Source organism: Chelonia mydas, chromosome 24, assembly GCF_015237465.2.
Source record: "Chelonia mydas isolate rCheMyd1 chromosome 24, rCheMyd1.pri.v2, whole genome shotgun sequence".
Taxonomy (NCBI): domain Eukaryota; kingdom Metazoa; phylum Chordata; order Testudines; family Cheloniidae; genus Chelonia; species Chelonia mydas.
Window position 1 is genome coordinate 2,823,202 of NC_051264.2, and position 72,089 is coordinate 2,895,290.

Genomic DNA, 72,089 nt, shown 5'->3' on the forward strand with positions numbered 1-72,089 from the left:
AATATGTGTTTTAATGGTTATAAAGCTTTAACTTTTTGAATCTCAGTATCTCACCCTCATTAAATCATTATTGTCTGCCGCCCCACCTTGTCTGACTCCCCAGTTTCCTGCAACTGTGACAATTTACATCAGTAAACACAGAAATAATGCTTAAAATGCTTTAAAAGAAACATTGATATTATCTGTCAACATTTTAAAAAAAAACAACAATCAAATTCTGCCAAGCCTCATGGTAACAGTGGTAACATCCAGATCCGGGATTCTAGCAGATTCTAGGTGCTGTTACAACAGCTAGTACCACCCTACAATAGCAAAACAATTCTGCCTGGAACTGGTTGACATTTTTTGACAGAAAAAATTTCCTTATGAAGACAAGGTTGATTTTGGTGACATTTTCTGACTTTTCAACAGGAAACAATTGTCCAAAACGTTGCTATGTCAAAATGTCAAAAATATCAAAAAGCAACTTTGATCTAAAATGTGCAAAGTTTTCATTTGGACATTTCTGAATCAATTTTTTCCCCCAAAATTTACATTCTGCAAAATTTTTGATCTTTTTCATTTTTCATCACGTTTCGCAATGAACACACTGGAAAAAAATCTGAATTCTCTGCGGGAGAGAAATTCCATTTCCTAAGCTGCACTACATCTGCCTTAAACTTCTAAATCTTGCAGCCTCCTCTACGTGCAACTGATTAATAACAAAAAATAATAGTCATCATCATCATTATTATAATAGCGTCCGCAGACCAGACCCCCATTGAGATGGGTGGGGTTGGCTGGTGGTTTTTTATCATTATTAATATACATTAAATTTCCATACTAGTATTCACAAATTGTATTCACGTCTGTATTTGTTATTTGTAAAAGACCCTTTTGTGTTTGCGCAATGCCTTGTCACTATCTGTATGTTTATTTTGCTCAAATTCCAATACATTAAAAATAATCCATTTGATCCAGACATAAGTCTCTCTCTGTCACTTTTCCTATTTCCCTTACTTTATTTCTCCAGGCCATCAATGTTGGGAGACCTGCCTTTTCCCCAAAATGAGCAATCACACATCTAACTGCTAACAGTAATTACGTTATCTGTGGGTTTTCCCCCAGTCAATAACTTTCTTGGGGCTGTAACTGAATAGCAAGTCTAAGGGTACACCAACAATGCAGGGGATGGTGAAATTTCCAGGTAGACATACACCTGATTGAGTTAGCAGGCTAAAAATAGCGGTGTGACCCCTGAGACACAGGCTAACTTCCCAAGTATTTATCGAGGGTCTTGGATGGAATTGAACTTGATTGGCTAGTCTGAACTACTGCCCACACCTCCCTGGCGACCCTGCTAACCTAAGAGACAAGATAATCCTTGCCCCAGAGAGTTTTCAGTCTAACTAGAAACTCTTCCCTCACATGATTAAGAAGATTTGGCCAGATGCTCAGCTGGCTGTAAGCTGCGTAGCTGCGCTGTTGTCTACGGTTTACAATAGCTGAAGGCCTGTCCCATATATAGGATATAGCCCGGCCATCCCAGCCCAACAATGAAGTGACATCTCAGTAGCTCCATAAAATCAGACTTACCTGATTCACCAATGAGAAGAACTGGATGGAAGTCCATAGAGCAGCTCTGAGATGGGATGAGCTTTTATACTATTCAGAACTGCCCTAAGGGGGGTAAAGCACCTTTGGTGCGTGATGGTGTAATTATCTGCCAATCACAGCCTGAGTCACATGTCACGCAGTGACTGACTGACACTGTTTCACTCCCCATCGCTGATTGTTATTACCCTAGTAACATCCGCAAGAAGGGTGACTTCCCTAGAAACACTCTGACTTCCTTCTTATGGCAATGTGCGGTGCTGGTGATGCAACAGAGGGACAAACCTCTAGGGTGTGCTCAGGACCAGGGTTCGCTTTGGTCTGGGCTGGTGTCAGTTCTGAGCCAGATGCTCTCCACCAGGCGCTGGTCCCCAGTGCTCCGTGAGCCAACGTGAAAGTGGAGGGGCAGCAAATCTAAATTTCCCCACCCCCTTGGTAGCACCCGCTGGCAAGGAACAGGAGCCAGGGAGGAGCTATTTGGGGGGGGGGGGAGCAAGGGCTGCTTGCATGTCTCTTTGGCCCTGCACAAGGGCAGGTCTCGGAGCTGCACTGACATGAATGTAGCCTCCCAACTGCACTCTGAGTGTTACTGGCCCCATTTCACAGCTGGGGGAGACCACAAAGGCAGGCCAGCTTTCTCAGGGCAAGACCAGGGCTGGGACGGTTGAAAAGGGGATTTAGCTGCACAACTCCCATTCATTTCAATGGGCACTGTGTGTCTAAATCCCTTAAGTGCCTTTGAAAATCACAGCCCAGAGAGGACTCTCAGAAGTCTATTCTCCCAGTCCCATGCCTTAGCTGCCACAACTCCATAACCCTTTGATTTATGAGAGCTCAGTTCCTAAGGAGGGTGGCAGATCACTGGAGATCTAGGGAGCCTTGGGCAGGAGATGCTTTAACAGCACAGTAAAAGGGAAATCACTGCTTCATTGGGGGCTAGGGAAGTCTGGCGTTGTGGTTAACCCCTGATATGCTATGTAGAAGAAGGAGCTGTGTTCCCAGTTCTGCTACCTAGACCTTGGTCCAAGTCACATAGCTCCCTGGCTCTAAATTGGAGATAACCCTTGTCGTTTCATAAGAGGGGTAAGTGAGAATTAATTATGAGGTGCCCAGGTGATGGGGGATTATATAAATACCTAGCTAGAAAACCAGAGAGACAAAATGGGTGAGGGTAATCTCTTTTATTGGACCAACTTCTGTTGGTGAAAGAGACACGCTTTCTTGCTATGCAGAGCTCTTCTTGTCTCTTTCACCAACTGAAGTTGGTCCAGTAAAAGAGATTAGCTCACCCACCTTGGCTTTTTAATACCCTGGGATCAACAGGGCTTGAACACTGGACCTAGCTAGAAAACATTGTTTAAAATATACACTGTAACCTATATATATTCAAGCAAAGGCATAGCTACTTTCTAAAATGAGAATTTGGAATTCAGGGATTATTTGGAAATCATTCTTTGATTAGCGAATGGAGACGTTGAAACTCTGCTATCTTTCAGCATGGTGATGGCTCAGAGGAGACTCATTTAAGCAGATCTTAGACGCACAACAGATGGTCAAAGAAAATATTTGAAATGTGAGAGAATGGAAATTTTCACCAAAAATAATCTGTTTTCATTTAAACAGGGTGTTTAAAGAAAAAACTAAAATAAAATAAAATGTTTTTTATGAAAATCTGAAACTTTTCAAATACATCTCTTTTTACTAAAATGAGAATTTTTTCGTGGGAAAAGGTATTCATTTCCTGACAGGCTGTAATTGTTTTTACAAGATTCAATAAACTGGGAAAAGAATGAGTTCTCTGTGAATGCCTTGTTTCCTATGTATATGAAAAAGCAAGGCTATTTCCCTGTTAGGATCTGATAACTGCTTGCATTTAACTCCTTGAGGTTTACAGAGCTGATCAGAGTAAATAACACTGTGGATTCCACTGCAAACCTAAATGTTTTTAAAGTGATGTTAACACTTAGCAAAAAGAACAGGAGGACTTGTGGCACCTTACAGACTAACAAATTTATTAGAGCATAAGCTTTTGTGGGCTACAGCCCACTTCATCAGATGCATAGAATGGAACATATAGTAAGAAGAGATATATATATAATATATATATATATATATATACACACACACACATACAGAGAAGGTGGAAGTTGTCATACAAACTATAAGAGGCTAATTAGTTAAGATGAGCTATTATCAGCAGGAGAAAAAAACTTTTGTAGTGATACTCAAGATGTAGACAGTTGACAAGAAGGAGTGAGCATAGTTGATACAGGGAAATAGATTCAGTATGTGGAATGACCCAGCCACTCCCAGCTTAGCAAAACATTAGCATGAGACTATCATATTTTGTTATTCAAATATTTTAACATTTGTAAAGAGCGTTGAAATCCTTTCATGTGAGAAAGCCTTACATGTCTCATGGGGCAGGGATGTATTATTATCCCATGTTATAAACATGGGGAAACTGAGGCACACTGAGGTAGGTAGTTCGCTCAAGTACATACACTGAGTCAGTGGTAGAGCCAGAAATAGAATCCATAATTCCTGCGTCTCCGTCCTGTGTTCTAGCCATTAGTCATGCTTCCTATTAGACTGTATTGCATGACAACATTAGTACATAATGCTCTGATGTTGTTTTATAACCTCATCAATGCTTGGATGACAAAGAGACTATTAACATGAGACAGAAATGTAACTGGCACAAATTGGAAGCGATTCATCCATTGGTACCTGTGACACTCTGGATGAAACCATTTCTGATGAAAGAGTTTGACTACACATTGAAAAACAAAAAAAAATTGATCCACATTGATATTTATCTTCTTTATATACCAGGATAATAATAACATCCCCAAAGAGTAATAACAATAATTCTTCCAAAGAATAACCACAGATGCATGAATTCCAGGTTTGTTTGTTGCCAGTTTAGAATTGGCAGCACTGATAAGCACCTCACTGAACCATGTTGATTTCAGATATTTCTAGACTCTTGGACGGTGACATTCTGTTACAGCTTTCTGTGCCACAAATTCTGTTTGACATCTGGCTGGTGGGAAACTGAGAAATGTGAAGAACTTTAATTGGGTTGATCAAAAAATTTCTTCTAACCTGTTTTCTATGGAAAATTGGATTTTCAAGACAATGAAATTTTTCATGAAAAGTGTCTGCATTCTGCAGGAAAAGTTGATTTTTCATTGAAAAACCTAACACCCAAAGGTGAGAGGGTTGTTGGGGGAGGGGGGTCAAAACACAAAAAATGTTTAGTTGGAAAATGCCACTGTGTTGCCTCATAGGCTGGGCTTCTCAGTTGGGCTACATCTCGGATGATACACTGTGGCCAAGGACGTCCATGATACCCCACGGTGACTCAACAGCAGGTGGGGAGAGTAAAGGGCAGTGTAATTGGGCAAGGGAGGTAAGCCCATTGACCAGGCTAGGGGCATGAGGCCTCCAAACGACAGCTCCCATGAGTCATTGCATCAACATTTCTGAATCCAAAATTTCACATTTTGGCTGAACGTTTTCTTTTCTTTTCTTTTTTTTTTTTTTTTTGGGGGGGGGGGGGGAAGGTTGATTTTTCAACAAAAAGTGAAAAATTGCTGTGGGAGGAAAAAAAAATCCCCAACTGGCTCTAAATAAGAATAAGAAAATGCTGATCTGACTCTTTGAAATAAGCTATGGTGAAGGCAAAATGACTTCTGAGAACAGAGGCAGGTCAGGGAAAGGATGCTTTTGTACTTAAGGCACTAAAGAGGGACTCAGGAGTTCTGTGTTTAGTTCCTGGCTCTTCCATAGGCTATTTCTACACTACCACTGGATCTATGCTCTGGCGATAGATGCACCGAGCGTCAATTTGGTGGGTCTAGTGAAGACCCGCTAAATTGACAGCAGAGCACTCTCAGGTCAACCCCGATACTCCGCTCCGAATGAGAAGAGTAAGGTAAGTGGACGGGAGAGTCGACCCAGCATGATGTAGACACCACAGTAAGTCGATCTAAGCTATGTCGACTCCAGCTACGTTATTCACATAGCTGGAGTTGCATAATTTAGGTAGACATAGCCATAGACTCCCTACGTCATTTAACCCTACGTCATTTTGATGTAGACATAGCCATAGACTCCCTACGTCATTTAACCTCCCTGTGTCCCAGTTCAGGGCAGGGATTTTCTCCTACTATGTGTATGTATGCCGCTGAGTGTAACGAGGCCTCGAGGTGCGACTGGAAAGATAATTGTATACATCCATCATTTCCCTCTGTTGCGGTGCTGCCCATTGCAGCATGAATTAACTGACTTTAATTTTGTAATGACATGAAAGAGAACATCCCTTGGTACATTTTGCTTGTTTAAAGGCAAGATAAATATACTGGACCTCAGGTTCATCCCTGGCTCCAGAAAGTGGAAAAATGGTTAGTCCATCCCCAGCCATGGACTGACTGGACACTCGCTTTTAAGGGGAACCACACACAAGGTACAAAACTTGGCACAAGACAGCAACATCAATAACTTGTTATGGTGGCAGTCCCCGGGACGGTGCTGTTACACATCGTTTTACAAGTTCTTTTTTGTAGCATGATAGCAGTGTACAGTCTTTGAAGAAAAGCTTGTCTTAGTGTTAGTGTTGTGATGTCGTGTCCTGTGAGGGGAGCTATGGCAAGCACCACTGAAGTTTGCTTTCTGCCATTCTCTCTCTAGGTAGAATAATTTCTGGGAGCCGAGTTGATTCCTAGGAATCAGATACTAGTGTCTGGACTGAGATTCCTGAAAAGGGATTGCTTGTCTGCTGTTTGTGACCACCTCTGTTCAAGGACTGTGTATATAATGTAAATGAACAGGTAGCCCACATGATGCTGAGTGGAGCATCATGTTACTTTCCTACAGTGCAGCCTATACTAGAGGGAACCTTTTTCCTGCTCAGATGGAAAGATTCAGGCACTGAGTAAATCTGAATGGAAAGGGCTGTAGCTGTCTGGAGGGTAGGTCCAGGTTACCCACACCCATGAGTTTGAAGGGAAGGGAAGGAAGATTGCAGGGAACTTTTAGTAACTTTGTGATGACAAGCCAGAGTTCTAAGGCCGGGAAAGTTCATACTAGGGTAAATAAACAAATTACACTAGGAAAAACACACAGATTCACCATCAGTGATTTCCAACCTGCAATGCGCTGATATTTGCTACCTCTCAGTGCAGAGTTGATGGACCTATCTGTATTATAAGATTCCAGGATTGTCACTCTGGCTGTGTGTCACTCTGTAGCCTAGAATGTCTGTTGAGTCAGCATGAAGTAATGGAACAAGCTACAAAAATGACCGAGAGCATGTTTTGTTGAGGATGTCACCAGGTTCCGTCCTCACTGGGATTTGTTGCCAGTTCTCAGCCCTTTACAGATTGCAACTGAGCAACAGAATGGGCTTTCAGCGAGTAGATAAATAAAATTCTTTGCAATCTAGCCGGATCATTTCTCGGTCAGATTATAATAGTCATCAAAGGATTCTGCTCCTCTGCTGTTTAGTGTAGATAGGGATAGCGTATCTGCTTGTCAAAAAAGAAAATAAGGACAAGTCTGAAGGAATGAAGAATATGACTAAAGCCCTCATCTCCGTCTTCTAATGACATCATTTCATGTCAGGCATCAGAACTCATAAAAGACACAAAGGTTTGCTGACCTTGAAGGTGATGGCACTCCTAGGCCTACTGTCTAAAAACAAAGGTACACATCCTTAGCTGGTGTAAATCAGTGCCCCTGTGTTGAAGTCAATTTTTAGCTAAGTCTTAGACATATGGTTGTAATTTTTAGTGGAGCTGTAAAAAATAAAAGCCATATATTTTTCATGGGACATTTCTCAGAAAATGAATGGGCTTTTTCTTTAATCCAAATTTTCTGCAAAAATAATTTGATTGTTCAGCATAAATAAAACAAAAATCCTGAAAATAAAAACAGAACAAAACAAGAACAAGAATTTTGAAAACTGTCTTTGGTTTAAAAAAAATATATTTTCACTTAAAAAAGGAAGTTTTCACAGATAGAGGTCAGAGGTGTTATTATTTATACTACCCACTAGTATATTCCAGGAGTATTCACGTTGAAAGTTAGTTTGATTTTCTATTCTTTTCTGATTGTGGAGACCGAAAATTAAGGCACTTTCATCAAACCTGTCGGAAAAAGAGAAACTTTACTGGACTGAATCCCAGTGGGAACTGGGCCAGATTCTCAACTACTGTAAATTAGAATAGCTGCTTGCTGTCTAGCTCATGTACTTGTATGTCCTCCCTCCCCCATTATTGCTGACCCCAATTTACAAATGGGGGAAACTGGGGCACGGAGAGGCAAACATTCCATATTTCCATTCAGAAGCAGCCCCAGGCCTTCCTAGTCTCTTTTTAGCCACTAGACAACTCAGAGTCCCCATCCTGAGCTTACTGTCTTTTTGTCTTTCAACCCCTATACATTATTTAAACACAAAACCACGAACAGAGCACGTCTAAACCACAGAAGGATACTAGCAGAGCCAGCAAAACTCCCAATGTGGGGTATTCCTATAGATTTTCAAACCTTTCCAGAGCATCTTCTGCACCGAGTAGGAAGTGGAGAATGCTGCTAATTCACCCCATGCCGTGCCTGCAAGGCGTCATACCCCCCAGCCGCCGCGGCATGCTGCCTAGAATCAAAGTACGCTGTGTTCCAGTGCCTGTGATCTCCAGTCTCGCCACGTCCGTAGCTGCAAGGCTCTTCTATAGCCGCACTTCCACTTAGTGCTAAAAATATTGGCCAAGGGTTTCAAAGTGGCTAGAGATTTTGGATGCCTAGCTTGAGCCATTAAAGGGTATGGCTACGTGGGGGGGGGAAACGTGGCAGTTTGCACTATGCTCACGACTAAAAATAGCTGTGTAGACGGTCATAGAATCATAGAATCATAGAATATCATGGTTGGAAGGGACCTCAGGAGGTCATCTAGTCCAACCCCCTGCTCAAAGCAGGACCAATCCCCAATTAAATCATCCCAGCCAGGGCTTTGTCAAGCCTGACCTTAAAAACTTCTAAGGAAGGAGATTCTACCACCTCCCTAGGTAACGCATTCCAATGTTTCACCACCCTCTTAGTGAAAAAGTTTTTCCTAATATCCAACCTAAACCTCCCCCACTGCAACTTGAGACCATTACTCCTTGTCCTGTCCTCTTCTACCACTGAGAATAGTCTAGAACCATCCTCTCTGGAGCCACCTCTCAGGTAGTTGAAAGCAGCTATCAAATCCCCCCTCATTCTTCTCTTTTGCAGACTAAACAATCCCAGTTCCCTCAGCCTCTCCTCATAAGTCATGTATTCCAGACCCCTAATCATTTTTGTTGCCCTTCGCTGGACTCTCTCCAATTTATCCACATCCTTCTTGTAGTGTGGGGCCCAAAACTGGACACAGTACTCCAGATGAGGCCTCACCAATGTCGAATAGAGGGGAACGATCACGTCTCTCGATCTGCTCGCTATGCCCCTACTTATACATCCCAAAATGCCATTGGCCTTCTTGGCAACAAGGGCACACTGCTGACTCATATCCAGCTTCTCGTCCACTGTCACCCCTAGGTCCTTTTCCGCAGAACTGCTGCCGAGCCATTCGGTCCCTAGTCTGTAGCTGTGCATTGGGTTCTTCCGTCCTAAGTGCAGGACCCTTAAGTGCAGGTCAAACTCAGGCTTCCGAGCCCAAGCCAGAATGGGGTCACAGCTATTTTTAGCGCTGTAGCACGAGGTCGAGTCTGTAGGTCTGAGACTTGCTGCGTGGAATGTTATTTATTTTTTTTTCCCTGTGTAGACCCGTCCCTCAAGGCCTGATTTTCACTGGGTGAATGCTCAGGACTCTCTGAAGATCAGGCCCCTGGACAGCATCTCAGGCTGGGCATCCAAACCAACCAACCAAAAATCACGAGAAAATCTGGGCCATCAAGCATTTGTGCAAGATCGGATCTTTCGGGCAAAACCAGCAATAAAGTCACAGGGCAATATCTTTAAAGAGACTCCGTTAAACCCAAAGTTACCCAATTCACCAATGAAAGCAACTGAAAGGGACCAGCTGGAAGAGCCCTGACTGGAGAGAACTTTAATCCAGGTCCCATAGCTGCCTTGAGAGTATGAGACACCCACAGCACATGTGATCCTTATCTGCTACCATCCCAAATTCTCGTGGCTGGCATCAATCCCCTTATCACCGGGGCTGGCTAGTCTCAGGCCAGGGGATATGTTATCTGTCAAATGGGGACTTACAGGTCTGCATAATGCAGCATGGACACATTAGCACAGTTGTGAGACCCAGGTCCAGCGATTGTCAACCCACGTCTGTGAGACCAGGGCTTGGGAACTCAGAGTTCCCAATCTCATGCTTCATATCACAGAATCATGCTAAAAATGGGGCCAGGACTGGTTCACACTCTGCATTCAGCACCTACCACAATGAGACCCTGATCTCTGTTGGGCTTTACAGACAGGCAGCAAGAATGATTAAGGGCATGGAACAATTCTTATATGAAGAAAGATTGAAAAGATTTGGGGTTGTTTAGCCTTAGAAAGGAGCCCCATCTGGAGATAAGGCTGCCTTCGGGAAATTACTGCCTCAGTTTCATTGCACGAACTTCTGTTCAGTTTCTCCAAGATGTGTTCCATTCACACACACACACACACACACACACACACACACACACACACACACTGGGATTAGAATCCTCCTCTACCTGGAGTGTAATAAGTGTTCATCCTTTCCCTGGACAAGCCACTAGAGGACAGCATTGCATGCTCAACAATACCTGGCAGTGGCCTTTAAGCGGATTGTCACTGCTGCTAGCTCTGAAATAGCTTTCTCTCTCACACACTCATCATCATGGGACTTGAACACCTACACGTCTGTGTAGCCGATGCTCTTACAGCAGTGGGAGCCACACCTCTCTCCATGTGTTTCCTGTATTAGAGGGAATCCTTTCATTCACCGCAGACAATATGCATTGCAGGGCTGGAGGCTCAGATGGGTCTGTGTTCATTTCACTTACAGGAGAACCTCAAGTACTGGGTGTAACTTTTGGGCTTACACACGTAGGCTTTTGCAGAGCACAGCTGGCTGCATAGGATGGGTGGGGTTACACTGTCTCTCGTATGGGGGAGAACTGTTTTCCCCTAATGCACGCAGGTGCTCCAGAAGTGCGCTGTACCACCCCCACCCTGAGCTTTAACTAGATGCCACAATCTAGTCCTAGATGATTTTACTTTCAGGTCAGCTTTTCAGAACAAACCTTGGTTCCAGGAGCATTGCTACCAGGAAGCGGAGGTGTTTTTGTACTTATTGGCACATAGCAAAAGGCATCACTTGACAATGAGGATTAGGGGGATGATCTAAATGTTTAGAGGGGAAAGCAACTTTTGGACAAAATGGGAATTTTTGTCCAAAATGGTCACGTTTTCATTACAAAAATCATTTTTCAAGTTTTTGTGTCAATGTTATGTGTTAGGTCTATTCTAGTTTCTACAGGTTCTTGTAACATCCCCATCACCACCATATCTGAGCACCTTCCAGTCATGCCGTAAGTGACGTGACAAACGTCTCCTGAGGATCTGTAACGCCTTGGTCTAATTCCATTTGCTGGATTTAGCATGGGGGTGGTGAGGTGCTGTTAGCGGCTTGTGACGTACAGGAGGTTAGGCTGGAAGATATGGTGCTCCTTTCAGGCCTTAAGCTTTACAGACACGTTTACACTGCAGAACAAAAGCCCCTGGCCGTGAGTCTCAGAGCCTGGATCAACTGACTCATGCTCGCACTAGGGGGCTAAAAATAGCAGTCTAGACATTCCCGCTCCAGCTGGAGCCCAGGCGCCGAGACCCTTGCTGAGTTTCAGCCTTGCTGTTCAGTCTGGAAATACCCTGGTCAGAAGGGAGAGAGACCCAAGAGAGGCCCCAGCTGGGGAGCCGGAAGCCTGACAGTGGGTACCTTTGCTGGACCATTGCATGGAAATACAGCATGGAAATATTGCATGGAAATGCTGTTGCCCTGAATTATGACAATAATTATCTTGGGAGTTCCCTTTAAGGTTTCTTGTCATTTGTTCTGTATTCTTTATTATTTGTATTATGGTAGCGCCTACACTCCCCCTGGTTGTGTTGGACACATAATAAGAGGCAGTTCCTGCCCTGCAGATCTAATATTCTGCATAAAGATATCATTATTCTTGCTACCCCTAGAAACAAGAACTTCGGTAAGTCAGTGTGTGTTGGGGATAGCGGGGGAAGGTAGAGGACCAGAAAAACACCAGAAGGCAGGTGTGACTATCCAGGAATGGTAGATTTTATTGTGTCACACAGGCAGCTAGAGAGCAGAGCACAATCAAATAGTGGACCATGTAATTTAATGATACAATTATCCCAGCATATGACATTCCACAATGCATATTGGCTAGCGTCTATCTACACCCCCGGGATTTTAGTTGCTCAAATGTGAAAAGTCAACCCCATCATGCATTAGAGTGAAACATTCCTCACTTACACTATTCTCTCCCTGTTCAAGCCTTTTAACAGATCCTCGTCATTCTCCAGTTAATGCTCGCTACACACCAAGGCACTGAATCTAGACAATCCTCTTTCCTGGAGGCTGGAAGTTATTAGCAGAGTGGAGTTCATGAAGATCATAATGGCCCCTTCTGGCCAAGGAATCACCTTGGAGGTGAACATCAGTATAGACAGCCCAGTTCTCACTCTTTCTCATGGATGGGTTTCAAAAACAGGGACCGGATAGTGAAAGCATACCCTCAGAACTTCATAGCACCTACAGCTGGCACCTACAGCCTGCACCTACAGCTCCTATAGAAGTGTGATAGACAAGAAGGGCCAGATCCTCAGCTGGTGTGAATCAGTAGAGTTCCAGTGATTTCAAGAGAATCTGTCACATGCATGGTAACAGTTTAAGGATACTAATGGAGTATATTTAAGAGGCCCTAACATATACAGGACAAAACTCTGAAACCTCTAAAGCAAAACCCCTAAACCCACAGCAGATGAGAATATGAGGTTAACTGTGTCAAGCACTGGGGTCTTGCTTTTCATATCATGGTTTTCCTTCAGTAGCTGGAAGCTACTTCCGCTTCGGCGGCCAATGATGTGGTTGTTTCTGTTGCTGCTCTTCCACAGGTGAAGATGGTTGCACAAAAAGGGGACCTTCTGCTTCACTGATTGGTGGAGGGCATCGTCCCGGTTCTGGTTCCAGTTCTGGTTCTGCTTGCTGATATTCCTTTGATGTTTCTATTCCTGGTGCAGGGGGTAGGGTGGGTGGATGCTTGTATTGCTGCTGGTCCAGTTGTAGATATTCTATTTCCTTAACTTCTGATGGATTTGATTCTGGTTCTGGGCCTAGTACTGGTTCTGGTTCCAGTTCTGGAGCTGGTCCAAGAGGCTGGTTCAGTGGCCGCTTATACTCCTCTTGTGACTCCTCCTCTTCCTGGGGTGAATTTTCTCGTTCTTCGACTGTTGCTGGACACGGTTCTGGTCCTGCTTCTGGGGTCGGTGCCGGTTCTGAAGTGGCATTGCTCAGTGCCAGTGGAAGGGTGAGAGTTTGCTTGCGTTGCTGCTGGTTTTGCTGTGAAGCCATCTTCTGCAGCTCAGGGGAACCTGGGAGAAATGTCGGATGGTTTTTACATTTGCTACACAAATGCCAATGAGATCGAAGGTGGGTGTTTTAAAAAGCACTCTTGGGTGTTTTAATGATGTCTAAAGTTCTGGATGAAACCATGCCGGGCCTGGGTATGCATTGCCCACATCTTGTGCAGTTAGTCACATCGGAGCAGGTCAAAAATGCCAAGGTGGGGGGGGGGGCTCCAACAGTTAAATTCTGACTTGTCATTAAAAAAAAAGGAAACGGAAAATTGTCAGCTGAAAATTTAATATAAGTATATCTTGCTGAAAATGTCCTGGTTTTGGTTTTCTGGTGGGGCATCTGTTTTTTTAAGGAAAGAAGCCTAATTAAGAAAAAGGCTTAGTCAAAGCCCAATTTTCCATTCTGATGAAAAATGTTCGACCAGCCCTAGTTCACAAAGTGGATGTAAACTATTAAAATCATAATGCCAGGGTTTAAATGACTGACACAGGGCAATGGAGACTCAGCTCTAGAATAATTCCCTTCCTTCCAATTCCCTTTACCCTTTCAGTTCCCCTGGCCTGTCAGTCCTTTAGCAATGCCTTCCTCTAGGTCTCGCTCCCTTCTGCCCTGCCCCTTCCATCTCCTAGACCCTTGTCTTTGAACATTTTATGGCCATCCTTATTACTATTATATTTTGCATTGCAATAGCATCATGCAGAACCCCTAGACGAGGATGCGGGCCCCATTGTGCTAAGCAAAATACTCCCATAAACCCAAAAGACTTCTCCGGCAATCTTCCCTTTTGGTCTCCGGCAAGTCATCGCTTTCCCTATTCATTTTCCCCTCCTGCAACAATTAACCCTGGGGAATTTGTGCTTTAATCTGGAAATGTTATCAAACCCCTTATGCACCATCACACCAGAATGTTGCTAGCTTTTTCATCTAAGCATGCAAAAACCACTTATGTAACCTCTGAGCACTCTGGGCTTCCTTCCCATCTCACTGACACCGGGGTAAATCAGGATTAATTCCAATGGAGACAATAGAATTACAGTGTTACGCATAGAAATAACTCCATCAAAGTCAGCTGAGTTAGACTGGTGCAAACCAGGAGTAACTCCATCAAGCCAATGGCATATGGCCTATGGGAGGAAACCAAACTCCTTAACTTCTAAAGTTTGGAGCCACTAATGTTTAATCTGCCTCATCAAAATAAAATAGAAGCAATAGAAGATTGCCAATAATATAGTGAGCAATCCCACATTAGCTCTAGCAATAAAGTCTGATACGATCATCTCATTTAATAGTAATTCACTAATAAATGCAGTATAAGCTGACTTACCCAATTCACCAGTAAGAGCAAGTGAATCAATGCAAAGGGGATTCAGGAGCTTGGGGATGAAAGAACCTTTATATGGTCCCTAAGCCCGGCCTCCCAGAAGTGAGACATTGTTGTATGCATGAGGCCCCTGTTCTTTCACAACCCCCAGATTGATCAAATTAGTAGTTTGAGCGTCATCTGGGAGAGAAAACTCCCTATTCTGGGGCATTTTTTATTTTGGCAGCTGGTGATTTGTGTGTCAGCCCTGCCCAAAGCATGAAGGTTCATTCACGGGACGGCATTTTTCAAAGTATCTGCTTGAACAGTCAGTGTTCTCGGATCTGCCTAAAAATAAAAATGCGGGTGAGCGATGACATCTTTTGCCATAAATGCAGAGAAATAAATTCACTCGTGGAGAATGAAAACAATGGCTTGATTCTAAGTGACACTTAGGTCACTTTTGCAACGTAAAGGGGCCTTAAAGTGGGAGGAAAGAGCCCCTTGAGCATCCCCCACTGAAGAGGGAGCTTCCTCAGCCATTGTGGAGCTGGGAGAAAGGCTCTGATCCCAGCCTCTGGCTTGGCCAGAGCACTCTGCACTGTGGCTATTCTCTGCTTCCCAGGATCATAGGAAGCAAAACATGAGTTAGAGTAGCCTTGGGGCTGCTCTGACTTAAACCAGGAGCCAGGCAATACCCAAGATTACCCCAATACAAAGGAAACTTAAAGCCAGCATAGTCCTCCATATACCATTCCTGATCTCAGTGCATGAATTAAGTAACTGAGAATCAGGCCCTTTGATCTGAAGTTCCCATGAAAAATCACTTTTCCTTAAAGTTGCTTATTAGTTTTTGTCACTCAAAACAGGGACGCAGGAGTCGCTAGGGCCACAGAAGACCCAACTGCTCCACAGCACGTGGAGTAGCCTTTGAAGTATAGATACATCATCATTTCATTGTTTTCTTTAGTAAAAGAAGCAGTGGGTCTTATCCTGCCAAATACTGGCATTCCCTCCACTCCCACTGGTGTCATGTCGCAGAATTGGGCCCCCTATAGAAATGAGGAGGTTTAGCTGAGATTCCCTGGGTGAATGAAAAAAATTAGCAGAGGTCAGGGAAGTGGAGCAAGAAGAAGACTCAAGCTACTGGGGACGGGGGGAGAAGATTGACCCCAAATCTTCAAATTAATCTTGCCAGTTTTAATGCTAAGTCCTTAAAACTGTAGAGTGGAATTTAGCCCTACGATCACACCTTGCAAGTTTGGCCCGGCCCTTTTGTCAGCTTTTCTTATTTGGCTGATGTGAATACAGGACAGTTAGGTAGCTGGTGATGTATTCATGCTGGGAGCCCAACCCAGGTTTGCCTGATACTGCCTCATCCTTAGAGTTGCTTTGCAATTATGCCTTAATTGAGCTAAATGCTGCTCTTCTCAATTAGTCAATTAGGTGGTCTTGCAAAGCACTTTCAAGAGGAAAAGCTTCCCAGGCCCTGATCCAAAACCCAGGGAGTTTGTTATGTCTTGCAAATCCTATGGCAGCTGGTATGCTTATCTATGGTTATAAATCTTGTACGAAAGCATCGAGTGGCTACGAGGCACCGTCATGGTGCTGTGCCATGGAGCGGAGCCATCTTCAAGAGTTTGCCAGGCTGGATTCGTGCTCAAGCATCATTTAGTTTCATCAACACTGAGGGGGCATTTCGAGGTAACGTCAACTACTTAAAATCATGTTGGGATGGAACATACAAGAATTGATGAACCTCAACAGAAATGACGTCTACACCAAGGCAGCCTTTTTGGGGTCTAACCCAAGTGAACTTACGTTTTGTATTCAAGGTTCACCAGGAGAGTTAAAGAGAATGATAAGGGAAGGTTTTTAAGCTTAGAATACAAAGTCACACTGTCATTTCACATGGCTGATGGAAAAAAAATCCTTTTATTGTCATATATTCATAGATATGTAGGGCATCTCAGCTGAATTCGTACATAATACAGTGTCATAGAATTTCACCTGGCACTTCCTGCACTGAGGCCAGTAAACTGTGGTGGGAAAACCGAATTCTCCATTGCCCCACACCTTTGTGCAGTTGTTTACACCAGAGCACAATGAATGTGAAATGCTGCGAGATCAGAAAAGGGAGCCGTTCACATCCAACTTTGCACCGATATAAGAGAGCACACAAGGTGCAGTGCAGTGGAAAATCAGGCCCCGTATCTTTTAGAAGGACTTCCCATCTCGATTTAAAGACTCCAATCGATGGAGAATATAACCTCAGAAAGGTTGAATGTACAATCTTTCCTCTATTCCATCATTTGGCAGAAGATGTGTAGAACTGGCTACTGTAATGGGTGCCTTGTAAAAATATGAGATAGATTAGACTGGCAAGCAGACAGAATGATACTAGGAAATTAAACGTATGTAATTATCTCTTTCATCCTATTAGCCATCTCATATGGAATCCAGGTGTGTCTGCCCTTAAATAATGACAGACAAGTGAGAACAAGCATGGGGTGGGAGCGACAGGGGTATAATCAAGCTAGCAGGGCGAGCCGGGCCTTTGGAGAGCTGGTTCAACCACTTCTGATTAATACAATGAAACTAAATCCTGGAGGAGAATGCTTCCTTCAAATCCAGAGTTTTCTCTATGCATGGAAATTTCAAAAGAACTTAATGGAGAGAAGCCAAAAGACAGCCTTGCACACAGCCTACCTTCTCCACTACCAAATCCACTTGAAGCTATATCTACCCCCCTCCCCCACCCCACCAAGCTTACATTATCTGGCCTACACCGGAATTATTTCTTAAAGGATTCCAGCAAGGTTGGCTGAGTGTCTTGCAATCACATGACTGCAATCCGGAGAAGAGAATTCCTTGCAAATTTGTCATAAAACTCTGCTCTTCCCTAAGGGAGATGGAAGGATTGCACTGGTGACTGAACTGCAGAAACTGGAGCCAGAAATACCAGATTCTGTTCCCAGTGCTACCTCCAATTCATTGTGGGAACTTGGGCAAGTTACTCTGTTCCATGGTTTGTGAGGCTTAATCAATTAACCTTTATTAGTTATCTTTACACCTGGGGAATTCTGCACCACTGCACCATGCAGAATTTATGCAGAATTTCTGTTCTGTGAAGAATTTCATTTTTCCCCGCAGAATTGGTGCTGCAGGGTTGATGGCCATCACTAGGTGCTGCTGACCCAGCAGAGCCTGGTTCTCCAGCTCACAAATGCAGGACACTGCCGGAGGGGACGGGGAGTGGGAGCTGGAGGGTTCTGGTCAGCTGCATTTCCCAGCACATCCTGAAGGAAGGAGGCAACATGCAGGAAACTCTGTATAGGCCCAGGACCCGGCATCAGGCTGTTTCTCTCTCTAGACACGGGGGGGGTAAGGGGTGCAGGTGTCTGGGCAGGGGGCATGTCCCACAGCTGGTCTCTGGGGAGAGTGTGTGGGTGTCTTAGACTGGAGGGGCAGCATTTTCCCCCAAGGTGGGTCCAGCTGGCTCATGTGACACACCCAGACTGAGGCACCCAACAAAAGCATAACAGAGAAACAGGAACTGGGTTGTCGTAGGGGTTTCTTTAACTCTCTGCTTCTGGAGAAAATGTTTTTGTGGTCTGTGTTGTTACAGATGTGCTTGAGGACAGGTATTTTGAAATAAATTACCAAAATAATTGAGACTGGTGTGATTGTATTGTGTTATTTCTGACAAATAAAATATGCAGAATTTTGCAGAATTTTAAAATGTTGTGCACAGCATTTTTAACGTTTTGGTGCAGAATTCCCCCAGGAATAGATCTTGGAACAATTGTTTTGTGCCAGTTCCTCAGCTGGACTAAATCAGCCTCGCTCCGCTGACATCAACCCTAAATCTAGCTCATAGTGACCTGAAACTGTCCGAGCACTGCTCAGACTGCTACAGGAGGTCGGGTACCCTTTAGCTTCAGCAATTTGTTTCACCTAGTGTGTAGCACAGGGATATTTAAAGGCATTTAGATGTTGCTGGGCTCAGAATTGCAAGGCCAAAGGGTAACATTTTCAAAAGTATCTAAGTTGCTTAGAAGCCTAAAACCCATTGAATTTCAATGAAACTGGAGCTCTCCTAAATGCCTAGGTCACTTTTTAAAATGGGACTTTGCCATGTATGTCAGTTAGGTCTTGCAGCGCTGAGCAGAGCGACACATAAATATCTTTGAAAATCTGGCCTCAGATGACTATGCCATTCTTATCAGAAGAAATGAACTGTTCCCACGGAATATCTGCAATCCTTTCCTATCCTCTGCCATTTATCTCTGCCCTTTCTTCCCTTCTTGTGTGTGGTGTGCTCCCCTTCCAGGTTCTCTGTCTGCTTGTGTGCAGCTTTCTCTTCTCTCTCATTTCCTTTCGTCCTCCCTTTCCATGTAACCTCTCCTCACTCCAGCCCACACAGCTTTCCCCAACACCCAAGGTGACACAGATAACCCTTGTCTTTCAAACTGTAGGCCCCGAGCAGCTGGGGATTCCCTGTTTTACATATGATGCCCAATTTTAATACCACAGGATGTATGGTCTATAGGAGCGAGCACAGGGCTGGGATCCAGGAACTCTTCAAATATAATTCTGTCTCTGGCCCTGTCTTTCTCTGTGACCTTGGGCAGGTCACTCCCCCTTTCTATGCCTCAGCTTCCCCACTTATTATATGCGGTAATAATACCTCCTGCCATCTTGTAGTGGGTAGTGAGGACTAATTAGTCGATGTTTATGCAGTGACTGAAAGTGCTAAAAGGCTTTTCAAGTTCTGAGCATTATTATTAAATACTGATACAATCCAACTGGAAATTTTTCACAATCTTTGCATCCCTGTAATGAGCAGCATACCTGGTCTAATGGATAGGAATTCATTCAACACTGTGTAACAAACACTTGGATGCTCCTAGCTTTGCATCTCAGTGGTAAACATAAGAGATCCTTCAATAGGACATTTCAGATCTGAATTGACTATAGTATCAACAAGGATGTAGCATTTTGTCATAGAGTCTCATCCTGTCTATTCATAGCAGGATGAGTGCCAAAAAGGGCTCAGCTGGACCAGGAAGGACAGCATGATAGGTACAAAGCCAGATCCTTCATGGGATTCAATGAGCTTGGCTAGGCTGATTTATACCAGCTGAGAAACTGGCCCACAGTTTTAAGACTTTCAACTTGGCACAATTCAGTAACTAGAGTCTCCAAATTCAAATTATCTGGTTTCCATAGGGTCTGAAATGGGATCTCAGGTCTACACTGAAGCCCATCACTTTCCACAGGGATTGGTGAGAGTACAAATGACTCTGAGACTTGGGTCTATTGCCATGGATTGAATGAAGCATTGGCACCTGAAAATGATTGTTTCCTCGTGTGGGTTGGGAGGTGAATGACAAGGGATGAGGAACAAGAGAAGGAAGATGAAGGAGGTACCGGAAACAGCTATTGTTAAGTGTTGATGTCTCCGTGTTAAGTCACTGCTGGAGCAAAATATCAAAAGATACAATTGTCCCAGCACGAAGCCTCCCACAGAACAAATAATGTTATTCAGGGGTGGAAATTAACTCACTGAGTTACAAAGCCAGCTCAAGGCACATTGCAGAGCAAGGCGTTGGTCTGGAGAACTATTAGCTCTATGAGTGTCAGGTGCTTGATGAAACACAAAACTCATGGGATTACTCTGAAAAACCACGTCCTCTGTCACCATCACCTGCACATGAGAGGAAGGGTGAACTTGTGGCTAAATCCATAATTGGGATTTAGGGGATGGGGTAGAATGTGTGACTCTGCTGCAGGCTTTCTGTGTGAACTTGGACAAAATATTTTAATCTCTGATAAATCTCCCGACCTTTGTCTGCCTTATCTATTTAGATTGTAAACTCTTTGGGGTAAGGACTGTCCCTCACTTTGTGTTTTTACAGTTGCTAGCACAATGGGGCCCTGGTCTCCAGGTGTTACCACCACACAAATAATAAATAATAATTATAGTAAGAGATCACCTCTCGATAGGCAACTTCCAAGATCTATTCTGCAGTCACCACTGTAACTCAGAATTGAATTCAATGGAATTACACTGGCATGAAACTGGTGTAAATTGAGAACAAAATCAAGCTCCATTCTTAAAAGATAACCACAAACTATCCCCAGAGGAACTGGGGGATTGACTTGTTTAGGAAGTCTCCTTTACTAAACTACCCATTTTTCACAGCTCCTTGAATATTCGGTTAAGACAAGTTTCACCGCATATAGTATTTGTCTCAGAAAATAGCTGTCATGTATTATTAATACAATTTGCAGATCAGGACAAAGTATTTATACCTTTTGTCATAAATATAAAGGGAAGGGTAAACACCTTTAAAATCCCTCCTGGCCACAGGAAAAACCCTTTCACCTGTAAAGGGTTAAGAAGCTAGGATAACCTCGCTGGCAACTGACCAAAATGACCAATGAGGAAACAAGATACTTTCAAAGCTGGAGGGGGGAGAAACAAAGGTTCTCTCTGTCTGTGTGTGGTTTTTGCCAGGAACAGAATAGGAATGGAGTCTTAGAACTTAGGAAGTAATCTAGCTAGAGATGTGTTAGATTCTGTTTTGTTTAAATGGCTGATAAAATATGATGTGCTGAATGGAATGAATATTCCTGTTTTTGTGTCTTTTTGTAACTTAAGGTTTGCCTAGAGGGATTCTCTATGTTTTGAATCTGATTACCCTGTAAGGTATTTACCATCCTGATTTTACAGAGGTGATTCTTTTACTTTTTCTTCAATTAAAATTCTTCTTTTAAGAACCTGATTGCTTTTTCATTGTTCTTAAGATCCAAGGGTTTGGGTCTGTGTTCACCTATGCAAATTGGTGAGGATTTTTATCAGGAAAGGGGGTGTAGGGCTTGGGGAGATTTTGGGGGGAAAGACGTTTCCAAGCGGGCTCTTTCCCTGTTTTATATTTGTTAGACGCTTGGTGGTGGCAGCAATAAAGTCCAAGGGCAAAAGGTAAAATAGTTTGTACTTTGGGGAAGTTTTAACCTAAGCTGGTAAATACAATTCGCAGATCAGGACAAAGTATTTATACCTTTATAGGGAAGTTTTTTGTCTAAGGGAAAAAGGGACCAGGAGGTAAAGTAAGTCACAAGAAAGAGAAAAGCATTTATATTTGTTTCTTATTTATTCTGATGCTACTGTTTATCATCAAAGCATGTCACAAAACCATAACTAATTAAGAGTCACAACTTGACCGGGTCAACATTTTCCAAAAATGTAATCCCCAAAGTGTTGTTTCTATGTAGAGTTGCCCAGTGTCAGAGTAAGGCCCCTAGCACTCAGCCTGCTGCTCATAGCACCAGAGCATGTCCTTTCTTGCTATGAAAACTGCTTTTCGTTAACCAGGAGACATTAGAGTTTATTGCTGGCAATTTGACACCCAAAGCAGAACTGGTTAGATGCCCAGGAAAACAAAAACACGGGTTTACTTTGGGTTTGAACATTTTCCAGCATCTCTGTTTTGAAGAAAGATTTTCCATAAGCAAGCCCCAGGTGAAGCTAAAAGGATTCTTGTTGATGATGAGCCATGATTCCAGAAATAAACCTATAAAGCCCACTGCTCAGCTGGTATAAATTGTCATAGCTCTTGACTTCAGTGGTATTGTGACATTTTCAGCCAGGTGAAGAGCTGCCCCATAGGACTTAAGTAGCACAGAGGTCTTGAGCTGGCCTTCTGAATGCCACCCCATTTAGATCAGACGTTGGGAGACAAAGCGAACATCTCCCAAGCCCAGCTGGGACAGGGACAACACCAGGGCCCCACCTGCAGATGAAATAAGACAAGAAGTTGCAACATCAACCAGTGTCCCACCCAGGTGTCCCACCCACAAATAGAGAAACAAGGATTAAAAAGAGGAAATTGCAACATAGCTAGAAGCTGCCATTCCCATCACATGCCCCAAGAATGCCTCAATGCTCTCATTGCGTCTTTAGCACAAGGACTTGCTCCAGAGAGACATTACAGCCCTGATAAGATCCTACAAATCAAATCATTAAGCCTGATGGAAGTGATTATTGCAAGGCAATCAGCTATGGTCAAATTCATCCCTGTTCTCTAGAGCAGGTAGGGAGATAATTGTCCCTTTCTCCTTCCACCCCTGCAAAATATTGTCATACAAATGAACAAAGTTTTGTTTTCATCGAACATCTTCCTTGAAATTTTTGTAACAAACATTATTTTGTTATGAGAAATTGAAATTTTGCATTGAACATTTCCATTGCATCAAGATGCTATTGTCCATAGATAAAACATTTCAGTGGAAAAATGTTGACCAATTCTGCCGTGCTCCAGGTTGTAAGCCCTTATGGTCACTGAAGTGTTCCTGGATTGCAACAGTTTTCAAAGCATCTGCCTGGTGAACACTCAAACCAGCAAGCTCATGCCACATGGGCATGATAAGTTCTATGACCCAATGCTTTCCCCCTCCAAATCAGAGACAAAGTCTGCTCCTCACTTGTGGCTGTATGGAGCCACTGTCTTGCCATCAGTGGAATGGATTTACACCCCTGCAAATGGAAGCAGAATCTGGCCTTTCATGCTCCTATCAGCACACATATACCTATGTTATAAATGCTGATTGGATAGAAAGACAAGTGGATTGCATAGAGAGACAAATTGTCTTAGGTTATGGGAGACAGCATGGGAAGGTCCATCGCTGGGACACAAGAGCATCTGACATCAAAAGAAAAGATGTTTAGTCTTTTTCTAAAAATAGAAAATTATATTTTAGGTTCTGAAAATGTCTTATCACCACAGGTACAATTCTCCCCCCTTTTCTAAGGTGAAAGGTGATAGAAGCCCACAAGGTTTTCCATTCTATTTAGGTATTTATATGTTGCATCAGCACCACAACATCTGACCAACTCATAGACATGAATGACCTTAGCCTCGCACCACTGTTGTGAAACAGAGAAGTACTCCTGCCCACATTTTACAGATGGGGAAACTGAGCAACTGAAAGATGAAGTGACATGCCCAAGGTCACACAGCGAGTCTTCGGCAGAACCCAGGAGCTCCTTTGGCAGGAATGAACCCAGGAGTCCTGACTCCCAGGCCAGTAACTTAACCACAAACCTTTTCATCTGATATGACATCCAATCCATCCTGCAGCATTTTAGCTGGACTTTTCAACATCTCAAACTCTTTGATTTCTTGAACCAATCTTGGAAGACCGAGAGCCAGATCCTCCTCTCACTTATGCTAGAACCAAATCAGGAGTCACTTCAATGAATTCAATGGCAAATGGCCCAGGGTAGTGAGGTCCAAATCAGCCCCCAGAATGAACACCAATGAAGATATGTCAATTTAAACCAGGGGTGCTCAAACTGGGGGTCACGAGGTTATTACTGTCAGCCTCCACCCCAAACCCTGCTTTGCCTCCAGCATTTATAATGGTGTTAAAGATATTTAAAATGGTGTTAAATATATGTTATGGTGTTAAATATATTAAATAAGTGTTTTTAATTTATTGGGGGGGTCACACTCAGAGGCTTGCAATGTGAAAGGAGTCACCAGTACAAAAGTTTGAGAACCACTGATTTAAACCAACTGAAGATCTGGCCCACTGACTTCAATGGAGCTGCGCTGATGCTGAGGGGGAGGGGGGTCTGTCCTTTTATCACTTGGTTTTATCACTTTTGTAACTTTTTCCCTTCAGATTAGTCAGGGAGCAGATTAGAACAAATTATACAACACTCATCAGAACATGAGGGAGTTTCCTACCAAGGTCAATACAGAAACAGGTCAGTTGAGAAAATACGTGAGTCTTGTGGGTTGAAACGAGTGAGCTCATCATTCATGTGAATTGTCTCATATCCAGAAGGCAGGGCTTGGAAACCATATAAAAGTCCTCTCACCTCCCAGTTCCATAATCCACTTGACTTCTGCAGGTTCCTTCTTCTTGGGCGGTTGGGTAAGTCTGATCCTACAGATTCTCTTTGCTTTACTTTTGAGCTAAGGTTATCACAGCCTGGTGTCCTGTCCATTGGGGGAAATTTTAGAATCTTAATTCAACTCAGCATTGAATTGGGTGGCAGCACAGAAAGGAGAGGTTAAAAATATCCTTAGCTAACTCCACTTGGATTTGGCTCTAGATGTTAAAATATCTGGAGGTACGTATGTGAAACTTTCCTTGGTATGCCTAGATTGTTCCTAGAAATATAAGAACATATAAGGATTTGCCATTAGACAACAGATCCATCCAAGTTTGTAGTTAATTGCAAAGTTGTTGTAGCCTTGTTGGCCCCAGGATAAGCAGAGACAAGGTGGGTCAGGTCATATCTTTTCTTAGACCCCACCCTCTGTTTGTGGAAGGTATCTGATGCTTCTCAGGTAGCAGGAAATCTGCCATCATTCATCTGTGCAGTTGTGTATTGCAGCACTAGGGGAACCTCCCTCTGGTCTGATGTGACCAGGGTATGCCTTGCTCTTTGAAGCACTGGGTGTGAGTGCAGTCGATTTTGCTTGCTCCATCTGCATGTGTTATGAGTGGCCGCACAACTGTCCATCCCTTCTAGAAGCCACTACCGGCGAATGTCACTGGGGGTGCACGCACCACTGGCATCATGCTTGTTCTCACTAACTCTTTGCACAACCGCTTGTGAATAATGGGAATTAAGCTGCAAACTGGACACCATTAAATTAGGCTTGAATAAAGACTGGGAGTGGATGTGTCATTACACTAACTAAAAACTATTTTCCCATGCTAATTTTCCCCCTACTGTTATTCACTCCTTCTTGTCAACTGTTTGAAATGGGCCAGCCTGATTAGCACTACAAAAGTTTTTTTTTTCTCCTGCTAATAGCCCACCTTAATCGATTGCAACCCCCATTTTTTCGTGTTCTTTGTGTGTATATAAATCTCTCTTCCTACTGTATTTTCCACGCATGCGTCTGATAAAGTGGGCTTTAGCCCATGAAAACTGATTCTCAAATAAATGTGTTAGTCTCTAAGGTGCCACAAGTCCTCCTCGTTCTTTCTGCTGTTACAGACTAACACGGCTACCACTCGGAAACCATTCTCCTTTCAGTTACAGCATCTAAAATCCAAAGGGGCACCAATAAAGTGACATTGATGTAAACACAGAGTAAGAGGAGAATCAGGCTCCATGTATTCACAACTGAGAAATTTAGTATTATAGCAATTTCTTTGGGGGAATATTTTGATCTGGTTTCTTATACTGGTCCTCCTTTCACCTGGGCTTTAGATAAGCAAAAGGGACATGCATAGATACAGAAAGATATTGAAATGAGTGGGTTCCTGAGTTCACTGGGAGGAGGAGCGAGGAGGGAAAAGGCAATTTCATTTGAAACATTGAAATCAACTGCCGTTTGAAGGAGTTTGTAGTGGGAGCTGAAAGAGGCTTGTCCAGGAAGCACAGAAAAAAGAGAAGGGAAAAAGAGAGGACAGAGTGAAAGTAGGAATCAGAAGGCAAGATGAAAAGAAGGAAGTGGGTGAAATAAGTGATGGGTTGGCATCAAAAGGCGGAAGAGAGGGCATTCAAGGGCAAGGGCATTCAAGGGCAAGACAAGGGCATTCTAACAGATTATTAGGGTCCCCCAATCCACTGGGAGGTTGGCCCCTATTCTTACTGCATTTACATAGCATGTGCTAATACACTCTGGTGCTTCTTTTAGATTATCCTGTATTGGAACAAAGATGTCTCTTGACCAAGACCAGCAGCAATGCAAGCAAGGCATCACCCTGCCGCCGGCACTCTGTAAAGGAAACCCGAAAGAGTGCCCAGAAATTGTGCCATGTCCAGAGCCGGTGAAATGTCCTGAGCCAATACCATGTTGCCCAGAGAAGCCACCATGCAAGGAACCCTCACTCCCAGTTCCTCTTCCATGCCCTGAGCCAATACCGTGTCCGCAACAGAAGCAAGAGTGCAAGTTGCCCCCAGTCCCAGTTCCTTCTCCATGCCCTGAGCCAATACCATGTTGTCCAGAGAAGCCACCATGCAAGGAACCCTCACTCCCAGTTCCTCTTCCATGCCCTGAGCCAATACCGTGTCCTCAACAGAAGCAAGAGTGCAAGTTGCCCCCAGTCCCAGTTCCTTCTCCATGCCCTGAGCCAATACCGTGTTGCCCAGAGAAGCCACCATGCAAGGAACCACCAGTCCCAGTACCTACTCCATGCCCTGAGCCAATACCATGTCCTCAACAGAAGCAAGAGTGCAAGTTGCCCCCAGTCCCAGTTCCTACTCCATGCCCTGAGCCAATACCATGTTGCCCAGAGAAGCCGCAGTGCAAGGAACCACTAGTCCCAGTACCTCTTCCATGCCCTGAGCCAATACCGTGTTGCCCAGAGAAGCCACCATGCAAGGAACCCTCACTCCCAGTTCCTCTTCCATGCCCTGAGCCAATACCATGTCCGCAACAGAAGCAAGAGTGCAAGTTGCCCCCAGTCCCAGTTCCTTCTCCATGCCCTGAGCCAATACCGTGTTGCCCAGAGAAGCCACCATGCAAGGAACCCTCACTCCCAGTTCCTCTTCCATGCCCTGAGCCAATACCATGTCCGCAACAGAAGCAAGAGTGCAAGTTGCCCCCAGTCCCAGTTCCTACTCCATGCCCTGAGCCAGTGAAATGCCCACCTTGTGTGAAGACGTGCCCACCCATTGAACAGCAACAATGCAAGCAGCAATGCCAGTTGCCACCCAATTGGAAGTAACCTGCAAATAACATGGAACGTCATGGAACAAAAAGCAGAGTGCAAACTCATGGCACTGATTCCTGTGGCTTCTCCTCGTTCATCTTACCTCATCCCCTCATTTCTTTAAGGGTACTCTGTTCAGATGCACATCTTCCTACCCATGTGTTAATTCTATGGTTTGATACAGTACGATAGTTCTGCTAATAAGTGACAAGGTGTTTCTAGCTTTTTTTTTGATGCGCTGCTAGAAAAAGGTACTTCCGATAGAAATTGTATAAAAGATGCTTTGAAGATCTAAAATCATTCTTCTCTCCTCCTTCTTTTGAACCTCACAGAGCTGAAGCAGGTGACGCTGAGGGAGGTTGGAACCAGGACTGCCTAAGCTGATGTTTAAACTTGACAACAGTTAGGCAGCCGGTTAGCCAAGACCACTGTCCTTCATGATGACTGGTACTGTCTCATTGTTTTCTTGTGCTCCCCCAGCTGTCTGTCTGGATCCATGTGCTGTCCATTGTCATATACTTACATTGTAAGCTCCTTGGGGCAGAGACAGGCTTTTAGTTCTGTGTTTGTACAGTGCCTAGCACCATGGAGTCCTGACCCCTGACTGAGGCTCCGAGGCATTACCACAATACAAATAATAAATTATAATAATGCCTGGACTAGAACAGAGGATTTTCCAGACATTACAAATTCACAGTCCTAAATTTCTCATCTAATGGAAATTACACCAGAATAGATAAGGCACAAAGATTCCTATGTTGACCTCTAGTCCCATAAGAAATCTACTTTATTGAATTGCAAGTCCCCTCCATTAAAAAAAAGTCCCACAACTTCAGAGCCATTTGTCCACGAATAAGTTATATCAACTTTTCCAAGACACCAAAACAACAACTCAACCTGCAAGCAGTGAGGGGAAAGACCTAACCCATGCTCATTCCACAAGAACTCAACCTTAGTGCATGGCTTCCATCGACTAACTGTACAGAATGATGCATGACATGTATACACTCTGCTATCTGAGTTAAAACCTTGGCTGTGTGTTCCCATACTCTGTAACAATGATGTTGTTGATGTACTCTGTACTTGTCCGTAATCATCCTGTGTATGTTGTTGGTATTGTAGCCATAATTGCTTTCACTGTGAATTTCAACAATAAAAAAAACCAAAATAACATAATCGGTTATGGACAGACCCTTTGTTAAATAATTCTACCTACAAAATCTCTAAAGAAATAGAAAAAGAAGTTCACCTTGAAATACTGATTGATTGTTAAGTGAGAAAGGACTCAGAGGGTGCATAGATTTTAAAGGCTAGAAGGGGCCGTTCTGATCCTGTGGTCTGGCATTTTGCATAGCACAGACCAGGGATTTTCCCCCAGTGATCGCAGCATTGAGCCCTGTAACTTGCAATTGAATTAAAGCATAGAGAGACACTCCCTGTACCTGCTGAATTAATGAGATCATCACAAATGAAGGCAAGTTAAATTAATAAGGAGCTGATTCACCTGATCCTCCGGCATCTCATATGGTCACACTCGTGCAAAAGGGGAATGAAAAGTGGCCAAACCAGACTGGTCGCCTGGTTACACTCACTTTGCAGTGGTGAAAATGACTGTGGAAAGTGCAGGTCAATGCAGAATCTGTTTGAAAGGATTCCCTCTTGGGGTCTGGTCAATCCCAATTGCTTACCAAGGCTAGGATGTCACCAAGATTATTCCTCAGCTGGCCCATATGCTCTTTACCCCCCTTCCCCATTCTCTACCTAAAGATAGATGCTGCCGGTGCTGAGGGAATATCAGTCAGTTGTAGGGTTGCCAACTTTCTATTTGCACAAAACTGAACACCCTTGTCCGATGCCCTGCCCCTTCTCTGAGGCTCCACCCCCAGAGCCTCCCTGGCCACCCATGCGCCTAGGGTCTGCCAGGTCCTGGCATCTGTGTGGATCTAGGGCAGGCAGTGCCAACCGGAGCTGTCAGGGTCTCTTTATGACCGGGCGTTCTGGTGCCAAATCAGACACCTGGCAACCCTAGTCAGTTTACACAGAGATTGGCAGGCTTCCCAGCTCCACAAAAAAACTAAGACCTTACTGCAAATTTCTGAGTCCTCCCATCCAGCAATAGGCTGCAGAGGTCCAAAAAGCCAACCTTGTCTCTTTTGTAGTTAAACACCCATGACTTGGGTCCTGTGACTTGGGCACAGGACGGGGAATCAGGCGTCGTGGGATCTCTCCCTGACTCTATTGGGTGGTCTTGGGCAAGTCACCTCCTGTCTCTTTGCCTCAGCTTCCCTGTCTGCAAAAAAAAAGAAGAGATTAATGAATCTTATTTTCCTACGTGCTTTGAGATCTGTAGATGAAAACTGCCATATATTTCTATTTATATTGCAGTGACAGCACCTAATGAGCCTCACAGAGATCTGGGCCCTGTTGTGCTTGGGGCTGTACATACTGTCAGTCAATCCATATACGTTAGTAGGTATCAGGTGCTTAGTACTAATAGTGTGGGGAAGTTACGTTAACTGCACATATTATGCTCTTCCCACAATTCTGTTCCCCCGTGTCAAACATCCCACAACACTTTGTAAAGCTGGAGTCAGCTTTGGCATTTGAAAAGAGGAAACTTGTCACAGCAAAAGTGCATGAGTACTTTGCACCAAGTACCTTCGGGAGTCCTGTCATGGCTCATCAGCATTGGAACGGAGTGTTCAAAATGGGATATGGGAAAGTACAGAGAGGCGCCCTCACGGACCAGTCCCTCCAATGCTGGGATCCAAAACAAAGATAGGGAAGGTATGGAACAAGTTAAGGAACTGGGACGAACCAGCGGGTTGGATTTTAGTGACAGGTGAAGAGTTCTGTGATTTGTAAAAACATCCTATAACTTCTCCTAGCTGAAATGTGTATCTGTGAATTGCGCCGTCTGAGTAAGATAAAACACCTTGTGAGAATTTGCTTCCCAGTCTGTCTGTCTCCTTTTTGTATTGTTCTGCTTTGTCTTTAGACAATCCTGTTGGCCAAGTTTGGTTATTTGGTCTTGTGAAGATTTTTGAGAACGAACCGCAAGGGTAGTCAAACAATGGGCTACCCCTTTTAGTCAATAACACGCATAATGGGAGACAGTGTAAGGATGAAATATTATTAATAGAAGATTAACCACTATGTGAAAATCAATCATCCCAAATCCTATCTATTAATGAATAACAAAAATAATCCAGATTTCTAGTCACTAAAATAACCCCAGCACACCTTCCTTCTCATTTCCCTTGTACACATATTCCAGATTGATCTTAAAGGAAGGACTGAAAATAAGTAGCTCATCAATATTCTGAATGTCGCTATGCCCTACACTGTTCCCTTTATTCCTTTACTTTTATATACCTGTGTGAGAAAAGAAAGAGGGGTAGCTCCCTTTGATGGACACCCAGCCAGCCAGTTAGCTGTAAAATCCCTCTTGGTAGCTGTTCTCTACTTGCTCTACCTGTAAAGAGTTAAAAAGTCCCCCGGGTTAAAACAAATAAAATAAAAAGGGAAGTGGGCCCCTGACCAAAAGAGCCAATGGGAAGGCTAGAACTTTTTAAAATTAGGAAAGAAGCTGTCCCTTTGTTATCTGTTGTTCTCTCTGGGCTGAAGAGACCGGGCAGCAGAAATGTTGTGTAATGTAAGTAAGTTAGGAATGTTTAGAAAGAAGCAATCAGGTTTATTTCTGTTTATTTTTTAGGGCTTGTGGACTCCTCTGTGCTAACCCCAGATTCTTCTGTTTGCTAGTAACCTTTAAGCTGAACCCCCAAGAAAGCTATTTTGGGTGCTTAATTTTTGGAATTAGTCTTTTAAAATCTAGCAAAAGCCTAAATTCCAAATGAATTTTCTTTCTTTTTGTTGTTAATAAAATTTGCCTTTTTTAAAAACAAGATTTGGATTTTTGTGTCCTAAGAGGTTTGGGCATATGCTGTTGGATTAGCTGGTGGCAACAGTTAATTTCCTTTGTTTTCTTTCTCAGCTCCTCCCTGGAGGGTGTGTGTGTGTGTGTGTAAGGAGTTGTGGGTACCCCACGGGGAGGCATTCCCAAGTGCTCCTTCCTGAGTCCAAGGGAGTTTTTGCATTTGGGTGGTGGCAGCGTTTACCAAGCCAAGGTCAGAGAAAAGCTGGAACCTTGGGAGTTTAATAGAAGCCTGGAGTGGCCAGTATTAATTTTTCAAATCCGTGCGGGCCCCCACTTCCTGCACTCGGAGTGCCAGAGTGGGGATTGAGCCTTGACAACCTGGCATACTGCTAATAAAGACAGTCATCAGGCATCTGCCCACTAAAAGTAAAAAGTGAACCAGCAAAGCCCACGATCTCCCAGAAACACAATCTTTTTCACCCAAATTGTTGACTCTCCTGCAAGTGTTATCTTGCTGCAATAATTCCCAGATGATTATTCAGGACTTGGGAAAATCTGGTCCTAAATAAATTGGGACAAACACAAAACATTCGGTCACTTCTGAAGGTCCCCTTGCATCGTTCCAGTAAAACCAACCAATTTTTATTTTTTTAGAAGGTCAAGCAGTGCTGGACCTCGAATGCAAACCCTTCCCATTGACCCATTCCCTAATGAAAGAGCTAGGCATGTCAGCGGGCCCTGCTTTGACCGTGCGTAGAGTGCACTGTGCACCGGCAATCTCTGGCTAACCTCAGAGCCCAAAGGGGCCCTTACAAGTTGGATGGCAATATTTTGTTTTTTTCCAAAATAAGGGGTTGGTTGTAAAATAAATTCCCCGTGGACACTGTTGATGACAAAATTTCTTTAGTCTTTGTTCTACACTGGGTTTTGTATTGATGATTTTGATTGGTCATCTTCATTAAGGGGGGATTTCTTGCAAAATTGAAAAAAAATGTACTATCCACAACTACCCATTTTAAAAATGGGAAAAAATAGATTAAAAAATTCCATGGAGAATTGGGAAAACAACCAATCTCTGTATTATTTTAAAAAAAAACCATTGCATTGTTTTATCATTAAATGAATGACCACCAAATAAAAGTACAATTCAGTACAACAACCTGCTCACGTTCTTTTCAATAGGAGAGAACTGAGAGGCCTGTAAATCCAAAATGATTTTTAGTATTTGCCTGATCTACAATTATTTGTGCTACCCACAGAAAAGGTCACTTATTCTCCTGGACATCTCCATTGACACGTTTAATTTCTTACACTTTTTTTCTTGTTAACATTGATTGTAAGTGAGCCAAGAATTCACTATTCCTATTTCTTTCTTTGTTCAACCTATGTTGGCCTTAACAATTAAGGTTATTTTTAAGAGAAACAAACTGCAGGGTTTAAGCCAGTCTCGAAGTATTAGAGATCAGGGTGACACCATTCACAGGGGTTGGGGCAGGGGGGTTTATATACCTTCTTCTGAAGCAGGTGGTGTTGGCCACTGTTGAATATTGGGCTAAGGGACCGGGGGTCTCATCCAGTCTGGCAGTTACTGTGCTCCTATGTGAAACTGGATCTCAGAGAAATAGTTGGAATGGGGAACAGAGAAAAAGCACAAGAAAGAGCAGGAGACAGATAATGATCTTAATTGAAATTTTATTGTTGCACGTCCACAATTAAGAATCAGATGGAGAAGAGGATAATGACATGTCTGCAATGCTGGATGCCCACTGAGTAGAAGCGAGGAGTACATCGCTCCCGGATGTACGGTATATCTCAGGGCTACATCATCAGCTCATTGCAAGTCTCGGGATGCAAATGAAAGATTTAGCATAACAAGGCAGAGCTCTGAAGGAAATGCTTCTTCGGCTGAGAACACGAGCTAAGCAAGTCATGAGAGAGGGGACTCAGCTGCAGTCTGTGCTTGTTGCTGGCTTTTTGTTTCATTGTGGTAGCTCAGAAGATGTTAGCAGTGCTTCCAGTCTTGGGACTGCTGTGGAGGGGGGCATTTGGGAGGGCAGGGATCCTTGCATGGTGGAGGGCATTGCTCCTGGCATTTCGAAGGCTTGCAGGGCTCCTTGCATGGTGGAGGGCATTTCTCCTGGCATTTTGGAGGAGGTGGGCAGGTCTGTTTACACTGCTGCTGATCGGAAGACATCTTTCAATGATCTAGGTAAACCTGAAAGAAAAATGGTGTGTCTTTTCAGCAGGTACCAAACATAGCACGATGCGCCTTTGCCTGCTTTCACAGATTCATTCAGTCCCTCATCCGGTTTTGCAATCTAAACAGGCTTTAAGCTGCAGCTTGATATTAGCAATGGGGACCTGGGGATCCAGCAATTGTCTTTCAAGAAACAGAAAGCCAAAAAAAAGCCCAACCCTGAATATAATTCATTTTACTGCCATCTTCGACAGAAAGAGGGTTGTTGTTTTTTTAAATAAAAGCAAATACATTTCAACATTTTTTGGGTGGGGAACTCACAAAAATGGGAAATTATCCCAAGTTGAACCCTGCAAGATGGAACAATTTTGAATTTTTTCACAAAATTGTTTTTCTGTTTTTCTACCAGCTCTACCTAATCACCCTTTATCTCAGTTCCCCATTGCTGAGAGAGGCCTGTTATTCCTTCCTTCCTTCAGCATTTGTGTGTTTCGTTTGAGAGCACTTTGCATTAGGCACTGCCTGGCACGGTGCGTATGGACAATGCCTCCCACAAAAGTGCCCTCATCTTGTTGGGAGCATCTAGGTGGAACCATAATAACAATAATAAAAAACATGGACCATTTCTACAGAAGATACATGGGAAATGGAAACCATTTCTAAAAGGACAACCACTGAACAGAACGGACAGCAATCCCACCATTGCATTGGCAATGGAGGTCGTGGGACACAAGATGGGGAGGGCTCTGAGTAGCTACAGTGAATTCTTTCCTGAGTGTCTGGCTGGGGGGCCTTGCCCACATGCTCAGGGTTGAACTGATTTCCTTCCTAACCCCAAATATGGCGTTTTCCTCCAGGACAGATTGGCAGAGACCCTGGAGTGGGGGGTTCTCCTTCCTCTGCAGCCTGGGGCACGGGTCACTTGCTGGTTTGAACTACAGTAAATGGTGGATTCTCTGTAACTTGAAGATTTTAAACCATGATTTGAGGACTTCAGTAACTAAGCCAGAGGTCATGGGAACAATAAAAAAACTTCAGATCCAGACTCCAGCGAGAGACTGTTGAATTGGAATTCATTTGCAAATTGGATACAATTAACTTAGGCTTGAATAGAGACTGGGGGTGGCTAAGTCATTATGCAAGGTAACCTATTTCCCCTTGTTTTTTCCTACCCCCCGCCCCCTCAGACGTTCTTGTTAAACCCTGGATTTGTGCTGGAAATGGCCCAACTTGATTATCATACACATTGTAAGGAGAGTGATCACTTTAGATAAGCTATTACCAGCAGGAGAGTGGGGTGGGGGGAGGTATTTTTTCATGCTTTGTGTGTATAAAAAGATCTTCTACACTTTCCACAGCATGCATCCGATGAAGTGAGCTGTAGCTCACGAAAGCTTATGCTCAAATAAATTGGTTAGTCTCTAAGGTGCCACAAGTCCTCCTTTTCTTTTTGCGAATACAGACTAACATGGCTGTTACTCTGAAACCTGGGAATGGGTGGGTGAGGTTCTGAGGCCAGCGATGTGCAGGCGGTCAGACGAGATGATCCCGGCTGGCCTATGAGTCTCTCAACAAAAATCGCTCTATCTCTGAGGTAGAGAGTAACAAATTAACACCAGCAATAACATGAGCTAAAGAAGCTGAGAGTCACTTACCTGTTTCAGCCGTAGGTACAAGGAAACACGCAGTCAAGTGGATTGATGCACCTACCGAGAGGAGCTATTTTATAAGGCTTATGAGACCTGGGAAATAGACAGTGAATTTGCATGAGGACCAGATTGTTTCACAACCACTGCTGACAATTCCTTAGTACCGGTTGAAGTCATCATTCATCAGAGACACCTCTCTCTCGGGAGTGGGAGATTATTAATTCTATAGAAACCCCGCCTAATCTATTCACCACTAGTTAATTCATTTATAATCCTCTCAGCCTGACCTGGGGCAACGATCCTACTGAAATCAGTGCTGAGCCTAGGCGGAAAGTCTGATCAGACCTTGTCCAATCTTAGTAATACTTCATAAGTTTGCTTAAACTTCAGGAGTTCCTGCTCTTGCGATGTACACTCCTTGGACCAGATCCTGAGCTGGCGTAAATCAGCACAACTCTGTTGAAATGGCATCCGTATGGTGCTAAAGACACATACCATGGGCAGGATTCATCATTGCCTCAGACTCCCTTATGCCTGTAACTGTCCCCCAGTGAATTCCCCCAAGATCCTGTGCTCTCTGCCACCTCTTCCTTGAAAACATGGAGGAAGAGAAGGGAAGGGGGAATGGCTTGTGATGAAGGTGTTTCATTAGGGCTGTGAGCAGCCAATTCAAGGTAGGACAGTCCCTTATGCTGTGCTAAACAGCTCCAGGGGCTAACGAGTCCCCCTTCCCCACAGGAAAGCTGAAAAGAATACTTCCCCACTAAACAATTCCATCAAAACTTAGAACATAAGACTGGTCATTCTGGGTCAGACCAAAGGTCCATCTAGCTAAGTATCCTGTCTTCTGACAGTGGCCAATGCCAGGTGCCCCAGAGGGAATGAACAGAACAGGTCATCATCAAGTGATCCATTCCCTGTCGTCCATTCCCAGCTTCTGTCAAACGGAGGCTTGGGACACCATCCCTGTCCATCTTGGCAAATAGCCATTGATGGATCCATGCTTCATGAACTTATCTCATTCTTTTTTGAACCCTGTTAGAGTCTTGGCTTTCACAACATCCTCTGGCAAGGAGTTCCATAGGTTGATTGTGCATTGTGTGAAAAAATACTTCCTTTTGCTTGTTTTAAATCTGCTGCCTACTAATTTCATTTGGTACCCCTTAGTTCTTGTGTTATGAGGAGTAAATAACACTTCCTTATTTACTTTCTCCACACCAGTCATGATTTTATAGACCTCAATCATATCACCCCTTAGCTGTCTCTTTTCCAAGTTGAAAAGTCCCAGTCTTATTAATCTCTCCTCATATGGCAGCCATTTCATACCCCCTTTTTTCTCCCTTGTCATCAAAAATTTTCTGTGAAATGTTTGGGGTCTTAACTGAATAAAACAAAAACATCCAGTTTAAAATGTGCTTTGGGTTGTTTAAATATTTGTAGTTTTCAAAATTTTTGCTTTATTAATGAAAACACAGGATTTTGGGGACAATTTCTGCCTCCCCAATCAAAAAAACATTTTTTGATTAAAAAAAATCTTTTGAACGAAAAGTTATAAGCAGCTCTAGGGGGGGAAAAAGTGAAGCCGTATTTGTGCCTTCCTCCATCCTACACCTGGGTGTGCAAACCTATGAACCAAATTCTGCCCTCAGTTACACTTGTGCAAGCCCATGGTTTCCATAGGGTTGGGGAAGGGCTGCTGATAATGGCAAACCAGCATTGCCCTGTCACCCAGCCCCAATCCATATCCGGTAAATCAAGGTCTCCTCTGCTTAAACAGTATTAGTCACATCCTAACTTACCAAAGGAGCAGAGAGCACCCATAACTTCCCTGGGAATCAGTGAGAGCGCCACACCTCTGAAAACCAGGCCTCTTATTTTAACCAGTCCTATTAATCTTTGAGTCGGGACAATAGAAGTTCACTGATGGATCCCAAAGTGCTGAAACCTTCAGCAGGAAATGGACCTATCTTTATGGAAGAAGTAATCAAAATAGGGTCATATCCTTTGACTTCCCTGTAATAGTCTTGAAGTTAGATAGATAGATAGATAAATATAATTTCATAAATTCCTGACTGGCTAGAAAGACAAGTGGATTGCATAGAGAGACAAATTGTCTTAGGTTATGGGAGATAACATGGGAAGGTCCATCACTGGGACACAAGAGCATCTGACATCAAAAGAAAAGACGTTTAGTCTTTTTCTAAAAATAGAAAATTATATTTTAGGTTTTGAAAATGTCTTATCACCACAGGTACAATTCTCCCCCCTTTTCTAAGGTGAAAGGTGATAGAAGCCCACAAGGTTTTCCATTCTATTTAGGTATTTATATGTTCCATCAGCACCACAACATCTGACCAACTCATAGACACGAATGCCCTTAGCCTCGCACCACTGTTGTGAAACAGAGAAGTGCTCCTGCCCACATTTTACAGATGGGGAAACTGAGCAACTGAAAGATGAAGTGACATGCCCAAGGTCACACAGCGAGTCTTCGGCAGAACCCAGGAGCTCCTTTGGCAGGAATGAACCCAGGAGTCCTGACTCCCAGGCCAGTAACTTAACCACAAACCTTTTCATCTGATATGACATCCAATCCATCCTGCAGCATTTTAGCTGGACTTTTCAACATCTCAAACTCTTTGATTTCTTGAACCAATCTTGGAAGACCGAGAACCAGATCCTCCTCTCACTTATGCTAGAACCAAATCAGGAGTCACTTCAATGAATTCAATGGCAAATGGCCCAGGGAAGTGAGGTTTCCCCCTGCCCCCCGAGATTTCTAAACACAGACACATTTAAACAACTGTGGCCAGGTCCCTCTCTTGGGTAAAATGACAGAGCTCCATTGACTCCAATGAAGCTATGTCAATGTCAACCAGCTGAAGATCTGGCCCATTGACTTCAATGGAGCTGCGCTGATGCTGTGGGGGTAAGGGGGCTCCCATTTTATCACCCGTTTTTATCACTTTTGTAACTGTTCCCCTTCGGATTAGTCAGGGAGGAGATTAGAATAAATTATACAACACTCACTGGAACTTCAGAACATCAGGTCAGTTGAGGAAATACTTGAGTCTTGTGGGTTGGAACAAGTGAGCCCATCATTCATGTGGATTGTCTCATATCCAGAAGGCAGGGCTTGGAAACCATATAAAAGTCCTCTCACCTCCCAGTTCCATAATCCACTTGACTTCTGCAGGTTCCTTCTTCTTGGGCAGTTGGGTAAGTCTGATCCTACAGATTCTTTTCGCTTTACTTTTGAGCTAAGGTTATCACAGCCTGGTGTCCTGTCCATTGGGGGAAATTTTAAAATCTTAATTCAACTCAGCATTGAATTGGGTGGCAGCACAGAGAGGAGAGGTTAAAAATATCCTTAGCTAACTCCACTTGGATTTGGCTCTAGATGTTAAAATATCTGGAGGTACATATGTGAAACTTTCCTTGGTATGCCTAGATTGATCCTAGAAATATAAGAACATATAAGGATTTGCCATTAGACAACAGATCCATCCAAGTTTGTAGTTAATTGCAAAGTTGTTGTAGCCTTGTTGGCCCCAGGATAAGCAGAGACAAGGTGGGTCAGGTCATATCTTTTCTTAGACCCCACCCTCTGCTGGTGGAAGGTATCTGATGCTTCTTAGGTAGCAGGAAATCTCCCACCATTCATCTGTGCAGTTGTGTATTGCAGCACTAGGAGAACCTCCCTCTGGTCTGATGTGACCAGGGTATGCCTTGCTCTTTGAAGCACTGGGTGTGAGTGCAGTCGATTTTGCTTGCTCCATCTGCATGTGTTATGAGTGGCCGCACAACTGTCCATCCCTTCTAGAAGCCACTACCGGCGAATGTCACTGGGGGTGCACGCACCACTGGCATCATGCTTGTTCTCACTAACTCTTTGCACAACCGCTTGTGAGTACCATGGGTGTCATTCTCCTTTCACTTACACCATCTGAAATCCAAAGGGGCACCAATAAAGTGACACTGATGTAAACACAGAGGAAGAGGAGAATCAGGCTCCATGTATTCACCATTGAGAAATTCAGTATTATAGTGTGCTAGCAATTGGAGGGGGGGATATTTTGCTCTGGTTTCTTTACTCATTCTCCTTTCAGCTGGGCTTTAGATAAGCAAAAGGAACATGCATAGATACAGAAAGATACTGAAAAGAGTGGGGTCCTGAGTTCATTGGGAGGAGGAGCGAGGGGGGAAAAGGCAATTTCATTGGAAACATTGAAATCAGCTGCTGTTTGAAGGAGTTTGTAGTGGGAGCTGGAAGAGGCTTGTCCAGGATGCACAGAAAAAAGAGAAGGGAAAATGAGTGAGAGTAGGAATCAGAAGGCACGATGAAAAGAAGAAAGTGGGTGAAATAAGTGATGGGTTGGCATCAAAAGGCGGAAGAGAGAATAAAGACAAGGGCATTCTAACAGATTATTAGGGTCCCCCAATCCACTGGGAGGTTGGCTCCTATTCTTACTGCATTTACATAGCATGTGTTAATACACTCTGGTGCTTCTTTTAGATTATCCTGTATTGGAACAAAGATGTCTCTTGACCAAGACCAGCAGCAATGCAAGCAAGGCACCACCCTGCCGCCGGCACTCTGTAAAGGAAACCCGAAAGAGTGCCCAGAAATTGTGCCGTGTCCAGAGCCGGTGAAATGTCCTGAGCCAATACCATGTTGTCCAGAGAAGCCGCCATGCAATGAACCATCAGTCCCAGTTCTTCTTCCATGCCCCGAGCCAATACCATGTCCTCAGGAGAAAGAGCAGTGCAAGTTGCCACCAGTCCATATTCCTCCTCCATGCCCTGAGCTAATACCATGTTGTCCAGAGAAGCCGCCATGTAAGGAACAATCAGTCCCAGTTCCTCCTCCATGCCCCGAGCCAATACCATGTCCACAGGAGAAGCAGCAGTGCAAGTTCCCATCAGTCCATATTCCTCCTCTATGCCCCGAGCCAATACCATGTTGCCCAGAGAAGCCACCATGCAAGGAACCACCAGTCCCAGTTACTCCTCCATGCCCTGAGCCAGTGAAATGCCCACCTTGTGTGAAGACGTGCCCACCCATTGAACAGCAACAATGCAAGCAGCAATGCCAGTTGCCACCCAATTGGAAGTAACCTGCAAATAACAAGGAACATCACGGAACGAAAAGCAGAGTGCAAATTCATGGCACTAATTCCTGTGGCTTCTCGTCGGTCATCTGACCTCATCCCCTCATTTCTTTAAGGGTACTCTGTTCTCCTAATAAGTGACAAGGTGTTTCTAGCTTTTTTTTTTGATGCGCTGCTAGAAAAAGGTACTTCCGATAGAAATTGTATAAAAGATGCTTTGAAGATCTAAAATCATTCTTCTCTCCTCCTTCTTTTGAACCTCACAGAGCTGAAGCAGGTGATGCTGAGGGAGGTTGGAACCAGGACTGCCTAAGCTGATGTTTAAACTTAACTTGACAACAGGTAGGCAGCCGGTTAGCCAAGACCACTGTCCATCATGATGACTGGTACTGTCTCATTGTTTTCTTGTGCTCCCCCAGCTGTCTGTCTGGATCCATGTGCTGTCCTTTGTCATATACTTACACTGTAAGCTCCTTGGGGCAGAGACAGACTTTTAGTTCTGTGTTTGTACTGTGCCTAGCACCATGGAGTCCTGACCCCTGACTGAGGCTCCGAGGCATTACCACAATACAAATAATAAATTATAATAATGCCTGGACTAGAACAGAGGATTTTCCAGACATTACAAATTCACAGTCCTAAATTTCTCATCTAATGGAAATTACACCAGAATAGATAAGGCACAAAGATTCCTATGTTGACCTCTAGTCCCATAAGAAATCTACTTTATTGAATTGCAAGTCCCCTCCATTAAAAAAAAGTCCCACAACTTCAGAGCCATTTGTCCACGAATAAGTTATATCAGCTTTTCCAAGACACCAAAACAACAACTCAACCTGCAAGCAGTGAGGGGAAAGACCTTGATTAGGGGAAAGACCTAACCCATGCTCATTCCACAAGAACTCAACCTTAGTGCATGGCTTCCATCGACTAACTGTACAGAATGATGCATGACATGTATACGCTCTGCTATCTGAGTTAAAACCTTGGCTGTGTGTTCCCATACTCTGTAACAATGATGTTGTTGATGTACTCTGTACTTGTCCGTAATCATCCTGTGTATGTTGTTGGTATTGTAGCCATAATTGCTTTCACTGTGAATTTCAACAATAAAAAAACCAAAATAACATAATCGGTTATGGACAGACTCTTTGTTAAATAATTCTACCTACAAAATCTCTAAAGAAATAGAAAAAGAAGTTCACCTTGAAATACTGATTGATTGTTAAGTGAGAAAGGACTCAGAGGGTGCATAGATTTTAAAGGCTAGAAGGGGCCGTTCTGATCCTGTGGTCTGGCATTTTGCATAGCACAGACCAGGGATTTTCCCCCAGTGATCGCAGCATTGAGCCCTGTAACTTGCAATTGAATTAAAGCATAGAGAGACACTCCCTGTACCTGCTGAATTAATGAGATCATCACAAATGAAGGCAAGTTAAATTAATAAGGAGCTGATTCACCTGATCCTCCGGCATCTCATATGGTCACACTCGTGCAAAAGGGGAATGAAAAGTGGCCAAACCAGACTGGTCGCCTGGTTACACTCACTTTGCAGTGGTGAAAATGACTGTGGAAAGTGCAGGTCAATGCAGAATCTGTTTGAAAGGATTCCCTCTTGGGGTCTGGTCAATCCCAGTTGCTTACCATGGGTAGGATGTCACCAAGATTATTCCTCAGCTGGCCCATATGCTCTTTACCCCCCTTCCCCATTCTCTACCTAAAGATAGATGCTGCCAGTGCTGAGGGAATATCAGTCAGTTGTAGGGTTGCCAACTTTCTGTTTGCACAAAACTGAACACCCCTGCGCCACCCTTGACCTGATGCCCCCTCCCCCGCCCTGCCCCTTCGCCAAGGCTCCAACTCCCACTGGCTCCATCCCCCCTCCCTCCATTGCTCGCTATCCCACACCCTCGTTCACTTTCACCAGGCTGGGGCAAGGGCTTGAGGTGCGGGAGGGGGGGTGAGGGTTCCGGCCAGGGGTGTGGGCTCTGGGGTGGCATGAGGTACGGGGGGGGTTGGGTGAAGGAAAGGGCTCTAGGATGGGGCAGGGGTGGTGGTGTGGGATGGCGGTATGGGTTGTGGGGGGTGCAGGCTCTGGGTTAGGGTTAGGGTTAGGTTTTGTGGATTACGGTTCCCGGCCAATGGGAACAATGGAGCCAGCACTCGGGGCAGGAACAGTGCCTTTTCAACCAGGCATTACGGTCCAAAACCAAAGGCCTGGCAACCCTAGTCAGTTTACACCGACATTGGCAGGCTTCCCAGCTCCATAAAAAAATTAAGACCTTACTGCAAATTTCTGAGTCCTCCCCCATCCAGTAGTAAGCTGCAGATGTCCAAAACCCCAAACTTGTCTCTTTTGTAGTTAAACACCCATAGATATTAGTTAGCCCTGTGTTTAGAAACTTTCTTTATGTGTAGGTGTAATTACAAAAGACCTGCACAGACTGCTCCAGTAACTAGGGCACAGGTGTGGGGAGGTGAGGGCTCCGGCTGGGGGTGTGGGTTCTGAGGTGGGGCTAGGGTTTAGAGAGGTTTGGGGTGCAGGAGGGTGCTCCAGGCTGGGATCAAGGGGTTTGGAGTGCGGAAGGGGGTTCAGTTTGGGGCAGGGGTTGGGGGACAGGAGGAGGCTTGTTGGATCATATTAAAGAAGTTCTGTATTAAAATCACAAATGATTTTGATTCCTTTAGTTTAAATTCCAGGGTATTACTAATTCAGAGGTCTCTTGGTTTTTGGTACTGTTTCTCTCCCTCTCTGTGTGAAACTTGCAAGCTGCTAATTTCATTAATACACTCTAAGACAGAGTCTGTTCTCAAAGCAATTCTTTGTAAGAACAACAACTACTCACACAGAGAGAGACTCAAAGCAACACTCTGTAATAACAGAAACAGCACCCAGAGACTCCCCGCCCTTTTGTTGTATTCATCTCGCTTTGTTAAGAATTGTGATTAAAATAGAGATAGAGGATGTATGTGGATGGATGCTTGGTGTGGATAATAACTGAATGATCAGGGAGGTGCCAGCCTAAGAATCCAGTGTCCATTGGCTGAAGAAGGCGTCAAGTGGAAATAACCAGAGGACCCCCAGGGGGCAGACTGGAATCCACCCAACAGCCTCAAGAATGGGAGAACCAAAGAACAAGATAACATCTGGCAGCACAGAGCCGTCAGGAATGTGCCATCTGCTGATTGATTCAGCAACAGCATGATGAAGCAATTCCCATAGACTGGCATAGGAAGAAATTCCTATAAAAATGGACTCTAGAAAGTGAGAACTTTGGGGTCTGATTCTGCAAACCAACTTCCAGGAACATTAGATGAGCATCTGACGAGGCCCTGCTCCCTCCTTATGTCCAGGCCACCTGGCCAGTGGCTTGGCATGAGCAACTCTAAGGCTGGTAACTATGATAACAACCTTGCAGAACCTGTGTGTGTGTGTATGAATGAATGTGTGAATAAATATGAGATTGAATGGACTGTTATAGCTGTAACTAACTGCTTACTAGGATTCTTTCTGTATTCACAATAAATGTGGTATTTTGCCTTTTCCCCTTTAATAAGATCCGGCTGGTTTTTATTTTATTGGTATAACAGGCTCAGTGGTGAAGTCTCTAGGTGACGCTTACCTCAAGCAGCTCCCAGAAGCAGCGGCATGTGTCTTCTCTGGCTCCTATGTGATGGAGGCAGTGTGCAGGGCAGATCCCCTGGCTGCCCCTATGCGTAGGAGCTGAAGGGGGGGCCATGCCACTGCTTCCAGGAGCCTCATGGAGCAGCCCCAGACCCTGCTCCCAAGCTGGGGTGCCAGTGGAAGCTCAAGGGGCTGATAAAAATGGCTGGTGGGCTGGATCTGACCTTTGGGCCGTAGTTTGCCCACCCCTGTTTTAGAAGGTCAAGCAGTGCTGGACCTCTAATGCAAACCCTTCCCATTGACCCATTCCCTAATGAAAGAGCTAGGCATGTCAGCGGGCGCTGCTTTGACCATGCGTAGAGTGCACGGTGCTCCGGCAATCTCTAACTAACCTCACAGCCCAAAGGGACCCTTAGAAGTTGGATGGCAGGATTTTGATTTTTTCCCAAGTATTGGGTTGTTTGTAAAATAAATTCTCAGTGAAGGCTTTTGGTGAAAACATTTTTTTTTAGTCTTTGTTTGTTCTGGAGTTCTACATTGGGTTTTGTATTCATGATTTTGATTGGTCGTCTGCGTTAAGGGGGGATTTCTTGCAAAATTGAAAAAAATTCATTGTCCAAAACTACTCATTTTAAAAATGGAAAAAAAAAGATTAAAAAATTCCATGGAGAATTTGGAAAACAACCAACCTCTGTATTATTAAAAAACCAACCAACAAACAAAAATCCCTAGTGAAATTTTTGAAATTTGCAAAAAAATTGTTTATTTCCTACAAGCATTCTGGCAAATGCATTTCTTTATCAGAAAATGAATGACCGCCAAATTAAAGTACAATTCAGTACAACAACCTGCTCACTTTCTTTTCAATAGGAGACAACTGAGAGGCCTGTAAATCCAAAATGATTTTTTAGTATTTGCCTGATCTACAATTATTTGTGCTACCCACAGAAAAGGTCACTCATTCACCTAGACATTTCCATTGACACATTTAAATTCTAACACTTTTTTTCTTGTTAACATTGATTGTAAGTGAGCCAAGAATTCAATATTCCTATTTCTTTGTGTAAGCAGAGTCAGGATGAGCTCCACCCTGACATCTGGTGGTGAGGTGTGGAAAAGAACTTCAGGGGCCAATCTCATTTGCATAGGCACACCCACTCCGCCTAGAATGAGGCCATAGCTGCCCAAATGGTCACTTTGGCTGCCGTGGGATCCCCAGCGTCTCTGTTATTGGGGCAGGAAGAATAAATTGTTATTACCCTGATTATGGGAATCAAGGACAGTGGAACTGTACTTGGCCTTTTGTTATGATGGAGGGACTCGCCATCAACTAAGTAGCACTCGCTAGGCAAGGGACATAGGTTCCAAAATTGAGAGAGGCTGGGGGATAGGTATTAATACTTGGTGGTATGGGTTTCCTGGTGAGGGCCTTACATGCTAATTGCACTTCCTCCTCTCTCCACTGTGGAATATCAGAGCTAATTTTGATTCCATTAGGGTCTAGTTACAGGCTGCTGAGCTGAATTCCCTTTGGGCTAATGGTGCACCAGCACTGAGGCTCCCCTACTACAAGCTGAAATCACAAAAGAGCTGAACCGCCTAAGAGCTGAAATCACTGAGTGTTGTGTTAAGTAGTGGGGGGGCCTGAAGATATATGGTGGAGCAGTTTGCGGGATGCAGAGCAGAGCGGCGGGTGGAGCAGAGCTGTTTGTTGGATGCCTAGAGCAGCTCATGGGGCGGCTGGCAGAGTGGAGCCCCATGGAGAGGTGGGGCCATCAGCTTTGGACCATGTAAGGTGTCCCTTAACGCGCCCCCCCCCCCAAATCTCCACCCAGGTTGGGAGGTAAAACTCTGCAGATAAACTTTCAAACTCTGGGGCTGTCCTGACCAGGGACAGAGACTTTTGGGTTGTTGGACTTTTGGGACTTTGGGTGATTTTGGGTTGCTGGACTCAAGAACCAAAGGGAAAGGACACGACCCAATTTGCTTGGGGTGGGTTTTTTTGCTCATGGGTTGTGTTATGAATCCTGTTGGTGGTGTTTCCCCAACCTAATGTCACATTGTTTCTCTCTGTTATTAAAAGGCTTTTTGCTACACTCAGACTATGTACTTGCGAGAGCTGAAGTATTGCCTCTTGGAGGCGCCCAGCGGGGTGGTATATATTTGTCCCAGGTCACTGGGTGGGGGCTCGAGCCGGTTTTGTATTGTGTTATTGGAATGGGTCCCCTAGATATTGAACCTGGCCCTTGTTGCTGCCAACTCTGACAGGCAGAAGGCTTACATTTCTTTGTTCAACCTATGTTGGCCTTAACAATTAAGGGTTTTTTTTAAGAGAAACAAGCTGCAGGGTTTAAGGCAGTCTCGAAGTATTAGAGATCAGGGTGACACCATTCACAGGGGATGGGTCAGGGGGCAAATTTATCCCACATCTGCCCACTGTGGGGTTCATACACCTTCTTCTGAAGCAGGTGGTGTTGGCCGCTGTTGAAGGCAGGATACTGGGCTAAGGGACCTGGGGGGTCTCATCCAGTCTGGCAATTACTGTGCTCCTATGTGAAACTGGATCTCAGAGAAATAGTTGGAATGGGGATCAGAGAAAAAGTACAAGAAAGAGCAGGAGACAGATAATGATCTTAATTGAAATTTTATTGTTGCACGTCCACAATTAAGAATCAGATGGAAAAGAGGATAATGACATGTCTGCAATGCTGGATGCCCATTGAGTAGAAGCGAGGAGTACATCGCTCCCGGCTGAACGGTATATCTCAGGGCTACATCATCAGCTCATTGCAAGCCTCGGGATACGAATGAAAGATTTAGCATAACAAGGCAGAGCTCTGAAGGAAATGCTTCTTCGGCTGAGAACATGAGCTAAGCAAGTCATGAGAGAGGGGACTCATCTGCAGTCTGTGCTTGTTGCTGGCTTTTTGTTTCATTGTGGTAGCTCAGAGGATGTTAGCAGTGCTTCCAGTCTTGGGACTGCTGTGGAGGGGGGCATTTGGGAGGGCAGGGATCCTTGCATGGTGGAGGGCATTGCTCCTGGCATTTCGAAGGCTTGCAGGGCTCCTTGCATGGTGGAGGGCATTTCTCCTGGCATTTTGGAGGAGGTGGGCAGGTCTGTTTACACTGCTGCTGATCGGAAGACATCTTTCAATGATCTAGGTAAACCTGAAAGAAAAATGGCATGTCTTTTCAGCAGGTACCAAACATAGCACGATGCGCCTTTGCCTGCTTTCACAGATTCATTCAGTCCCTCATCCGGTTTTGCAATCTGAACAGGCTTTAAGCTGCAGCTTGATATTAGCAATGGGGACCTGGGGATCCAGCAATTGTCTTTCAAGAAACAGAAAGCCAAAAAAAAGCCCAACCCTGAATATAATTCATTTTACTGCCATCTTCGACAGAAAGAGGGTTGTTGTTTTTTTAAATAAAAGCAAATACATTTCAACATTTGGGGGGCGGGGGACTCACAAAAATGGGAAATTATCCCAAGTTGAACCCTGCAAGATGGAACAATTTTGAATTTTTTCACAAAATTGTTTTTCCGTTTTTCTACCAGCTCTACCTAACCACCCTTTATCTCAGTTCCCCATTGCTGAGAGAGGCCTGTTATTCCTTCCTTCCTTCAGCATTTGTGTGTTTCGTTTGAGAGCACTTTGCGTTAGGCACTGCCTGGCACGGTGCGTATGGACAATGCCTCCCACAAAAGTGCCCTCATCTTGTTGGGAGCATCTAGGTGGAACCATAATAACAATAATAAAAAACATGGACCATTTCTACAGAAGATACATGGGAAATGGAAACCATTTCTAAAAGGACAACCACTGAACAGAACGGACAGCAATCCCACCATTGCATTGGCAATGGAGGTCGTGGGACACAAGATGGGGCGGGCTCTGAGTAGCTACAGTGAATTCTTTCCTGAGTGTCTGGCTGGGGGGCCTTGCCCACATGCTCAGGGTTGAACTGATTTCCTTCCTAACCCCAAATATGGCGTTTTCCTCCAGGACAGATTGGCAGAGACCCTGGAGTGGGGGGTTCTCCTTCCTCTGCAGCCTGGGGCACGGGTCACTTGCTGGTTTGAACTACAGTAAATGGTGGATTCTCTGTAACTTGAAGATTTTAAACCATGATTTGAGGACTTCAGTAACTAAGCCAGAGGTCATGGGAACAATAAAAAAACTTCAAATCCAGACTCCAGCGAGAGACTGTTGAATTGGAATTCATTTGCAAATTGGATACAATTAACTTAGGCTTGAATAGAGACTGGGAGTGGCTAAGTCATTATGCAAGGTAACCTATTTCCCCTTGTTTTTTCCTACCCCCCGCCCCCTCAGACGTTCTTGTTAAACCCTGGATTTGGCCCAACTTGATTATCATACACATTGTAAGGAGAGTGATCACTTTAGATAAGCTATTACCAGCAGGAGAGTGGGGTGGGGGGAGGTATTTTTTCATGCTTTGTGTGTATAAAAAGATCTTCTACACTTTCCACAGCATGCATCCGATGAAGTGAGCTGTAGCTCACGAAAGCTTATGCTCAAATAAATTGGTTAGTCTCTAAGGTGCCACAAGTCCTCCTTTTCTTTTTGCGAATACAGACTAACACGGCTGTTACTCTGAAACCTGGGAATGGGTGGGTGAGGTTCTGAGGCCAGCGATGTGCAGGCGGTCAGACGAGATGATCCCGGCTGGCCTATGAGTCTCTCAACAAAAATCGCTCTATCTCTGAGGTAGAGAGTAACAAATTAACACCAGCAATAACATGAGCTAAAGAAGCTGAGAGTCACTTACCTGTTTCAGCCGTAGGTACAAGGAAATACGCAGTCAAGTGGATTGATGCACCTGCCGAGAGGAGCTATTTTATAAGGCTTATGAGACCTGGGAAATAGACAGTGAATTTGCATGAGGACCAGATTGTTTCACAACCACTGCTGACAATTCCTTAGTACCGGTTGAAGTCATCATTCATCAGAGACACCTCTCTCTCGGGAGTGGGAGATTATTAATTCTATAGAAACCCCGCCTAATCTATTCACCACTAGTTAATTCATTTATAATCCTCTCAGCCTGACCTGGGGCAACGATCCTACTGAAATCAGTGCTGAGCCTAGGCGGAAAGTCTGATCAGACCTTGTCCAATCTTAGTAATACTTCATAAGTTTGCTTAAACTTCAGGAGTTCCTGCTCTTGCGATGTACACTCCTTGGACCAGATCCTGAGCTGGCGTAAATCAGCACAACTCTGTTGAAATGGCATCCGTATGGTGCTAAAGACACATACCATGGGCAGGATTCATCATTGCCTCAGACTCCCTTATGCCTGTAACTGTCCCCCAGTGAATTCCCCCAAGATCCTGTGCTCTCTGCCACCTCTTCCTTGAAAACATGGAGGAAGAGAAGGGAAGGGGGAATGGCTTGTGATGAAGGTGTTTCATTAGGGCTGTGAGCAGCCCATTCAAGGTAGGACAGTCCCTTATGCTGTGCTAAACAGCTCCAGGGGCTAACGAGTCCCCCTTCCCCACAGGAAAGCTGAAAAGAATACTTCCCCACTAAACAATTCCATCAAAACTTAGAAATAAGACTGGTCATTCTGGGTCAGACCAAAGGTCCATCTAGCTAAGTATCCTGTCTTCTGACAGTGGCCAATGCCAGGTGCCCCAGAGGGAATGAACAGAACAGGTCATCATCAAGTGATCCATTCCCTGTCGTCCATTCCCAGCTTCTGCCAAACGGAGGCTCGGGACACCATCCCTGTCCATCTTGGCAAATAGCCATTGATGGATCCATGCTTCATGAACTTATCTCATTCTTTTTTGAACCCTGTTAGAGTCTTGGCTTTCACAACATCCTCTGGCAAGGAGTTCCATAGGTTGATTGTGCATTGTGTGAAAAAATACTTCCTTTTGCTTGTTTTAAATCTGCTGCCTACTAATTTCATTTGGTACTCCTTAGTTCTTGTGTTATGAGGAGTAAATAACACTTCCTTATTTACTTTCTCCACACCAGTCATGATTTTATAGACCTCAATCATATCACCCCTTAGCTGTCTCTTTTCCAAGTTGAAAAGTCCCAGTCTTATTAATCTCTCCTCATATGGCAGCCATTTCATACCCCCTTTTTTCTCCCTTGTCATCAAAAATTTTCTGTGAAATGTTTGGGGTCTTAACTGAATAAAACAAAAACATCCAGTTTAAAATGTGCTTTGGGTTGTTTAAATATTTGTAGTTTTCAAAATTTTTGCTTTATTAATGAAAACACAGGATTTTGGGGACAATTTCTGCCTCCCCAATCAAAAAAACATTTTTTGGTTAAAAAAAATCTTTTGAACGAAAAGTTATAAGCAGCTCTGGGGGGGGGAAAGTGAAGTCGTATTTGTGCCTTCCTCCATCCTACACCTTGGTGTGCAAACCTATGAACCAAATTCTGCCCTCAGTTACACCTGTGCAAGCCCATGGTTTCCATAGGGTTGGGGAAGGGCTGCTGATAATGGCAAACCAGCATTGCCCTGTCACCCAGCCCCAATCCATATCCGCTAAATCAAGGTCTCCTCTGCTTAAACAGTATTAGTCACATCCTAACTTACCAAAGGAGCAGGGAGCACCCATAACTTCCCTGGGAATCAGTGAGAGCGCCACACCTCTGAAAACCAGGCCTCTTATTTTAACCAGTCCTATTAATCTTTGAGTCGGGACAATAGAAGTTCACTGATGGATCCCAAAGTGCTGAAACCTTCAGCAGGAAATGGACCTATCTTTATGGAAGAAGTAATCAAAATAGGGTCATATCCTTTGACTTCCCTGTAATAGTCTTGAAGTTAGATAGATAGATAGATAAATATAATTTCATAAATTCCTGACTGGCTAGAAAGACAAGTGGATTGCATAGAGAGACAAATTGTCTTAGGTTATGGGAGATAACATGGGAAGGTCCATCACTGGGACACAAGAGCATCTGACATCAAAAGAAAAGACGTTTAGTCTTTTTCTAAAATAGAAAATTATATTTTAGGTTTTGAAAATGTCTTATCACCACAGGTACAATTCTCCCCCCTTTTCTAAGGTGAAAGGTGATAGAAGCCCACAAGGTTTTCCATTCTATTTAGGTATTTATATGTTCCATCAGCACCACAACATCTGACCAACTCATAGACACGAATGCCCTTAGCCTCGCACCACTGTTGTGAAACAGAGAAGTGCTCCTGCCCACATTTTACAGATGGGGAAACTGAGCAACTGAAAGATGAAGTGACATGCCCAAGGTCACACAGCGAGTCTTCGGCAGAACCCAGGAGCTCCTTTGGCAGGAATGAACCCAGGAGTCCTGACTCCCAGGCCAGTAACTTAACCACAAACCTTTTCATCTGATATGACATCCAATCCATCCTGCAGCATTTTAGCTGGACTTTTCAACATCTCAAACTCTTTGATTTCTTGAACCAATCTTGGAAGACCGAGAACCAGATCCTCCTCTCACTTATGCTAGAACCAAATCAGGAGTCACTTCAATGAATTCAATGGCAAATGGCCCAGGGAAGTGAGGTTTCCCCCTGCCCCCCGAGATTTCTAAACACAGACACATTTAAACAACTGTGGCCAGGTCCCTCTCTTGGGTAAAATGACAGAGCTCCATTGACTCCAATGAAGCTATGTCAATGTCAACCAGCTGAAGATCTGGCCCATTGACTTCAATGGAGCTGCGCTGATGCTGTGGGGGTAAGGGGGCTCCCATTTTATCACCCGTTTTTATCACTTTTGTAACTGTTCCCCTTCGGATTAGTCAGGGAGGAGATTAGAATAAATTATACAACACTCACTGGAACTTCAGAACATCAGGTCAGTTGAGGAAATACTTGAGTCTTGTGGGTTGGAACAAGTGAGCCCATCATTCATGTGGATTGTCTCATATCCAGAAGGCAGGGCTTGGAAACCATATAAAAGTCCTCTCACCTCCCAGTTCCATAATCCACTTGACTTCTGCAGGTTCCTTCTTCTTGGGCAGTTGGGTAAGTCTGATCCTACAGATTCTTTTCGCTTTACTTTTGAGCTAAGGTTATCACAGCCTGGTGTCCTGTCCATTGGGGGAAATTTTAAAATCTTAATTCAACTCAGCATTGAATTGGGTGGCAGCACAGAGAGGAGAGGTTAAAAATATCCTTAGCTAACTCCACTTGGATTTGGCTCTAGATGTTAAAATATCTGGAGGTACATATGTGAAACTTTCCTTGGTATGCCTAGATTGATCCTAGAAATATAAGAACATATAAGGATTTGCCATTAGACAACAGATCCATCCAAGTTTGTAGTTAATTGCAAAGTTGTTGTAGCCTTGTTGGCCCCAGGATAAGCAGAGACAAGGTGGGTCAGGTCATATCTTTTCTTAGACCCCACCCTCTGCTGGTGGAAGGTATCTGATGCTTCTTAGGTAGCAGGAAATCTCCCATCATTCATCTGTGCAGTTGTGTATTGCAGCACTAGGAGAACCTCCCTCTGGTCTGATGTGACCAGGGTATGCCTTGCTCTTTGAAGCACTGGGTGTGAGTGCAGTCGATTTTGCTTGCTCCATCTGCATGTGTTATGAGTGGCCGCACAACTGTCCATCCCTTCTAGAAGCCACTACCGGCGAATGTCACTGGGGGTGCACGCACCACTGGCATCATGCTTGTTCTCACTAACTCTTTGCACAACCGCTTGTGAGTACCGTGGGTGTCATTCTCCTTTCACTTACACCATCTGAAATCCAAAGGGGCACCAATAAAGTGACACTGATGTAAACACAGAGGAAGAGGAGAATCAGGCTCCATGTATTCACCATTGAGAAATTCAGTATTATAGTGTGCTAGCAATTGGAGGGGGGGATATTTTGCTCTGGTTTCTTTACTCATTCTCCTTTCAGCTGGGCTTTAGATAAGCAAAAGGAACATGCATAGATACAGAAAGATACTGAAAAGAGTGGGGTCCTGAGTTCATTGGGAGGAGGAGCGAGGGGGGAAAAGGCAATTTCATTGGAAACATTGAAATCAGCTGCTGTTTGAAGGAGTTTGTAGTGGGAGCTGGAAGAGGCTTGTCCAGGATGCACAGAAAAAAGAGAAGGGAAAATGAGTGAGAGTAGGAATCAGAAGGCACGATGAAAAGAAGAAAGTGGGTGAAATAAGTGATGGGTTGGCATCAAAAGGCGGAAGAGAGAATAAAGACAAGGGCATTCTAACAGATTATTAGGGTCCCCCAATCCACTGGGAGGTTGGCTCCTATTCTTACTGCATTTACATAGCATGTGTTAATACACTCTGGTGCTTCTTTTAGATTATCCTGTATTGGAACAAAGATGTCTCTTGACCAAGACCAGCAGCAATGCAAGCAAGGCACCACCCTGCCGCCGGCACTCTGTAAAGGAAACCCGAAAGAGTGCCCAGAAATTGTGCCGTGTCCAGAGCCGGTGAAATGTCCTGAGCCAATACCATGTTGTCCAGAGAAGCCGCCATGCAATGAACCATCAGTCCCAGTTCTTCTTCCATGCCCCGAGCCAATACCATGTCCTCAGGAGAAAGAGCAGTGCAAGTTGCCACCAGTCCATATTCCTCCTCCATGCCCTGAGCTAATACCATGTTGTCCAGAGAAGCCGCCATGTAAGGAACAATCAGTCCCAGTTCCTCCTCCATGCCCCGAGCCAATACCATGTCCACAGGAGAAGCAGCAGTGCAAGTTCCCATCAGTCCATATTCCTCCTCTATGCCCCGAGCCAATACCATGTTGCCCAGAGAAGCCACCATGCAAGGAACCACCAGTCCCAGTTACTCCTCCATGCCCTGAGCCAGTGAAATGCCCACCTTGTGTGAAGACGTGCCCACCCATTGAACAGCAACAATGCAAGCAGCAATGCCAGTTGCCACCCAATTGGAAGTAACCTGCAAATAACAAGGAACATCACGGAACGAAAAGCAGAGTGCAAATTCATGGCACTAATTCCTGTGGCTTCTCGTCGGTCATCTTACCTCATCCCCTCATTTCTTTAAGGGTACTCTGTTCTCCTAATAAGTGACAAGGTGTTTCTAGCTTTTTTTTTGATGCGCTGCTAGAAAAGGTTACTTCCGGTAGAAATTGTATAAAAGATGCTTTGAAGATCTAAAATCATTCTTCTCTCTTCGTTCTTTTGAATCTCACAGAGCTGAAGCAGGTGATGCTGAGGGAGGTTGGAACCAGGACTGCCTAAGCTGATGTTTAAACTTAACTTGACAACAGTTAGGCAGCCGGTTAGCCAAGACCACTGTCCATCATGATGACTGGTACTGTCTCATTGTTTTCTTGTGCTCCCCCAGCTGTCTGTCTGGATCCATGTGCTGTCCTTTGTCATATACTTACACTGTAAGCTCCTTGGGGCAGAGACAGACTTTTAGTTCTGTGTTTGTACTGTGCCTAGCACCATGGAGTCCTGACCCCTGACTGAGGCTCCGAGGCATTACCACAATACAAATAATAAATTATAATAATGCCTGGACTAGAACAGAGGATTTTCCAGACATTACAAATTCACAGTCCTAAATTTCTCATCTAATGGAAATTACACCAGAATAGATAAGGCACAAAGATTCCTATGTTGACCTCTAGTCCCATAAGAAATCTACTTTATTGAATTGCAAGTCCCCTCCATTAAAAAAAAGTCCCACAACTTCAGAGCCGTTTGTCCACGAATAAGTTATATCAACTTTTCCAAGACACCAAAACAACAACTCAACCTGCAAGCAGTGAGGGGAAAGACCTTGATTAGGGGAAAGACCTAACCCATGCTCATTCCACAAGAACTCAACCTTAGTGCATGGCTTCCATCGACTAACTGTACAGAATGATGCATGACATGTATACGCTCTGCTATCTGAGTTAAAACCTTGGCTGTGTGTTCCCATACTCTGTAACAATGATGTTGTTGATGTACTCTGTACTTGTCCGTAATCATCCTGTGTATGTTGTTGGTATTGTAGCCATAATTGCTTTCACTGTGAATTTCAACAATAAAAAAAACCAAAATAACATAATCGGTTATGGACAGACCCTTTGTTAAATAATTCTACCTACAAAATCTCTAAAGAAATAGAAAAAGAAGTTCACCTTGAAATACTGATTGATTGTTAAGTGAGAAAGGACTCGGAGGGTGCATAGATTTTAAAGGCTAGAAGGGGCCGTTCTGATCCTGTGGTCTGGCATTTTGCATAGCACAGACCAGGGATTTTCCCCCAGTGATCGCAGCATTGAGCCCTGTAACTTGCAATTGAATTAAAGCATAGAGAGACACTCCCTGTACCTGCTGAATTAATGAGATCATCACAAATGAAGGCAAGTTAAATTAATAAGGAGCTGATTCACCTGATCCTCTGACATCTCATATGGTCACACTTGTGCAAAAGGGGAATGAAAAGTGGCCAAACCAGACTGGTCGCCTGGTTACACTCACTTTGCAGTGGTGAAAATGACTGTGGAAAGTGCAGGTCAATGCAGAATCTGTTTGAAAGGATTCCCTCTTGGGGTCTGGTCAATCCCAATTGCTTACCAGGGGTAGGATGTCACCAAGATTATTCCTCAGCTGGCCCATACGCTCTTTACCCCCCTTCCCCATTCTCTACCTAAAGATAGATGCTGCCGGTGCTGAGGGAATATCAGTCAGTTGTAGGGTTGCCAACTTTCTGTTTGCACAAAACTGAACACCCCTGCGCCACCCTTGACCTGATGCCCCCTCCCCCGCCCTGCCCCTTCGCCAAGGCTCCAACTCCCACTGGCTCCATCCCCCCTCCCTCCATTGCTCGCTATCCCACACCCTCGTTCACTTTCACCAGGCTGGGGCAAGGGCTTGAGGTGCGGGAGGGGGGGTGAGGGTTCCGGCCACGGGTGTGGGCTCTGGGGTGGCATGAGGTATGGGGGGGGTTGGGTGAAGGAAAGGGCTCTAGGATGGGGCAGGGGTGGTGGTGTGGGATGGCGGTATGGGTTGTGGGGGGTGCAGGCTCTGGGTTAGGGTTAGGGTTAGGTTTTGTGGATTACGGTTCCCGGCCAATGGGAACAATGGAGCCAGCACTCGGGGCAGGAACAGTGCCTTTTCAACCAGGCATTACGGTCCAAAACCAAAGGCCTGGCAACCCTAGTCAGTTTACACCGACATTGGCAGGCTTCCCAGCTCCATAAAAAAATTAAGACCTTACTGCAAATTTCTGAGTCCTCCCCCATCCAGTAGTAAGCTGCAGATGTCCAAAACCCCAAACTTGTCTCTTTTGTAGTTAAACACCCATAGATATTAGTTAGCCCTGTGTTTAGAAACTTTCTTTATGTGTAGGTGTAATTACAAAAGACCTGCACAGACTGCTCCAGTAACTAGGGCACAGGTGTGGGGAGGTGAGGGCTCCGGCTGGGGGTGTGGGTTCTGAGGTGGGGCTAGGGTTTAGAGAGGTTTGGGGTGCAGGAGGGTGCTCCAGGCTGGGATCAAGGGGTTTGGAGTGCGGAAGGGGGTTCAGTTTGGGGCAGGGGTTGGGGGACAGGAGGAGGCTTGTTGAATCATATTAAAGAAGTTCTGTATTAAAATCACAAATGATTTTGATTCCTTTAGTTTAAATTCCAGGGTATTACTAATTCAGAGGTCTCTTGGTTTTTGGTACTGTTTCTCTCCCTCTCTGTGTGAAACTTGCAAGCTGCTAATTTCATTAATACACTCTAAGACAGAGTCTGTTCTCAAAGCAATTCTTTGTAAGAACAACAACTACTCACACAGAGAGAGACTCAAAGCAACACTCTGTAATAACAGAAACAGCACCCAGAGACTCCCCGCCCTTTTGTTGTATTCATCTCGCTTTGTTAAGAATTGTGATTAAAATAGAGATAGAGGATGTATGTGGATGGATGCTTGGTGTGGATAATAACTGAATGATCAGGGAGGTGCCAGCCTAAGAATCCAGTGTCCATTGGCTGAAGAAGGCGTCAAGTGGAAATAACCAGAGGACCCCCAGGGGGCAGACTGGAATCCACCCAACAGCCTCAAGAATGGGAGAACCAAAGAACAAGATAACATCTGGCAGCACAGAGCCGTCAGGAATGTGCCATCTGCTGATTGATTCAGCAACAGCATGATGAAGCAATTCCCATAGACGGGCATAGGAAGAAATTCCTATAAAAATGGACTCTAGAAAGTGAGAACTTTGGGGTCTGATTCTGCAAACCAACTTCCAGGAACATTAGATGAGCATCTGACGAGGCCCTGCTCCCTCCTCATGTCCAGGCCACCTGGCCAGTGGCTTGGCATGAGCAATTCTAAGGCTGGTAACTATGATAACAACCTTGCAGAACCTGTGTGTGTGTGTGTGTGTGTATGAATGAATGTGTGAATAAATATGAGATTGAATGGACTGTTATAGCTGTAACTAACTGCTTACTAGGATTCTTTCTGTATTCACAATAAATGTGGCATTTTGCCTTTTCCCCTTTAATAAGATCCTGCTGGTTTTTATTTTATTGGTATAACAGGCTCAGTGGTGAAGTCTCCAGGTGGCGCTTACCTCAAGCAGCTCCCAGAAGCAGCGGCATGTGTCTTCTCTGGCTCCTATGTGATGGAGGCAGTGTGCAGGGCAGATCCCCTGGCTGCCCCTATGCGTAGGAGCTGAAGGGGGGGCCATGCCACTGCTTCCAGGAGCCTCATGGAGCAGCCCCAGACCCTGCTCCCAAGCTGGGGTGCCAGTGGAAGCTCAAGGGGCTGATAAAAATGGCTGGTGGGCTGGATCTGGCCTTTGGGCCGTAGTTTGCCCACCCCTGTTTTAGAAGGTCAAGCAGTGCTGGACCTCTAATGCAAACCCTTCCCATTGACCCATTCCCTAATGAAAGAGCTAGGCATGTCAGCGGGCGCTGCTTTGACCATGCGTAGAGTGCACGGTGCTCCAGCAATCTCTAACTAACCTCACAGCCCAAAGGGACCCTTAGAAGTTGGATGGCAGGATTTTGATTTTTTCCCAAGTATTGGGTTGTTTGTAAAATAAATTCTCAGTGAAGACTTTTGGTGAAAACATTTTTTTTAGTCTTTGTTTGTTCTGGAGTTCTACATTGGGTTTTGTATTCATGATTTTGATTGGTCATCTGCGTTAAGGGGGGATTTCTTGTAAAATTGAAAAAAATTCGTTGTCCAAAACTACTCATTTTAAAAATGGAAAAAAAATAGATTAAAAAATTCCATGGAGAATTTGGAAAACAACCAACCTCTGTATTATTAAAAAACCAACCAACAAACAAAAATCCCTAGTGAAATTTTTGAAATTTGCAAAAAAATTGTTTATTTCCTACAAGCATTCTGGCAAATGCATTTCTTTATCAGAAAATGAATGACCGCCAAATTAAAGTACAATTCAGTACAACAACCTGCTCACTTTCTTTTCAATAGGAGAGAACTGAGAGGCCTGTAAATCCAAAATGATTTTTTAGTATTTGCCTGATCTACAATTATTTGTGCTACCCACAGAAAAGGTCACTCATTCACCTAGACATTTCCATTGACATGTTTAAATTCTTACACTTTTTTTCTTGTTAACTTTGATTGTAAGTGAGCCAAGAATTCACTATTCCTATTTCTTTGTGTAAGCAGAGTCAGGATGAGCTCCACCCTGACATCTGGTGGTGAGGTGTGGAAAAGAACTTCAGGGGCCAATCTCATTTGCATAGGCACACCCACTCCGCCTAGAATGAGGCCATAGCTGCCCAAATGGTCACTTTGGCTGCCGTGGGATCCCCAGCGTCTCTGTTATTGGGGCAGGAAGAATAAATTGTTATTACCCTGATTATGGGAATCAAGGACAGTGGAACTGTACTTGGCCTTTTGTTATGATGGAGGGACTCGCCATCAACTAAGTAGTACTCGCTAGGCAAGGGACATAGGTTCCAAAATTGAGAGAGGCTGGGGGATAGGTATTAATACTTGGTGGTATGGGTTCCCTGGTGAGGGCCTTACATGCTAATTGCACTTCCTCCTCTCTCCACTGTGGAATATCAGAGCTAATTTTGATTCCATTAGGGTCTAGTTACAGGCTGCTGAGCTGAATTCCCTTTGGGCTAATGGTGCACCAGCACTGAGGCTCCCCTACTACAAGCTGAAATCACAAAAGAGCTGAACCGCCTAAGAGCTGAAATCACTGAGTGTTGTGTTAAGTAGTGGGGGAGCCTGAAGATATATGGTGGAGCAGTTTGCGGGATGCAGAGCAGAGCGGCTGATTGAGCAGAGCTGTTTGTCAGATGCCTAGAGCAGCTCATGGGGTGGCTGGCAGAGTGGAGCCCCATGGAGAGGTGGGGCCATCAGCTTTGGACCATGTAAGGTGTCCCTTAACGTGCCCCCCCCCCAAATCTCCACCCAGGTTGGGAGGTAAAACTCTGCAGATAAACTTTCGAACTCTGGGGCTGTCCTGACCAGGGACAGAGACTTTTGGGTTGTTGGACTTTTGGGACTTTGGGTGATTTTGGGTTGCTGGACTCAAGAACCAAAGGGAAAGGACATGACCCAATTTGCTTGGGGTGGGTTTTTTTGCTCATGGGTTGTGTTATGAATCCTGTTGGTGGTGTTTCCCCAACCTAATGCCACATTGTTTCTCTCTCTTATTAAAAGGCTTTTTGCTACACTCAGACTATGTACTTGCGAGAGCTGAAGTATTGCCTCTTGGAGGCGCCCAGCGGGGTGGTATATATTTGTCCCAGGTCACTGGGTGGGGGCTCGAGCCGGTTTTCATTGTGTTATTGGAATGGGTCCCCTAGATATTGAACCTGGCCCTTGTTGCTGCCAACTCTGACAGGCAGAAGGGTTACATTTCTTTGTTCAGCCTATGTTGGCCTTAACAATCAAGGGTTTTTTTAAGAGAAACAAGCTGCAGGGTTTAAGGCAGTCTCGAAGTATTAGAGATCAGGGTGACACCATTCACAGGGGATGGGTCAGGGGGCAAATTTATCCCACATCTGCCCACTGTGGGGTTCATACACCTTCTTCTGAAGCAGGTGGTGTTGGCCGCTGTTGAAGGCAGGATACTGGGCTAAGGGACCTGGGGGGTCTCATCCAGTCTGGCAATTACTATGCTCCTATGTGAAACTGGATCTCAGAGAAATAGTTGGAATGGGGAACAGAGAAAAAGTACAAGAAAGAGCAGGAGACAGATAATGATCTTAATTGAAATTTTATTGTTGCACGTCCACAATTAAGAATCAGATGGAAAAGAGGATAATGACATGTCTGCAATGCTGGATGCCCATTGAGTAGAAGCGAGGAGTACATCGCTCCTGGCTGAACGGTATATCTCAGGGCTACATCATCAGCTCATTGCAAGCCTCGGGATACGAATGAAAGATTTAGCATAACAAGGCAGAGCTCTGAAGGAAATGCTTCTTCGGCTGAGAACATGAGCTAAGCAAGTCATGAGAGAGGAGACTCATCTGCAGTCTGTGCTTGTTGCTGGCTTTTTGTTTCATTGTGGTAGCTCAGAGGATGTTAGCAGTGCTTCCAGTCTTGGGACTGCTGTGGAGGGGGGCATTTGGGAGGGCAGGGATCCTTGCATGGTGGAGGGCATTGCTCCTGGCATTTCGAAGGCTTGCAGGGCTCCTTGCATGGTGGAGGGCATTTCTCCTGGCATTTTGGAGGAGGTGGGCAGGTCTGTTTACACTGCTGCTGATCGGAAGACATCTTTCAATGATCTAGGTAAACCTGAAAGAAAAATGGCATGTCTTTTCAGCAGGTACCAAACATAGCACGATGCGCCTTTGCCTGCTTTCACAGATTCATTCAGTCCCTCATCCGGTTTTGCAATCTGAACAGGCTTTAAGCTGCAGCTTGATATTAGCAATGGGGACCTGGGGATCCAGCAATTGTCTTTCAAGAAACAGAAAGCCAAAAAAAAGCCCAACCCTGAAGATAATTCATTTTACTGCCATCTTCGACAGAAAGAGGGTTGTTGTTTTTTTAAATAAAAGCAAATACATTTCAACATTTTTTGGGTGGGGGACTCACAAAAATGGGAAATTATCCCAAGTTGAACCCTGCAAGATGGAACAATTTTGAATTTTTTCACAAAATTGTTTTTCCGTTTTTCTACCAGCTCTACCTAATCACCCTTTATCTCAGTTCCCCATTGCTGAGAGAGGCCTGTTATTCCTTCCTTCCTTCAGCATTTGTGTGTTTCCTTTGAGAGCACTTTGCATTAGGCACTGCCTGGCACGGTGCGTATGGACAATGCCTCCCACAAAAGTGCCCTCATCTTGTTGGGAGCATCTAGGTGGAACCATAATAACAATAATAAAAAACATGGACCATTTCTACAGAAGATACATGGGAAATGGAAACCATTTCTAAAAGGACAACCACTGAACAGAACGGACAGCAATCCCACCATTGCATTGTCAATGGAGGTCGTGGGACACAAGATGGGGCGGGCTCTGAGTAGCTACAGTGAATTCTTTCCTGAGTGTCTGGCTGGGGGGCCTTGCCCACATGCTCAGGGTTGAACTGATTTCCTTCCTAACCCCAAATATGGCGTTTTCCTCCAGGACAGATTGGCAGAGACCCTGGAGTGGGGGTTCTCCTTCCTCTGCAGCCTGGGGCACGGGTCACTTGCTGGTTTGAACTACAGTAAATGGTGGATTCTCTGTAACTTGAAGATTTTAAACCATGATTTGAGGACTTCAGTAACTAAGCCAGAGGTCATAGGAACAATAAAAAAACTTCAAATCCAGACTCCAGCGAGAGAGTGTTGAATTGGAATTCATTTGCAAATTGGATACAATTAACTTAGGCTTGAATAGAGACTGGGAGTGGCTAAGTCATTATGCAAGGTAACCTATTTCCCCTTGTTTTTTCCTACCCCCCGCCCCCTCAGACGTTCTTGTTAAACCCTGGATTTGTGCTGGAAATGGCCCAACTTGATTATCATACACATTGTAAGGAGAGTGATCACTTTAGATAAGCTATTACCAGCAGGAGAGTGGGGTGGGGGGAGGTACTTTTTCATGCTTTGTGTGTATAAAAAGATCTTCTACACTTTCCACAGCATGCATCCGATGAAGTGAGCTGTAGCTCACGAAAGCTTATGCTCAAATAAATTGGTTAGTCTCTAAGGTGCCACAAGTCCTCCTTTTCTTTTTGCGAATACAGACTAACAGGGCTGTTACTCTGAAACCTGGGAATGGGTGGGTGAGGTTCTGAGGCCAGCGATGTGCAGGCGGTCAGACGAGATGATCCCGGCTGGCCTATGAGTCTCTCAACAAAAATCGTTCTATCTCTGAGGTAGAGAGTAACAAATTAACACCAGCAATAACATGAGCTAAAGAAGGTGAGAGTCACTTACCTGTTTCAGCTGTAGGTACAAGGAAACACGCAGTCAAGTGGATTGATGCACCTACCGAGAGGAGCTATTTTATAAGGCTTATGAGACCTGGGAAATAGACAGTGAATTTGCATGAGGACCAGATTGTTTCACAACCACTGCTGACAATTCCTTAGTACCGGTTGAAGTCATCATTCATCAGAGACACCTCTCTCTCGGGAGTGGGAGATTATTAATTCTATAGAAACCCCGCCTAATCTATTCACCACTAGTTAATTCATTTATAATTGTCTCAGCCTGACCTGGGGCAACGATCCTACTGAAATCAGTGCTGAGCCTAGGTGGAAAGTCTGATCAGACCTTGTCCAATCTTAGTAATACTTCATAAGTTTGCTTAAACAACAGGAGTTCCTGCTCTTGCGATGTACACTCCTTGGACCAGATCCTGAGCTGGCGTAAATCAGCACAACTCTGTTGAAATGGCATCTGTATGGTGCTAAAGATACATACCATGGGCAGGATTCATCATTGCCTCAGACTCTCTTATGCCTGTAACTGTCCTCCAGTGAATTCCCCCAAGATCCTGTGCTCTCTGCCACCTCTTCCTTGAAAACATGGAGGAAGAGAAGGGAAGGGGGAATGGCTTGTGAGGAAGGTGTTTCATTAGGGCTGTGAGCAGCCAATTCAAGGTAGGACAGTCCCTTATGCTGTGCTAAACAGCTCCAGGGGCTAACGAGTCCCCCTTCCCCACAGGAAAGCTGAAAAGAATACTTCCCCACTAAACAATTCCATCAAAACTTAGAACATAAGACTGGTCATTCTGGGTCAGACCAAAGGTCCATCTAGCTAAGTATCCTGTCTTCTGACAGTGGCCAATGCCAGGTGCCCCAGAGGGAATGAACAGAACAGGTCATCATCAAGTGATCCATTCCCTGTCGTCCATTCCCAGCTTCTGTCAAACGGAGGCTCGGGACACCATCCCTGTCCATCTTGGCAAATAGCCATTGATGGATCCATGCTTCATGAACTTATCTCATTCTTTTTTGAACCCTGTTAGAGTCTTGGCTTTCACAACATCCTCTGGCAAGGAGTTCCATAGGTTGATTGTGCATTGTGTGAAAAAATACTTCCTTTTGCTTGTTTTAAATCTGCTGCCTACTAATTTCATTTGGTACCCCTTAGTTCTTGTGTTATGAGGAGTAAATAACACTTCCTTATTTACTTTCTCCACACCAGTCATGATTTTATAGACCTCAATCATATCACCCCTTAGCTGTCTCTTTTCCAAGTTGAAAAGTCCCAGTCTTATTAATCTCTCCTCATATGGCAGCCATTTCATACCCCCTTTTTTCTCCCTTGTCATCAAAAATTTTCTGTGAAATGTTTGGGGTCTTAACTGAATAAAACAAAAACATCCAGTTTAAAATGTGCTTTGGGTTGTTTAAATATTTGTAGTTTTCAAAATTTTTGCTTTATTAATGAAAACACAGGATTTGGGGGACAATTTCTGCCTCCCCAATCAAAAAAACATTTTTTGATTAAAAAAAATCTTTTGAACGAAAAGTTATAAGCAGCTCTAGGGGGGGAAAAAGTGAAGCCGTATTTGTGCCTTCCTCCATCCTACACCTGGGTGTGCAAACCTATGAACCAAATTCTGCCCTCAGTTACACTTGTGCAAGCCCATGGTTTCCATAGGGTTGGGGAAGGGCTGCTGATAATGGCAAACCAGCATTGCCCTGTCACCCAGCCCCAATCCATATCCGCTAAATCAAGGTCTCCTCTGCTTAAACAGTATTAGTCACATCCTAACTTACCAAAGGAGCAGAGAGCACCCATAACTTCCCTGGGAATCAGTGAGAGCGCCACACCTCTGAAAACCAGGCCTCTTATTTTAACCAGTCCTATTAATCTTTGAGTCGGGACAATAGAAGTTCACTGATGGATCCCAAAGTGCTGAAACCTTCAGCAGGAAATGGACCTATCTTTATGGAAGAAGTAATCAAAATAGGGTCATATCCTTTGACTTCCCTGTAATAGTCTTGAAGTTAGATAGATAGATAGATAAATATAATTTCATAAATTCCTGACTGGCTAGAAAGACAAGTGGATTGCATAGAGAGACAAATTGTCTTAGGTTATGGGAGATAACATGGGAAGGTCCATCACTGGGACACAAGAGCATCTGACATCAAAAGAAAAGACGTTTAGTCTTTTTCTAAAAATAGAAAATTATATTTTAGGTTTTGAAAATGTCTTATCACCACAGGTACAATTCTCCCCCCTTTTCTAAGGTGAAAGGTGATAGAAGCCCACAAGGTTTTCCATTCTATTTAGGTATTTATATGTTGCATCAGCACCACAACATCTGACCAACTCATAGACATGAATGACCTTAGCCTCGCACCACTGTTGTGAAACAGAGAAGTACTCCTGCCCACATTTTACAGATGGGGAAACTGAGCAACTGAAAGATGAAGTGACATGCCCAAGGTCACACAGCGAGTCTTCGGCAGAACCCAGGAGCTCCTTTGGCAGGAATGAACCCAGGAGTCCTGACTCCCAGGCCAGTAACTTAACCACAAACCTTTTCATCTGATATGACATCCAATCCATCCTGCGGCATTTTAGCTGGACTTTTCAACATCTCAAGCTCTTCTATTTCTCGGACCAATTTTGAAAGACCAAGGACCAGATCCTCCTCTCACCTATGCTAGCCAAATCAGGAGTCACTTCAATGAATTCAATGGCAAATGGCCCAGGGAAGTGAGGTTTCCCCCTGCCCCCCGAGATTTCTAAACACAGACACATTTAAACAACTGTGGCCAGGTCCCTCTCTTGGGTAAAATGACAGAGCTCCATTGACTCCAATGAAGCTATGTCAATGTCAACCAGCTGAAGATCTGGCCCATTGACTTCAATGGAGCTGCGCTGATGCTGTGGGGGTACCGGGGCTCCCATTTTATCACCCGTTTTTATCACTTTTGTAACTGTTACCCTTCGGATTAGTCAGGGAGGAGATTAGAATAAATTATACAACACTCACTGGAACTTCAGAACATCAGGTCAGTTGAGGAAATACTTGAGTCTTGTGGGTTGGAACAAGTGAGCCCATCATTCATGTGGAATGTCTCATATCCAGAAGGCAGGGCTTGGAAACCATATAAAAGTCCTCTCACCTCCCAGTTCCATAATCCACTTGACTTCTGCAGGTTCCTTCTTCTTGGGCGGTTGGGTAAGTCTGATCCTACAGATTCTCTTTGCTTTACTTTTGAGCTAAGGTTATCACAGCCTGGTGTCCTGTCCATTGGGGGAAATTTTAGAATCTTAATTCAACTCAGCACTGAATTGGGTAGCAGCACAGAGAGGAGAGGTTAAAAATATCCTTAGCTAACTCCACTTGGATTTGGCTCTAGATGTTAAAATATCTGGAGGTACATATGTGAAACTTTCCTTGGTATGCCTAGATTGTTCCTAGAAATATAAGAACATATAAGGATTTGCCATTAGACAACAGATCCATCCAAGTTTGTAGTTATTTGCAAAGTTGTTGTAGCCTTGTTGGCCCCAGGATAAGCAGAGACAAGGTGGGTCAGGTCATATCTTTTCTTAGACCCCACCCTCTGCTGGTGGAAGGTATCTGATGCTTCTCAGGTAGCAGGAAATCTCCCATCATTCATCTGTGCAGTTGTGTATTGCAGCACTAGGAGAACCTCCCTCTGGTCTGATTTGACCAGGGTATGCCTTGCTCTTTGAAGCACTGGGTGTGAGTGCAGTCGATTTTGCTTGCTCCATCTGCATGTGTTATGAGTGGCCGCACAACTGTCCATCCCTTCTAGAAGCCACTACCGGCGAATGTCACTGGGGGTGCACGCACCACTGGCATCATGCTTGTTCTCACTAACTCTTTGCACAACCGCTTGTGAGTACCATGGGTGTCATTCTCCTTTCACTTACACCATCTGAAATCCAAAGGGGCACCAATAAAGTGACACTGATGTAAACACAGAGGAAGAGGAGAATCAGGCTCCATGTATTCACCATTGAGAAATTCAGTATTATAGTGTGCTAGCAATTGGACGGGGGGGGGGGGGGGGGGGGGGGGATATTTTGCTCTGGTTTCTTTACTCATCCTCCTTTCAGCTGGGCTTTAGATAAGCAAAAGGAACATGCATAGATACAGAAAGATACTGAAAAGAGTGGGGTCCTGAGTTCATTGGGAGGAGGAGCGAGGAGGGAAAAGGCAATTTCATTGGAAACATTGAAATCAGCTGCTGTTTGAAGGAGTTTGTAGTGGGAGCTGGAAGAGGCTTGTCCAGGATGCACAGAAAAAAGAGAAGGGAAAATGAGTGAGAGTAGGAATCAGAAGGCACGATGAAAAGAAGGAAGTGGGTGAAATAAGTGATGGGTTGGCATCAAAAGGCGGAAGAGAGAATAAAGACAAGGGCATTCTAACAGATTATTAGGGTCCCCCAATCCACTGGGAGGTTGGCTCCTATTCTTACTGCATTTACATAGCATGTGTTAATACACTCTGGTGCTTCTTTTAGATTATCCTGTATTGGAACAAAGATGTCTCTTGACCAAGACCAGCAGCAATGCAAGCAAGGCACCACCCTGCCGCCGGCACTCTGTAAAGGAAACCCGAAAGAGTGCCCAGAAATTGTGCCATGTCCAGAGCCGGTGAAATGTCCTGAGCCAATACCATGTTGTCCAGAGAAGCCGCCATGCAATGAACCATCAGTCCCAGTTCTTCTTCCATGCCCCGAGCCAATACCATGTCCTCAGGAGAAAGAGCAGTGCAAGTTGCCACCAGTCCATATTCCTCCTCCATGCCCTGAGCTAATACCATGTTGTCCAGAGAAGCCGCCATGTAAGGAACAATCAGTCCCAGTTCCTCCTCCATGCCCCGAGCCAATACCATGTCCACAGGAGAAGCAGCAGTGCAAGTTCCCATCAGTCCATATTCCTCCTCTATGCCCCGAGCCAATACCATGTTGCCCAGAGAAGCCACCATGCAAGGAACCACCAGTCCCAGTTACTCCTCCATGCCCTGAGCCAGTGAAATGCCCATCTTGTGTGAAGACGTGCCCACCCATTGAACAGCAACAATGCAAGCAGCAATGCCAGTTGCCACCCAATTGGAAGTAACCTGCAAATAACAAGGAACATCACGGAACGAAAAGCAGAGTGCAAATTCATGGCACTAATTCCTGTGGCTTCTCGTCGGTCATCTTACCTCATCCCCTCATTTCTTTAAGAGTACTCTGTTCTCCTAATAAGTGACAAGGTGTTTCTAGCTTTTTTTTTGATGCGCTGCTAGAAAAGGGTACTTCCGGTAGAAATTGTATAAAAGATGCTTTGAAGATCTAAAATCATTCTTCTCTCCTCCTTCTTTTGAACCTCACAGAGCTGAAGCAGGTGATGCTGAGGGAGGTTGGAACCAGGACTGCCTAAGCTGATGTTTAAACTTAACTTGACAACAGTTAGACAGCCGGTTAGCCAAGACCACTGTCCATCATGATGACTGGTACTGTCTCATTGTTTTCTTGTGCTCCCCCAGCTGTCTGTCTGGATCCATGTGCTGTCCTTTGTCATATACTTACACTGTAAGCTCCTTGGGGCAGAGACAGGCTTTTAGTTCTGTGTTTGTACTGTGCCTAGCACCATGGAGTCCTGACCCCTGACTGAGGCTCCGAGGCATTACCACAATACAAATAATAAATTATAATAATGCCTGGACTAGAACAGAGGATTTTCCAGACATTACAAATTCACAGTCCTAAATTTCTCATCTAATGGAAATTACACCAGAATAGATAAGGCACAAAGATTCCTATGTTGACCTCTAGTCCCATAAGAAATCTACTTTATTGAATTGCAAGTCCCCTCCATTAAAAAAGAGTCCCACAACTTCAGAGCCATTTGTCCACGAATAAGTTATATCAACTTTTCCAAGACACCAAAACAACAACTCAACCTGCAAGCAGTGAGGGGAAAGACCTTGATTAGGGGAAAGACCTAACCCATGCTCATTCCACAAGAACTCAACCTTAGTGCATGGCTTCCATCAACTAACTGTACAGAATGATGCATGACATGTATACGCTCTGCTATCTGAGTTAAAACCTTGGCTGTGTGTTCCCATACTCTGTAACAATGATGTTGTTGATGTACTCTGTACTTGTCCGTAATCATCCTGTGTATGTTGTTGGTATTGTAGCCATAATTGCTTTCACTGTGAATTTCAACAATAAAAAAACCAAAATAACATAATCGGTTATGGACAGACTCTTTGTTAAATAATTCTACCTACAAAATCTCTAAAGAAATAGAAAAAGAAGTTCACCTTGAAATACTGATTGATTGTTAAGTGAGAAAGGACTCGGAGGGTGCATAGATTTTAAAGGCTAGAAGGGGCCGTTCTGATCCTGTGGTCTGGCATTTTGCATAGCACAGACCAGGGATTTTCCCCCAGTGATCGCAGCATTGAGCCCTGTAACTTGCAATTGAATTAAAGCATAGAGAGACACTCCCTGTACCTGCTGAATTAATGAGATCATCACAAATGAAGGCAAGTTAAATTAATAAGGAGCTGATTCACCTGATCCTCCGGCATCTCATACAGTCACACTCGTGCAAAAGGGGAATGAAAAGTGGCCAAACCAGACTGGTCGCCTGGTTACACTCACTTTGCAGTGGTGAAAATGACTGTGGAAAGTGCAGGTCAATGCAGAATCTGTTTGAAAGGATTCCCTCTTGGGGTCTGGTCAATCCCAATTGCTTACCAAGGCTAGGATGTCACCAAGATTATTCCTCAGCTGGCCCATACGCTCTTTACCCCCCTTCCCCATTCTCTACCTAAAGATAGATGCTGCCAGTGCTGAGGGAATATCAGTCAGTTGTAGGGTTGCCAACTTTCTGTTTGCACAAAACTGAACACCCCTGCGCCACCCTTGACCTGATGCCCCCTCCCCCGCCCTGCCCCTTCGCCAAGGCTCCAACTCCCACTGGCTCCATCCCCCCTCCCTCCATTGCTCGCTATCCCACACCCTCGTTCACTTTCACCAGGCTGGGGCAAGGGCTTGAGGTGCGGGAGGGGGGGTGAGGGTTCCGGCCAGGGGTGTGGGCTCTGGGGTGGCATGAGGTATGGGGGGGGTTGGGTGAAGGAAAGGCCTCTAGGATGGGGCAGGGGTGGTGGTGTGGGATGGCGGTATGGGTTGTGGGGGGTGCAGGCTCTGGGTTAGGGTTAGGGTTAGGTTTTGTGGATTACGGTTCCCGGCCAATGGGAACAATGGAGCCAGCACTCGGGGCAGGAACAGTGCCTTTTCAACCAGGCATTACGGTCCAAAACCAAAGGCCTGGCAACCCTAGTCAGTTTACACCGACATTGGCAGGCTTCCCAGCTCCATACAAAAATTAAGACCTTACTGCAAATTTCTGAGTCCTCCCCCATCCAGTAGTAAGCTGCAGATGTCCAAAACCCCAAACTTGTCTCTTTTGTAGTTAAACACCCATAGATATTAGTTAGCCCTGTGTTTAGAAACTTTCTTTATGTGTAGGTGTAATTACAAAAGACCTGCACAGACTGCTCCAGTAACTAGGGCACAGGACAGGGATTCAAGAGACCTGGGATCTGTTCTTGACTCTACTGGGTGGCATTGGGTAGGTCACCTTCTGTCTCTTTAGATTGGAATTGCAGTGATTGCACCTAGTGAGTCTCACAGAGATCTGGGCCCTGTTGTGCTTGGGGCTGTACATACTGTCAGTCAATCCATATACGTTAGATGTGGTACACAGCACATTAGTAAATATCAGGTGCATAGTACAAACAGTGTGGGGAAGTTACTTTAACTGCATGTATTATGCTCTTCCTGAAATTCTGTTCCCCCGTGTCAAACATCCCACAATACTTTGCAAAGCTGGAGTCAGCTTTGGCATTTGAAAAGAGGAAACTTGTCACAGCAAAAGTGCATGAGTACTTTGCACCAAGTACCTTCGGGAGTCCTGTCATGGCTCATCAGCATTGGAACGGAGTGTTCAAAATGGGATATGGGAAAGTACAGAGAGGCGCCCTCACGGACCAGTCCCTCCAATGCTGGGGTCCAAAACAAAGATAGGGAAGGTATGGAACAAGTTAAGGAACTGGGACGAACCAGCGGGTTGGATTTTAGTGACAGGTTCTGTCATTTGTAAAAATAACTTCTCCTAGCTGAAATGCGTATCTGTGAATTGCGCCGTCTGAATAAGCTATTGTTCTGCTTTGTCTTTAGACAATCCTGTTGGCTAAGTTTGGTTATTTGGTCTTTTGAACATTTTTGAGAACGAACCGCAAGGGTAGTCAAACAATGGGCTACCACTTTTAGTCAATAACGCGCATAATGGAAGACAATGGAAGGATGAAATATTTTTAATATAAGAGTAACCATTACATGGAAACCATTCATCCCAAATCTCATCTATTAATGAATAACAAAAATAATCCAGATTTCTAGTCACTAAAATAACCCCACCACATCTTCCTTCTCATTTCCGTTGTATATGGATTGAGTTTAAAGGAAGGACTGAAAGTAAGTAACATCTATATTCTGAATGTCTCCATGCTCTGCACTGGTCCCTTTATTTCTTCACTTTTATATACCTGGCATACTACTAATAAAGACAATCATCAGGCATCTGCTCACTAAAAATAAAAAGTGAACGAGCAAAGCCCACAATCTCCCAGAAACACAATCTTTTCCACCCAAATTGTTGACGCTCCTGGAAGTGTTATCCTGCTGCAATAATTCCTAGCTGATTATTCAGGACTTTGGAAACTCTATTCCTAAATTAAGTGGACAAACGCAAAACATTCAGTCACTTGTGAAGGTCCCCTGGTATCATTCCAGTAAAACCAACGACAGCTTCTTTTAGAACAGGGGGAGCAAACTTTTTGGCCAGAGGGCCACATTTTGGAATAGAAATTGTACGGTGGGCCATGAGCACTCACAAAATTGGGGTTGGGGTTTGGGAGGGGGTGAGGGTGCTGGTTGGGGGTGCAGGCTCCAGGGTGGGGCCAGAAATGAGGAGTTCAGGGGGCTCCGAGCTGGTGGGGGTGGGGGATGAGGGCTCCGGTTGCGGGTGCGGGCTCTGGGGTGGGGCTGGGGATGAGGAGTTTGGGGTGTAGGAGGGTGCTCTGAGCTGGGACTGAGGGGTTCGGAGGGCGGGAGGGGGATCAGGGTTGGGGCAGGAGGTTAGGGTGCAGGAAGGGGTGCAGGCTCTGGTTGGGGGTATGGGCTCTGGGGTGGGCTGGGGATGAGGGACTAGGGGTGTAGGAGGGTGCTCCAGGCTGGACTGAGGGGTTCGGAGGGCAGGAGGGGGATCGGGGGTGGGGCAGGGGGTTCAGGTGTGGGGGGGTGAGGGCTCCGGCTGGGGGTGTGGGTTCTGAGGTGGGGCTAGGGTTTAGAGAGGTTTGGGGTGCAGGAGGGTGCTCCAGGCTGGGATCAAGCGGTTTGGAGTGCGGAAGGGGGTTCAGTTTGGGGCAGGGGTTGGGGGAGAGGAGGAGGCTTGTTGGATCATATTAAAGAAGTTCTGTATTAAAATCACAAATGATTTTGATTCCTTTAGTTTAAATTCCAGGGTATTACTAATTCAGAGGTCTCTTGGTTTTTGGTACTGTTTCTCTCCCTCTCTGTGTGAAACTTGCAAGCTGCTAATTTCATTAATACACTCTAAGACAGAGTCTGTTCTCAAAGCAATTCTTTGTAAGAACAACAACTACTCACACAGAGAGAGACTCAAAGCAACACTCTGTAATAACAGAAACAGCACCCAGAGACTCCCCGCCCTTTTGTTGTATTCATCTCGCTTTGTTAAGAATTGTGATTAAAATAGAGATAGAGGATGTATGTGGATGGATGCTTGGTGTGGATAATAACTGAATGATCAGGGAGGTGCCAGCCTAAGAATCCAGTGTCCATTGGCTGAAGAAGGCGTCAAGTGGAAATAACCAGAGGACCCCCAGGGGGCAGACTGGAATCCACCCAACAGCCTCAAGAATGGGAGAACCAAAGAACAAGATAACATCTGGCAGCACAGAGCCGTCAGGAATGTGCCATCTGCTGATTGATTCAGCAACAGCATGA

The 72,089-nt window shown here is 44.6% G+C and overlaps 2 protein-coding genes across 2 annotated transcripts; both read left to right on the top strand.

Moving 5' to 3' along the window:
- The first annotated feature begins 26,184 nt into the window (after positions 1-26,184).
- On the top strand, positions 26,185-28,113 carry LOC122463779 (keratinocyte proline-rich protein-like). Its single transcript, XM_043535533.1, has one exon. The coding sequence runs from the start codon at positions 26,205-26,207 to the stop codon at positions 27,213-27,215; it is 1,011 nt and encodes a 336-aa protein (XP_043391468.1). The 5' UTR covers positions 26,185-26,204; the 3' UTR covers positions 27,216-28,113.
- An 11,332-nt stretch (positions 28,114-39,445) lies between these two features.
- On the top strand, positions 39,446-53,561 carry LOC119564211 (keratinocyte proline-rich protein-like). Its single transcript, XM_037883453.2, has 2 exons — positions 39,446-40,036; positions 52,961-53,561. The coding sequence occupies exons 1-2, from the start codon at positions 39,462-39,464 to the stop codon at positions 53,559-53,561; spliced, it is 1,176 nt and encodes a 391-aa protein (XP_037739381.1). The 5' UTR covers positions 39,446-39,461.
- Positions 53,562-72,089: the final 18,528 nt, after the last annotated feature.

Coding starts and splice junctions, on each gene's coding strand:
- LOC122463779 (XM_043535533.1), top strand. CDS start 26,205: ATGTCTCTTGACCAAGACCAGCAGCAATGCAAGCAAGGCATCACCCTG.
- LOC119564211 (XM_037883453.2), top strand. CDS start 39,462: ATGTCTCTTGACCAAGACCAGCAGCAATGCAAGCAAGGCACCACCCTG. Junction 40,037..52,960: donor CAGTTGCCACCCAATTGGAA/GTAACCTGCAAA, acceptor TGCTTCTTTTAG/ATTATCCTGTATTGGAACAA.